Consider the following 72,089-nt stretch of genomic DNA (forward strand, 5'->3'; position numbering starts at 1 on the left):
TGTGGTTTGTTCCCAATCTTGTGTGGGGACTGGGTCGTAACACTTACCCTCTTGCTCAGCCCCTCGAGATGACAGGCTGGTCCTGCCTGTGTCCCACGTACACTTGTCTCAGGGAGCAACATTTGCCAGAGATCTAAAACTGGTGCATCTAAAGCCCTGTCCACCTGCAGTGCCCACATCACAGTTGTGGTGATTTTTTGTGCCCTGTATCTTCATTTATGTGTGGCCACTCAACATCACCTGGTTGGACAAATTTCTTGCTGTATTTTATTCTGTTTTTACACCTCTCCTCAATCTAGCCATTTATACATTAAGAAATAAAGAGATAAAAAGGCTTTGAAAAGACTCAGGAGTTATTATGTAGGTTCCCAGGAAAAGGCTTAATGCCCAGAAATTCATTGCATGTACTTTAAATTGACAATATGCTGACCTTATAATATAGTTTAAAATTCAAGGAATATAGTTTATAGCTATAAATAGTTCCAGTTTCCAGATACATCTGTAGATTTGAGGCAATGCAGAGATTTTAAATTTTACTAATCAGCCAATGTTGTGAATTATTTCCCTAAAATCCATACAAGAACAATCTTTCATTATGGAAAAATTATCTTTTCAGTCTTTCGACACCACTAATAATATGAAAAAGAACCTGCAAGCAAGCATAGTGACTTTAGTGTTCATCTGCAATGCAACATGCATCAGTACAGGACACCAAATAATAAAACCTCATTGTGTGTGAACCACATTAGGCATGTCTGCCAAAATGGTGTGGATTTTTCTTGGTGGGACATGAAAGCATTCTAAAATACGATTCTCATCTTTGTTCATAGCCGTGTGAATATACCACTTTCAACTTATACACATATATAAGTGAGTTTTATGGTATGGTAATTCTATCTCAACAAGACTTCTCTTTAAAAATTCAATTCTAGGTGTATACCCATGGAACCTATCAAAACATGAAAGCTATTTCTTTTAGTTTATACAGTGCTCAGGCTGTTTCTTCCTTTGTTAGGCCTAGCATGACCCAGGGGTTTCACTGGAACTTCAGTTATCCTCTTGGAGAGGAAGTCAGGTGCAAACAAAAGGGTCTTCTGTTGCCTGAAGCTTCTTTGAGCAGGGTGAGGTTCTGGCTCTTCTAAGGTAGGGAGACTGCTGGGGTAAATCTTTCATGAGCAACATCCAGTTGTTCCCTCACTTTGGACTTCTAGGTTTTCTCTGCCAGTGCCCTGATCTGAGCATAACACCCATATCTGGACTAAGAGCTTATACATTTCTGGAGCTGTGTTATTGCATTAGATGTTAAATGTAGGTAAGTACTATACCTTCACCACAGGAAATAAGCTTCTGTATTTTTCATACCAAATATTTCTTCAGGCCCTTACACTGGACCTTTAAGTACTTATTTGTAGCCTTCTGTTCACTATTCCTCTGAAGGGAGTCCTACAGTTTAGCAATAAGTAAACAACTCCCCTACAGGAATGGAGTAGCTATTCCCCTGAATCACTTCCCTGCAGGAGTATTTGTTTCGAAATGAATATTTTTTTCCAGTGAGGCTTGGTGGTAGGCTAAGGCAGGAGGATTGTTGTTTCAAGGCCAGACTGGGCAACTGGAAAGAAACTAAATTTAAAAACAAGACTAAAAACAAAGATCAAAAATATTTTTTTTTCCCCAGGACCATCGGTGAAATCTTTTAACAATCAGGAATCTTCTTCCAGAACTGGGGTTCCGTATATTCCCTGCGACTGATTCTTACTTGTCCACCAAGTTGCAAGTATAGAGATATGTCTAGAACATTATTTATGTTGATAAGGAGATATTTAAAACAAGAGTAAATTCTGTCAAAGTTTTATTTAACAGGAATTCAAAAATAGAGAAACAAATATTTAATGATAGAAATAAGAATAGTCATTCTTTCCAGTGATACTAGCTGCAAAGTGGATTAAGGAAACTTTTAACTTTGAGAAAAAAATATTTGGTAGTTGATAAATGTGATAATTTCAGGTACATTTATGAGGGAAAAATTTAATCTTTTCATTTAAGAGTTTGAACCTTAATATCTGCAAATTAATTCTCATAAAATAACAGGAAATATGAATGGCAAAACAAAAAAAGTACTGGTTTAAAATAGTTTAAAATGTTCAGGGTAGATCTTTTCAATATGTAGACCAAAAAAATTGGCACATGGTAGCTATAGTACTAATTATTAAAAAGCAGTGTCTTTATTTCATGATCATAACCTCTTTTGAAAAATCTCCCCTGAGGTACTTTCTAGCCAACTCTATATTATGATAGCCAGTGTTTCATTATATTCTCCAAGGTCAAAGCAGGCAAAGGGAATGGAATTCTTGTTTGCTGGGCTTAGGGAACATCTTGTTATTTATTTGTAGTTTTTCATTTTCATCCTTTGTCTTAACTTGTAATTTGTATGTAACTGTGTCACATGTGTTAAATTTAAACCATGAATGTATTTTAATTAATAGTGTTTTCTAATTTGCTATTTCTCTTTCTTTTTGTAAAATTTTCTCCATATTATTTTTAATGGTTTAAAATAATTCATTGTAGTTATGTTTCCTAATCTAGTTAACTAATAAACAATGGAGTAAAGCACACTCTTGCAATCAAATTATTACGCACATCCTTATTTCCCTCATTTGACCCCCCCCCCAGATGCTGGGCATTAAAACTAGGGCTTCACACTTGCCAGGTAAACACTCTACACCAAGTCACATCCCCTTGTTCTTAATTTCTTTTTTCTTTTTTTATTTAATTGATTTTAGTTTTTAAATACACGACATTGGAATGCATTACAATTCTTATTACACATATAGAGCACAATTTTTCATATCTTTGAATATAAAGTATGTTCACGCCAATTCATGTCTTTTTACATGTACTTTGTTTTGTTTTGTTTTTGCATTACAATTCTTATTACACATATATACCACAATTTTTCATAGCTCTCTTTGTATATAAAGTAGGTTGGCACCGAATTCATGTCTTCATACATGTACTTTGGATAATGGTGTCCATCACATCCTTGGTAATTCCCTGCCTCCTCCCTTTCCCTCCCACCCCTTTTCCCTACCTAGAATTCATCTATTCCTCCCATGCTCCCCCACCCTATCCCACTCTGAGTCAGCCTCCTTATATCAGAGAAAACATTTGGCATTTGTTTTTTGTGGGGGGATTGGCTAATTTCACTTAATAATTTGCTATTTCTTTGCAACAAAATTAATTTCATTGCACCAATAAATTAATTTTTTATGTAAACTTTGTCTTTACTGGCACAAAGGCTTGAATCAATTACCATTCATTTTGATTTAGACCAAATTCATTATGGTTTAAAACACATAATTACAATTTCATTGAGAATAAACAAAGATGAATGGGTAACAGAAGCAAGACCAGAGATTCAATTTATCTAAAGATGTACTGATGTTCCATTAAAAATAGAGGTTGCACCTCATGATCCAATGTGGAAAGGCGGTAGACATGGCTACTTCTTTCAGATTCAAATGTCTCCTACAATCATCTATCTGGTTCTTTCTTCAGTACTAAGGTGACTTTTAATTTTAGAACTTAAAGACTGGTTTTGAGTTATAATTCTTAGATCTTGAATAGTTTTCTTTAATGGGAAATGGGAAATGATAAAACAATACACTTTTTCATAGGATCAAACATCCACCTAAAATAAATAAATACAGAAAAAAATGAAGGAAGTATAGGTAATACATATCTAAATAATGTTATGGATCCTAAAAGAAACAAACGATCATTGTAAAACAATGAAGTATGGCTAACTTCAAAACCACATGAGAATTTAAGAACTAAAGAAGAAAGAAAGTTTCAGAAAGCATAGAGCTAACTTGAACTATGGAGGACATGCTATAGTGGGGCTCAGAGAAGGTAGGTGCGTGGGAGAGACAGGTAGAACAGAACCTCCTAGCTAAGCCTTTGATATGCATTGCTGCCTCAGCTTCAGCCAGCCAACACCAAATTCACACCTGAACCAACAGCATCTGCTCAGCTTTACCAATGTGAATTTAGGCTTTCTGGGTTTCTTTCCTATTTATATCTCGCCCTCTTCCAGCTTAGGTGGTGGAAACGGGGTTCCCCTTGGTGGAATGGGCTGGGTGAGAAATAAAAGCTAAGAGAAATAAAACAGCAAAAAATCACAGAACACAGAAAGTAATTTCAAGAGTGGGGGCAGGACGGGCACTTTGATCATACAGATCAAGCTTCTATACTGACAAAATGGAGCCCACGCCTGCTTTATTTATATTAGGAAATAGCAAAGGTCTTCCATAGAATGTTCTTCATCAAAAAAGGTTAAAGGTAGGTTGTCCAGTTCCCAACAGGTTACACCCATCTCCTGAGCTACTATGGGGGGACTTCCTAGCAGAGCAGAGATAGAAATTACATGCATTGGGCAATCTATTGGGAGGGCCATGGGTAGTTGGAGAGTTCACAATACCAAACCAAAATCTCCCTGTCCACCATTCCTGGAGAACACCCTCATGTAAATCACAGATAGCTTCCCACACTTACATCCCCTTCAAACTCCTGGGTATCAACTCTTTTCAACATTAGTAACTTATTATTACATAAAACAAGATTTTGAGTCACACATTCTGTTACACTGTCAAAAACTCTCTGACTTTTCAAAAATATTCAATTCAACTTGTCCCATTTATGCCTCATTTTCTCTCCTGAGTAAAAGACTCTGTTTGCTATATATCTTGAAAAGATGGAAATGGTTTATTTATTAAAATTAACTGCAGCTACTGCTTCTTAAATTACAAACTGAAATAACTCATTTTACTAAAATTAAAAATGTGAAATATATAAATTATAAAATATTCACCCCTAATAAAGAAATTCTTCATTAGACTTGTAAGCTCTACTGTTTTAATTGGGTAGGAATATAGTTGGTCAGCCATGTATTGCTCCAGAAGATGATTATCTATCATTAAGAAAATGGAAGTTCGGGGTGGGATTGTGGCTCAGTGTTAGAGCGCTCGCCGAGCACAGGTGGGACCCGGGTTCGATCCTCAGTACCACATAAAAATAAAGGCATTATGTTGCGTCCATCTACACCTAAAAAATAAATAAAATCTCTTAAAAAAAGAAAGAAAATGGAAGTGTCACTCAAGCAAAACTTTGACAAATTTTAGAGGAGAACACCAGACCCAAGGATTCCATATTTAGGGAAACTGTCAGTGATGGTCTGTGTATTTGTAGTCTCCTTAACTCAGGTTGAAATTAATTCTCAAAGCTATATAGTATTTTGCAGTGGGGCTTTTTGGAGGTTGGTAGACCAGATCATGAGGGTGGGGCCTCCATGACTGCATTATAATAATAGGGAGAGAGACCCAAGGTAGAAAGCTTGTTCTATACTACATGCAGACAGCCCACAGAGCAAGAAGGACCTCACTAGAGGCAGCTGCCTGATTTTGCACATCTCCACTTCAGAACTGTGAGCCAAATAAGACATCATTACTCAGGAGAAGATCGGAGAGAAGAAGGTTGGGAAAAAGAAAAAAAGCATGTAACTTTCAAAGCAACAAGGGATAGAGTCAAAGCATCAAGTGAACCCCTGTTACACTTTTACTATATTTGTAGGAATAGTTCATTTATTTTACACAAATTAAAACCTGATAAATTTCATAAAAAAATAAGATGTACATGCAGGTGTCCACACTAATGCTGACCTTCAACTTGTGGTGAGCCGCTTCTGCCGTTTCTGCAGATTATGGTCGCCATTACAAGATGACGCTGGCTCCGCTGTGGTCTGTGACAAACAACTCCTTATCTGGGAGAGTTGGCACATGATTTTTCACCACCCTGTTCACCACCCTGTGAGAAAGCTCCACGCGGCAGCTTTGCATTGGGGCTTGAGATGCTTTATTAAGGCTGGGAGGGGCATCAGAGAGAGAGAAGAAGAAATATCAAGGGCCTGAATAAACTGCTGAAAGAAGATTCCCGAGTTGCGTCTTCCTTGCGGGCAAGGGGTCGCGACAAGTGGTGCCGAGACCCGGGAACCAGAACTTTCAGCAGTCAGGGGTGGTGCACCTGTTAGTCCCAGGTAAGTGGGATCCGCGACCAAAGCGGGGTTAGTCCCAATAAGTGGGATCCGCGATCAAAGCGGGGCAGCTCCTCTATAAAGAAAGAGAGAGCATTACATTTTATTGCAGCTGCACTGTGTACTTTCGCTTTTGTTTTCTGTGTTTCTTTTGTTGTGTCATTTCGCTTTTGTTTTTTGTGCTTCTTTTGTTGTTGTGACGACAGGGACGCTCCCCTGTAAAAGGAAGAGAGCGGGGAATTCATAGAACGGAACGCTCCCCTGTAAAAAGAAGAGAGCGGGGACTTTTGTACTTTCACTTTCTTTATAGCTCTAAAAACATTATGGGTGTTTCTTCTTCAAGCCCAATTTTGTTGGCCCTAGATGGGTTGTTACATTCAAAAGGACTTAAGATAAAGCAGAGTACTTTGCAGATGTTTTTAAGAGAAGCTGATATAGCGGCTCCTTGGTTTGCTTTTTCAGGGAGTCTTACGGTTCCCAGCTGGGACAAATTAGGGAAAGGTCTAGATTTCGCTCATGAGCAAGGTACCTTGCAGGGTGGCATTATACCACTTTGGAAGTTAGTTAGAGGATGTATAACAGATGGTAAATGCCAGGAAGCTGTGAGTGAGGGTCAAGCTATTCTTGAGCAACTGCATGAGGAAAAATCTGAAGGATCATGTAGTGAAGTGGCAGAGAGTATTAAAAGTAACAGTAGTGAGAAGGCAAAAGAGCCTGAAGATAAAAATAGGAGAAGGCTCTACCCAGACTTGACCGAATTAAAAACGCCTGAGAACACAAGCGACTCAGAGAGTTCTGAGGACCTTGATATATTGTTACAACAACTACATAAGATAAAAATGAAAAAGAAGAAAAAGGAGACACAGGGCACGCAGGCCTACTGTAAGAAGGGGAAGGGAGTTAACATCGGTCAACAAAACTCTGAGGAGGAGGAGGTAGAATATCTAGAAGAAGATATGGTGCCGATTGCCCCACCTCCGTATGTGGGGGGGAGCCAAGGTTCCGGGAGATCTTTTCATGCGCAAGTTTGGAGGACAGTTAATACAGATATGGGACTTGCATACCCTGTATTTCAGGACAATAACAGGGGAAGATATCATGAGCCTTTAGACTTTAAGATAATTAAAACCTTGGCAGAATCTGTCCGCACTTATGGCATAGATGCCGCTTTCACTCTCACTCAGGTGGAGGGACTTACTAGATTTTGCATGACTCCCTCAGATTGAGCTAGTCTAGTCCGCGCTTGTGTTTCCCCAGGGAAATATTAGGAGTCCAAAGTTGGCTGTTTAATGTTTCTGGCAGTACCCAAGACTCAGAGCGAGGTAGGAGGCTTAAAATTTCTGCAAATAATTCACAATTATCTAATGCTACATTACCCTCCGCAGCAGTCCGTCTCCAATCTCCGTTCCTGTTTCTTTTGGCTAATGTTACATTACAGGGGATGCTTAATTGTTCTAATATTACCTGTTATTTGTCTGCGTGTTGGAATGGCTCCTGGACTACGGCAGTGATTATGAAAATTCCAACTTTTGTCCCGATCCCGGTTACTGCAGATCCAGAGTCTTTTCCTATTGTTGAACTGATTAGAGCCCGTAGAGATTTTGGAATTACAGCAGCTATAGTGTCAGCTGTGGCGGTGTCTGCTGCTGCAGCAGTTATAGCTGGAGTAGCCATGGCCAGCCAGGTACAAACTGCTGCCACTATTAATCAGGTTATTCAACAAACATCCACCATACTTGAATCTCAAAGTAGAATTAATCAACACATTTTTTCTGGGATTCTGGCTGCTAATAAAAGGATAGATCTGCTTCAAGCTCAAGTTGAGGAATTGTCTGACCTAGTACATTTGGGTTGTATTGATCAACGTGCACATTTATGTATAACCTCTGTCAGATTTAATAATTCCAGAAATGCCTCCCGCATCATCGGAGAGTATCTATCCGGAACCTGGTCCATGGAAGCAGAAAACTTGATCCAGTCTCAACTAACTCAGATTGCTGTTTTGAATAGCACCCGTGTCGAACCAGTGACTTTGGGTCAATTCACCAGTTGGCTATCCTCTGCCTTTTCCTTTTTTAAGGAATGGGTGGGAGTGGGCATTTTGGGGGCAATGTGTTGCTTCAGTGTTGTGCTTTGTTTGTGGCTTCTCTGTCGCCTTAAAACTCGCCATACACAAGAAAAGGCTATGATCATACAAGCTCTTGCAGCTTTAGAAAATGGCAACTCGCCTCAAGTCTGGCTTGCGCATCTTAAGCAGTAAACCTTTGTCATGGTCGTTACACCCCAAGTTATTATAACATTGCACTGGGATCGACATGACTTTCCTTGTTATTCTCTTAGTGTTGGAAAGCCCTTGCACTCTGCCGGTCTTACTGCCATTGCACGCAGATGGGTTTCCACACTAGTACTTTTCTATCACCTTGAAGTTCGTGCCTTTCTTTCAGGGTGCTGTCAACTTGTTTGTCATTATAAACAGCCACAGTTCAGCCTCAGCTATCCCCCTTCATCCACCATCATCACGATACAGGATGCGAGGCAAGGCACTGCACTTGAGTGATCCTTGACGTGGACCTCAAGGAGAGCATGTCCTATTGCATGCGGGTTAGACGCGTCCACGCCCCGCCCCACGAAAAAAGGCGTCGGCTGATATGGCCTCAGGTCTGGGGAAGGCGCCTCCTTAGGACTGAGTCATACTATGCAGCCACTTCTGCACAGTGGGATAGGACCTCTACTCTCGCCTGTATTGTTTTAAGAAAACAGAAAAGGGGGAACTGTGGTGAGCCACTTCTGCCGTTTCTGCAGATTATGGTCGCCATTACAAGATGACGCTGGCTCCGCTGTGGTCTGTGACAACTCCTTATCTGGGAGAGTTGGCACATGATTTTTCACCACCCTGTTCACCACCCTGTGAGAAAGCTCCACGCGGCAGCTTTGCATTGGGGCTTGAGATGCTTTATTAAGGCTGGGAGGGGCATCAGAGAGAGAGAAGAAGAAATATCAAGGGCCTGAATAAACTGCTGAAAGAAGATTCCCGAGTTGCGTCTTCCTTGCGGGCAAGGGGTCGCGACATCAACTTATAGTTCTGATCATTTATTCTTCACACACACACATACACATTTTGTTTAATGATGAACCCAGCCTAATTCCATCTTAAGATTGGGAACCATCTCATCACAAAGTCATGAAAAATTAATTTCTGTTTTACTATAAATTACTAAGATTTCTAAACTTGTTTTGGATTCCTGCCCATGCCTTGAACTCACCCATGCCTGGCTGTCCCTGATCAGATAACAACCCTCTCTGAACCTCAGTGGCCCCTCAGAAGATCCAAGAGAAGGTGGTGAAGCGGGATTTCAGGCTGGGAAGGACGTATTCCCCAAAGATGATAAAGGCAACAACCTCATCAGTAAAGAAACATTCTTGGATGCCTGGGAGGTCATGGAGGAGCTGGTGGATGAGGGGTTGGTGAAAGCTCTTGGTGTTTCCAACTTCAACCACTTCCAGATTGAAGAGATCTTGAATAAGCCTGGACTCAAATATGAACCAGTGACTAACCAGGTCGAGTGTCACCCATACCTCACCCAGGAGAAACTGATCCAATACTGCCTCTCTAAGGGCATCACGGTCACAGCCTACATCCCCCTGGACTTTCCAGAGAGACCTTGGGCCAAACCAGAAGACCCTTCACTACTGGAGGACCCTAAGATCAAGGAGATTGCTGCAAGGCACAAAAAATCCCCAGCCCAGGTTCTGATCCGGTTCCATATCCAGAGGAATGTGGTGGGGTGATCCACAAGTCTGTGACCCTAGAATGTATTCTCGAGAACTTTCAGGTCTTTGACTTCAAATTGAGTGATGAGACGGAGACCTTACTCAGCTTCAACAAAAACTGGAGGATATGTGTCCTGGCTGACCAGGCTAATTTGCCGGAATATCCCTTCAATGCTGATTACTGAAGTTCATCTCCTGATGAGACACCTGATGGATTCTTTCTCTTCACTGAAGTGGAATTTGCTCTCCCTGAAGCCCATTTTAGCTAAATTTATATGAAATTATATTGTGCTTGATCTTGTCAGAATCTAGGCAAAAATTTTAAAAAAGATATTAGTGTATTATAATTGTACATAATAGGATTTTTTGAATACTCTAATCTTCCATGCATACAACATTAGTTGCTCAATCTCCTTTCCAGAACTTTCTTTCATTATCCTCCTCCCTTCCCCTAAGCAAGGTTTTAATTAGATCCATATGTTGAACCAGGAAAAGACTTATCACAGGGAAGTATGACTCATATGAACAAATGACTATTTCTTCCACTTATTTGTCTGAACAAATGTTTGTTAAACAACAGTGTCTCTGCTACAATTAATGATGCAAAAATAGAAAGAATTAAAAAAATAATGAAATTTTTAAAAAAGAAATAAACCAAATTAAAAAGGTCAAGGTTAAATGTTTTCACTCAAAGTGGAAGTAAGAGCAAAGTCAGCAAAAAGCTCCCATCTAAAAGATTTTGAGTTTTCTCCACATAGAAAAGATGAGGTTTGAGGAGGTAAATTTTCACCTGATGTAATCATTACAGAACATATACATCTATCAAATGTTACTTGGTGTTCCATTCATACGTACAATGTTATATTTTTATGTAGTGGTTAATTGACAAGTGGGATTACATCAAATTTAAAAGCTTCTGAAGCACAACGAAGAGAATAATTAATAGACTGAAGAGACTATTAAAAATGGGGGTAAATCTTTGGCAAGAATTTATCTGACAGAGAATTAATTTCTGCAACATATGAAGAACACAAACATCAATAAAATAAGCATTTCAATTAAAAATATGCAAATGACATGTAGAACCAACCTAGATGCCCTTCAATAGATGAATGGATAAAAAAAATGTGGCATTTATACACAATGGAGTATTACTCTGCATTAAAAAATGACAAAATCATGGAATTTTCAGGGAAATGGATGGCATTAGAGCAGATTATGCTAAGTGAAGCTAGCCAATCCCTAAAAACCAAATGCCAAATATCTTCTTTGATATAAGGAGAGCAACTAAGAACAGAGTAGGGAGGAAGAGCATGAGAAGAAGATTAACATTAAACAGGGACGAGAGGAGGGAGGGAAAGGGAGAGAGAAGGGTAATTGCATGGAAATGGAAGGAGACCCTCATTGTTATAGGAAATTACATACAAGAGGAAGTGAGGGGAAAGGGAAAAAAAAACAAGGGGGAGAAATGAATTACAGTAGATGGGGTAGAGAGAGAAGATGGGAGGGGAGGGGAGGGGAGATAGTAGAGTATAGGAAAGGCAACAGAATACAACAGACACTAGTATGGCAATATGTAAAACAGTGGATGTGTAACCGATGTGATTCTGCAATCTATACGGGGTAAAAATGGGAGTTCATATCCCACTTGAATCAAATGTGTGAAATATGATATGTCAAGAACTATGTAATGTTTTGAACAACCAACAATAAAAAATTTAAAAAAAGAAAAAAAAGAACACAAACATCAATAAAATAAGAATTTCAATTAAAAATAGGCAAATGACATGCATAGACACTTCTCATAAGAAATAAAAACAGTCAGTAAATAATTATATGAAAACAATCCTTGTGCAGTGATGCACAACTGTAATACCTGAGGCTCAGGATCCTGAGGCAGGAGGATCAGGAGTTCAAATCCAGCCTGAGCAAAAGTGAGATGCTAAGCAACTCAGTGAGGCCCTGTTTCTAAATCAAATACAAAATAGGGCTGGCAATATGATTAAGTGATCAAGTGACCCTGAGTTCAATCCCTGGTGCAAATTATATAGAGTGCTCACCTAGCATGTGTGAGGCCTGGGTTCGATCCTCAGCACCACATTTTAAAAATATTTAAAATAAAGATACTGTGTCCAACTACAACTAAAAAATGAATTTAAAACAAAAGAAAAACCAGGCAGAATTTTGAATGATTAAATATTTTCTTGTATTTATTTTTTGAAATTGAGAAATGGAATGTAACAAAGCATGTGTGTGTGTGTGTGTGTGTGTGTGTGTGTGTGTGTGTATATATATATATATATATATATATATATTTAGCCATCAGTGAAATGGAAGTCAAAGCTAAAATGACATTCCATCTCATCCCAGGTAGAATGGCTACCATCAAAACAACAACAACAACATCAAGATAGAAAATAATAGATGCTTTGAAGAATGTGTGGGGGGGAAAGCAACACATTATTACTTGGAATGTGAGTTAATACAGCTGCAATGGAAGAGTATAGAGCTTTATCAAAAATCTAAAAATGGAACTTCCGTATGATCCATTTATTCAAATCCTAGGTATATATCCTTAAGAAATGTAGTAAGAGATACTGGCAGACCCACATTTATATCAATATTGTTCACAGACTATTTACAATAGATAAGACATGCAATCATTGTATGGGCCCATCAACAGCTGAATGGATAAAGGGAATGTGGTCTTTATGCCAGGGATTGTGATTCAGCCATAAAGCAGAAGGACATCCTATCATTTGTAGTAAAATGAATGGGAACAAGTGAGCAGCATGATAAAGAAAACAAGGCACACAGACAAGTAGAGCGTACTTTCTCTCACATGTAGAAACATGAGAAGAAAAAGTTGAAATCAGGAGAGAAATTATTACTGATTGATAAGGAGGCAAAGGGAAGAAAGCAGAAGAATTAGGGGAGAGGGTAGAAAAGCAAATGGACATGATCAATAGTCAATGTATATTCATGTATAGAAATACCACAATAAGTATCACTAATGTGTACCATTAGTATTAGTAATTCTAAAAAGTAATTTTTAAAAGCTTACACATGAATGCACACTAAAGTATATCTTTATAATGTTATAAAATTGCCTAACATGAAAAAGTTTCTCAGAGGTAGAGATCATTTGGAGTAGTAAAGCTCTAAGATACTACTTTTAACTAATTCTAATGTACTATGCTATACACTGAGAAATGGGAGCCAAAGAAAGTCTGTAATTATATAAAAAAGGAAATAAAAACTCCACAAAAATCCAAAATTAAGACTTGTCTTTCCAAGGATACTCCCCCCCGCTCCCCACCCCCTCTTTTCCAGCCACTTCCTCTCTATCTGTCCACGACTTTCTGAGTTCACCCATCTCTTTGGGCATTATCACTCTTTTAATTTTTATTTCTGTATTTTCATATGTATTTTTGTTTATTTGTCTCTTTTGTGCTTTCTTTCCAGATACTGATATATTTAACTTTTACTACTGAGGATCTACTCTACAGATATATTTTTCATGGAAGATTACTTATGTATATTCAAAGTTATTAGCAGCATTGACTTTAATAGGAAAGAAACCCCTACAAATATCATCTTCTTTCCTTTACCTCTTTTATTCACTTTTATTCACCTCCTATTGCCTTTTTGTCTGAACTTGACAAACATTTGAATGAAAGAATACTTGACTGAATATTGTATTTACTTTGTAAAATTAAAGTTCCTTATTTTAGTTTTAATGTGGTTCAGAATAATGTCATGGTTCTTTTTCATGTATAAGAAAAACTAGGAAGGGCTGGGATTGTGGCTGAGCGGTAGAGTGCTCACCTAGCACATGTGAGGCCCTGGGTTCCATCCTCAGCACCACATTTAAAAAAATTTAAAATAAAGATACTGTGTCCAACTACAACTAAAAAAATAAATTAAAAAAAAGAAAAACTAGGCATAATTTTGAATGATTAAATATTTTTTCTATTTAATTTTCTTAATTGAGAAATGGAATGTAACAAAGCACATTTTTTTTAAAAAAAGTATAACTATCAATACAAAATGTGCAATAGATTATGATTTTATTTGAGAGGACAAAGACCTAAAGGAACTGGTCTCCAAGACACCATGAAGGTCTTTAGTTAAGCATAATTCGTTATTTCTGACAATTCATTAGAAACCTAATGTATTCTCTTCATCTTACTCTTTTGCACCAAAAAATGCAGATACTATGATATTTATTATTGATTCAGGACCACTATTTAACTTCCTAGATAAGATCTATGACTTCTTATCCCAGATATGAGTTACATATCTAAAATAACCTGTCTAGGCTTACTGCTTTCATTATGCCTGATTGACCTCTGACATTCTATTATCACTGCCACTAACAAATTGTCAAATACTACACAGATACATGTAAACCTATTCTTGTAGCAGCACAATCAAAATAGCCAAGTTATGGAACAAGCCTAGATATCCCTCAACATATGAACAGATGAAGAAAATATGGTGTATATACACAATGAAGTTTTATTCAGTTATAAAGAAGGACAAAATTATGTCATTTAAAGGAAAAATGGATGGAACTAGAGAGTATAATGTTGAGTGAAATAATGCAGACTCAAGATTAAGGGCCAAATGTTATCTCTCATATGTGGATACTGGAGAGAAAAAACAAAGAGAAAAAGAGATTACAACAAAATAAGACAGACTAGTAGAGAAGAAGATGATCAAAGGGATGAGTACAGGGAAAGGACAGGTACTAGGAAGTGAAATTTACCACAGTATGTTATGTACGTATATAAATATACCATACTTCTAAGGACATCAAAGACATTTTGTTATATTTCAGATCTCTTAGACTGAGTATGTTTGCTAATGCATGTGGGACTATGTGTTTGTGTGTTCATCAAATATATGCTCCTGTATTTTAACCACTTATTCTATAATATTATAACATTCTTGTACAGCTACTGTGCATAAATTATCATGATATAACTCCAAAACATTTTCATCAGGATAAATATATCCTCATGTACATTATGTAAATTTCCACTGTACCTTTCAGCCTCTAACAGTTTCCTTGTCTGGATATTTTACACAACTGTTTTGTGTTGTCTTCTTTCATACAGAATAGTCTTTTTCAGGTTCCTTCTTATTGTATCATGTATCAACATTTTACTGCTCTTCTTTTCTTTTTTTTTTTTTTTTTGGCCAAATTGTATTTGTGTATTTCATAGCACTTTTAAAAAATATTACATGTAACTAAAAATCAAACCAGCATCTGTATATTTCACATTGCAGTAATTTGTTCTAATCAGTAGTCATTTCTCTTCCATATAATCCACTACAACTGTGAACTATGTAGTCTCAAAATATTAATTATGTATTTGTTAAATGTTTTTATATTAGAGTAACACAAACACATGATTTTAAAAAACATCTGTAGTAAAAGAGAGAAATTCCACTGACTTCAGCACTCCAAAAGATTACCTTGTTACCCTCCATCCCTGAATGAATAGTTTCTACGTTAGAGACTAGTATATAGACTAAATATTATTTCTCCATTTCTCCAACATGATTGTAACTCTTATTTAGATAAAACTTTAGACAGAAAAGGTGACTTCTTTTTTGGTACTGGAATTGAACTCAGGGGCACTCGACCACTGATTGACATCCCCAGCACTATTTTGTATATTAGTTAGAGACAGGGTCTCACTGAGTTGCTTAGTGCCTCACAATGCTGAGCTGGCTGTGAACTCACAATTGTCCTGTCTCAGTCTTCTGAGATATTGGGATTACAGGCATGCACCACCTCTCCTGGCTAAAATGGGAATTATTAAGTCAAACAAAGTCATGATTTGTCATTTAATGCCTTGATGAAATAGTGTCAGTTAATGAAACACCAATACTTTCCTAATCAGTTTTGACAGAGGTATACACACTCATTTAATCACTTGCTAATGAGACGAAAGAAGGAAATACATTGCAAATTAACTGCAACTAACTTTAATTTAATTACCTCTTAAATGAGTATATTATATGTTGTATATGGCCAATACCAATGCACTCTTCTTTAATTATATTACTTAGGATAGTCAAATTACTTTTTGTATTATTAAAAAATATCTGTGAGAAGAATATCATTTGGCTACCATTCTGACATACAGAGAAGCAGATTTTAGGTATATGGTAAGCAAAAAAAGGTCTACTAATTAGAATTTAAGAACAGGATATAGTGCCTAAACACGATCAGCACCTGGTCATGTATATAACCAGGGTAATACTTCTAAGTCAGGTCAAAGGCACAGATCTGGTTTTAAGTGCCTGATGACCAGTTTAGATTGAGAATTCATAAGGCTATCTATGCAGAGCATGACATCAGAATTATCATTGCAATTCAGAAAACAAACAGAAAGATAACAAGCAAGGACTTGGGCTTCTGTAGGACTTGAACAAAACACTTTGTTATGTGTCAATAAGGAGAAGGGACCCACACTTTGCCCATATTCTGACAATTAGAAACAGTGAATTACCATTAACGACAAAGATCAGTCATCAATAACCCCAAAATGGAGAATCTTTCTAAAGTTTATGTTGTGTGTCAGTGAGTAAATTCTTAAGACATTGTAAGCAAAATAGCTTTGAGTCCTACAGAAGCACAGTTATATAAAAAAACTCATGGTTAAATAGGAATGAAAGTGTAGTTAGAAGACCTGAGTCTTGGTGAGGAATGAGTAGAATGAAAGAAGGGTAAACTCAGGGTTCACGCGAATTATGGGGCATAAGTTGCTTTCAACTATGCTAATTTGGGATGTAGCAAATATATATATATATATATATATATATATATATATATATATATATATATTTACTAGGAGAGGATCTATTGAGCAGAAAAAGGTTGGTCATAGGTCATAACAGGTAACTGATGAGGACCACAACCAAGTCAAGATGGCGCCTGGCACGTTGCCAGGAGGAGTGGTTTATGAAGTAATGCCAGCAAGTCATTAAGATGTTGAGGATTCCTTAATGACTAACTGCTGTACCTAGATGATGTTAATTAAGTTAAGCTGTGTGTAATTAGTTAAGTATATACACCTCTGCTGTCCCATAATAAAGCGGCTCCCGCTGTTTCAAACTTCACAAGTTGCTTGTCACCCCCTGGTAATTTTGCCCACACAGACTGTAGCAGGTAACAATTTGCTTTTTGTGATTCTCCAGAGTAGGAAGGGATGGACACAGGAAACAGCACAGTGGTGACAGAATTATTCCTCCTTGGTTTGACCCAATCTCAAGATGCTCAAATCCTGCTCTTTGTGCTAGTCTCAATGTTCTACCTCATAATCCTCCCTGGCAATGTTCTTATCATTCTTACTATAGGATCAGATCCTGGACTTAATGCTCCCCTCTATTTCTTCTTGGGAAACTTGGCCTTCCTGGATGCCTCCTACTCCTTCATTGTGTCTCCCAGGATGCTGGTGGACTTCTTCTCTGAGAAGAAAGTAATTTCTTACAATTGCTGCATCACCCAGCTGTTTTTCTTGCACTTCCTTGGTGTAGGGGAGATGTTCCTCCTTGTTATCATGGCCTTTGACCACTACATCTCCATATGTCGGACTCTACACTATGCAACAGTCATGAGCCCCAGGGTCTGCTATGCATTGCTGTTGGCTCTGTGGCTTGGGGGTTTTGCCCACTCCATTGTGCAAGTGGCCCTTATCCTGCACTTGCCCTTCTGTGGCCCAAACCAGCTGGACAACTTCTTCTGTGATGTGCCACAGGTCATCAAGCTGGCCTGCACTGACACCTTTGTGTTGGAGCTCCTGATGGTCTCCAACAGTGGCCTGCTCACCCTGCTGTGCTTCCTGGGCCTTCTGGCCTCCTATGCTATTATCCTCTGCAGAATAAAGAGACACTCCTCAGAAGGGAAGAGCAATGCTATCTCGACTTGCACGACCCACATTATCCTTGTATTCCTCATGTTTGGACCTGCCATTTTTATCTACACCCACCCCTTCAGGGTTTTCCCAGTTGACAAAGTGGTTGCTCTCTTTCATACAGTCATCTTTCCTTTGCTGAACCCTGTAATATATACTCTTCGCAACCAAGAAGTGAAAGCCTCCATGATAAAGCTGTTATGTCAGCACAGGGTGTTCTAAATGAAGTAGAAACATGAGTAAATCAACAGCAGACTAAGTCCAATAAAAATGAAATAAATTATTTCTTTATGCACTGAACAAATGAGTCATTTAGTAAATATACTATTACCAATCACTTTCAATTTTCAGGCTGTGTGGCATATGAAGGAGATAAACAACATCCAGGTGTCCTAGGATTATATTCAAGTGAATAAATATAGGTAAAACTATTAAATCAGGAAAAAATGTCAACAGCAGTGCTACACTCTAGATTGACTGGGGAGGTGCTAAATACCTTGCTTTTGATTGTCAATAAAACCAGCTGAATCCTTGGGATTCAGCTGATTCAAGATGATCTGAAAGTAGTAACCATACAATTACCTGAGATATTATAGGAAGAAAGGATGACTAATACAAGGATCCACAATTTTATAAGTTTGGTACATTTGAAGACCACAAGAATAACAATGTAGCTTAGTGGAGTTGAAGCATTTGAAAGTGGCAAGAATTGAAAAGAAGAGAGGTTGGCAGGTAAAACTCTCCTGAAGGATTTTCAGCCAAGAAGTTCTCACCATTTAAACCTCAAATGAGTTCATAAAAGGCATTAAACTGGAGAGTATTAATGTTTTCTACTTGTCATAAGGAAAAAGGCTCAAGACTCTGGAGGAATATGGGAAATAAAATTTCATTAAGTAGAAAAAATTCACACTGTTAAGTTTTTTTTATGGTGCCTTAATTAGTTTCAAAATTTTCCTAAATTTGAAAAGTATTGTGATTTTCCTCACTGTTGTTGTTAATCTTGGAGAGGAATTTGAGTTCCCTTCAAATGATTTCATCCTGAATGTAATTATGTTGGCTATTTGGTATGCTAATCTTTATTTAGTTATAGATGACTAAACCACTTCAATTTCTTTCTTTGTTTCTTTGTTTGCTTGGATAGGGGTAATACCAAGTATCCTATATTTGAAATAGTTGAATGGGTTGTAAAAGCAGCCTATGAACTTGGAATCAAGTTACATATATAATATATATATATATATATATATGAACAGCAAACTGGTCAATTGAAGAAATCCTGTCCTCATAGCAATTATTAATATGCAGAACACAGCAATTATTTTTCCATTTCAGGCTATAAGGTCACAAAACTGAAACTGTGTGTAATACTCAGGAAAATTGCTCAGAGCTTTTCTAGCACTAGTCGATAGTAGATATCTCCATATATAATGGAAACCTTATATCCTGTAGTCCCTATGCCAATTCCCTGATTTCTGAATTTAAGACTTACTAAGTCAATCAGAAGTTATAAGAAGACTTTATCCATGATGCCTTTGGAGAAGACAAAGTTGGATTCTGTCTTAAGAAGACTGGAAATCAGCTTCAACCTACAGTCTTCTTTGGATGAACAAGGGCTTTCTAATGGTTTGTTGTGAGGTGCTTCCCTCGGCATTGTAGGTTGCTGGGTAGCATCTCTGACCTCAACCTACTAGAGGTAATGTTTGCCCACACTTGAGACTCTCTGAGTTAAGAAGATTAGCTTCCTCATTTTGCAATTAGTACATGATCTAGTACCTATGCAACTTATGATTTTTTTAAAAATTGTATTCATGGTATAATAAAAAAATCACTGGAAAATATTAGTATGCTATCTAAATATAATAAAAAAATCATTTGTATGTATTTCTATACTATCCAGAGTATGAAAGAAAATAATATTAAACTAACTATGATGACTGTATTCAAAACAGCAGAAAATAATGTATAAAAAAGATAAAAGGTCAGACACATGGCACATGCCTGTAATCCCAATGGCTTAGGAGGCAGAGGCAGGAGGATCATGAGTTCAAAGACAGCCCTAGCAGAGGCAAGGCACTAAGCAATTCAGTGAGACCCTGTCTAAATAAAATACAAAATAAGGTTGGGGTGTGGATAATTTTTCGGTGCCCCTGAGTTCAAACCCCGTCCCCCCCAAAAAAGGATAAAATAATTTCAACAGAAAATTATAATTCAAGAAATCATCAACTAAAATTCTATTAATTAAAAATTGTTAACATAAGAATTCATCACGACTTTAAAATTGATTAAACACAGGAAACTGCAAAAAAAGTTAGCTAGAAATAAAGTGAATAAAAAATTTCAAATGAAATGCAAATTGGATAAAAAGGAAAATAAGGAAAGGGTATTAGAAATATGTAAGATACAATGGAAATGACCTACCTATATATAGTTGACATCCAAGTAGTGTGGGAAAAAGAGAAAATGGAAAGATGCAATATTTGCAGAGAACTTCCATAAAGTGATAAACGGAATCAACATGGACCATGGACCACAAGTCTTTGGTCCATAAGCAGAATAAAGTTTTGAGAAAAAAGACCCAAACACATGAATGTAAAGCAGATAAAAGTCAATGATAAAGAGACTCTTAGAAGCCGCTGATAGAAAGAAGCACATATTGACTTGAAAGGATAAACAATAAGGATAGCTTTTCCCCATAAAACAAACATGGAAATCAGAGTACAATGATACCTTGAAACTGCTGAAAGATGACAAAACAAGTCAAATAATTGTTATTAGATAAAGAAAACCGTTTAAGTTAAGAGAAAGACATTTTTTAGACAGAAAATCTGTTGTCTGGGAATTTGTACTAAATCAGTATTAGGAGTAGTTCTTCAGTAAAGAGACCCTAATCCTAAAAGGAAACAATAAATTAAATGAAAGAATACGTTAATTGTCAAGTTGATACATGTAAATAAGTATAGACTGATTATTGACAGTACAAACAGTAGTGCATTTTAAAGGTTTTATCGTACATATGTACAGTAATACAGCATGTATGTAATATATACATATTATACATATTGTGTGTCTGTATGTGCACATGACAAGAGTCATGAACAATGAAAGAAACAATAAACAAGGAATTTAAGTGTTCTATGATTCTAATATATTAAAATATTTGGTCAAACTAATACTTTGAGTAGAATCTCTGGATATATGTTTAATCTTTATGAAATCCTGTAAAATACTAATAGGAAGTCTTCTAACTGTAAAATTCAGGACAAGTTTTGAAAAGGATTATTTTGCCTGAAAACAGCTAAACAGAAGAAAGAAAGAGTGTCTGAAATAAGAAAAAAAACATATAGAAAAGTAAATATACTACAAAAAATAAACATTAAAAGCTTCATTTAAATTCTGGAATTGCTAAACTTCAAGCATGAATGCTTTCACATACTTAATAAATAGGTAGAAAAAAGTTGAAATAAAAGGAAAGTTTGAAATAAAATAAATACAGTTGTTGTTTGTTGTTCATGGGTTCCATATTTGTTTATTTGCCTACTCAGGAAATTTATCTGAAACCCCAAGTCAACATCTGTTATGCTTTTGGAGTGATTTGAGGACATGCAGAGAACAGCAGAAACAAAAACAAAAATACTTGAAACACCCTGTGTGGGCACTCCCAGCTAAGGTGGCACAAAATGACACTGAGTTTTCTTTCAGCTCTTTTCCTGTAACAAGTGTCCTTTTCACAGTCTATTCACAACACTGTTTTCCATGTATTTACAGTTATTGTTGGTGATTTCTGCTGTTTAAAGAGCGCCCATCAGAGTGCTAAGAATGTTCCAAAACACAAGGAGTCTGTGATATGCCTCAGGGACCAATGCTTGTATTAGTTAAGCTTCATTCAAGCAGGAGTGATGCTGGTGGCAGTGAGGTCATTTTAAAACAGCAGTCTTTTAAAAAAATAAGCACAGATAAAACAAAATAATGTATTGATTGTTTGATGAAAATGTTGAGACCAGAGATTTGTAGAAAGATATGTTGCATTATTCTCTAAATTATTGTCATTTATTAATAAACATTAATGAATAATTATAATGTTATATTATATAATATAAATAAAAGTTTCTTTTAGGCTGCCATTTTTTTAAAGTTAGATAAATAATAAGACTGTAAGGATAAAATACTTTAGAAAATCACAGAATGTTACCACTATAAAATATTGGTGATCTCATTACAATCCTTAGAACTTCAGAGGAGCAACAGATGAGAAAATTTAATCTTCCTGAAAACAGTAAAAAAATGGGTAATTACTTAAACACTTATTAATCTAGAAATATTTAAATAGTGAGACACTGTCTTTCAGTCCCATGAGCTTCTGTAAGTCTACATTCTTTTTTGTACAATATGTTTTTCAGAGATACAGAAAATCCAGAGGCAATAGCTGAACCTTTCAAACTTCTAGAACACAAAAATAAAGAAAATGCTGTGATATCACTCTGGCCAATATTTTTTTGAATATGACCACAGGAAAACAAACAGAAAAAAACAGAAATAAAAAGGATTGAGCCAAATTAAAAGATTCTGCAAAGCAAAGAATTCAAGTAAGAAAATATTCTAGAGTGTGAGAAAATATTGGCAACACATACATATCTGATAAAATATATAAAAATCTCAAACAACTCAATGTTAAGAAAAAATAATTTAAAAATTGGCAGTAGGTCTGAGTAGAAATTTCTCAAAAGAAGGATAAAAATAATAGCCAATGTATATGAAAAATCTCCTTTATCATTAATCATCAGGATTCACTCAAATGAGATGTCACCTCACACCTGTTACAAAGGCTGCTATCAAAAAGATGAGAGTAACATGGAGAAAAGGGAACTCTTATACACTATTAATGGAAAATACTGAGGGCATGTAAATTAGTAAACCTAAATGGGAAAAAAGTATGGGGGTTTTCTCAAAATTCAAAATAGAGCTGCGTATAATCCAGTTACCTGTAAACTGACTATGTATCCAAAGAAAAATATCTGAAGATTTTTCTGCACTCCCATGATTATTTAGCACTATTCACAATAGCCAAGATACAAAATCAACATAAGTGTCTATCAACAAATGAATAAAGAAATGTGGTATATATGCACAGTGAAATAATATTTAGAATTTAAATAGGTGAAATCTTGTCATTTGTTACAACATGGATGAACCTGGAAGATATCATGTTAAATGTGGTAAGTCAGGCACAGCAAGACAAATATCATGTGATCTTACTTATATTCGAAACCCAAAAGTAAACCAAATAGAAATACAGAGTAGAAAGGTGGTTACCAGAGGCTGAGATGAAGATAGTTTAATTAAAGAGCACAAAATGTTGTAATGAAAGAGGAATAAATTTAAAAAGCTTATTATACACCCAGGAGACCATAGTTCAAAATTTATATTATCGTCTTAAAAATTTCTTACTGACTGTATTTTAAGTGTTCTCACCATAAAAATAATCACATTTTCTGAAATGGCAAAAGGATATTTTAAAAATCCCCAGTGTATTTTTACCACTAGTCTCTGAGGGATCTAATAACTATCAAATTTGTTTTCTCCTATATGTCCCTTACCAATGGATACTTTTAAATACTGTACTCTTTTCAATCCAGAGCAGACAAGTTCACTGTGAGATGAAGACTAAGCATTTCAGGATTTCATAAAGTTGTTACTTCCAAAGTCCAAGTGCAACCTGGTAGGTTTCCTGACCCTTACACATTACCCTACCTTTAAACTACATATGCCACACTATTTGAAGTTACAAATGGAATGTGTATCTAAATAATAAATACAAATGCCAAATTTCTAAAAGAATGAGGGGATTGAAAAGAGCTAACTAAATGGAAATAAATTTGACTTTGTTTCAAATTGAAAAAATATTAAAAATACATTTTATAATGGGTGCTAAGAAATTAATTGAATACTCCTAGCTGAATAAGTCATGTTTAGAAAAGAGATGTTGTGTTTAAATTGTTTGCCCACACTGATTAGATTGAATGGTTTTATATTGTCACATGATATAAGAATCTTTACCTACACTCTTTAAAGCATGCAATAATTTTTAATAGTGGATATATAACAAGACTGCAAGCATAAAATGCTTGATCCATAGCTTAGATAGTCACAACATATTACCACACATGATACCATTGTTATATTCATTAGAATTTAAGAGGAATGACATGAGATAAAATCTGACATCTCTAAGAAACAGTCTAAAAATGGGTAAATATTTAAACACTAATTCAACTGGAAAATAATCAATAGTTTGGAGGTTCATGTGCTCCTGCAAGTATACTATTTATATACTTCCTAGAAATATAGACTGTCCAGAGGAAATAACTGCACCTGATAGTCTTACTGCAAGAGTACAAGCACAATCAACAAGTCCTGGTGGCCAGTGAGAATAATTAGACATTTCCACTTTCAAATTCTGCTCATTTAATTTTTACATAACTCTGGAAGATGGAGTGAAATATAATGGTTGGTATATGGGACACTTCTAATAAGATATTTGCCTTAATGCTAGCTATGCAAGGGAAGAGTATGTAATTGCATGATTTGTGTGGTTAGCTAGAAACACAGTGTATTTTCACATTTAAATCATGTGACTTACAGGTTAAAATTTACAAAAAAAAATTCCCACGTATCTAATTTTCTTTTTTAATAATCATTATTTGGTCTGGTTATAAGATTCTGATAAACAAGAAAAGTTCTAGAAATAATTCACAGACCTCTAATAAGAATTGTATTGCAGCCCTAAATCAAGGGAAAGGGAAGGCTCTGCACTTTATGGCTTAAAGTAGATCAAGTTCTGACCTCATTAAATGTAAGCCCCCTTTTTTTTTAATTCACTTAGCCGAGTCCGCCTCAGTCATTGGCACAATGTCTTTGATTTAATTCATCCTGAATAATCTTAAGTTTAAATAAGCATTTGTGAAAATAATTGAGAAGAAACAAAGATCCAGAAGGGACAATAACTTTCATGATACTGTATGTACAGTGCATCTACATTTTTTTGTGGTATTGTCTTTTCTTTTTCTTTTAATAAACAAAATTAATGGTTCATCTCTCTTATTTTTTCTCAAATTCTTTGATAAAAATTGGATAACACAATAATAATAGTGAACTTGGTATATCCTAGTCTTAAGGAGGTGATTTTGAAATTTCTGTGTATGGTTGATGTATGAAGACATATGTACTAAATAGAAATATCATATTCAGATTTTTGAATACAGTTTTGTAAAACACTTGCAAGCAATTATTTTGTTGGATAAATAAGCTGAATAACATTAATGTTTATAGAGGCAATAGGAATCATTCCAGTCTAAAACCTCTGTCTTTCCTGACATATTGTCTTTAATTTCAATTAACAATGTAACTGTATTAACATTAAACATTACATTAATGATATGAGTATTCTCTATTATGATTACTTTCAGTAATATACAATGCACATTTTGTTTGAACACTGCTTTTTAATGTGACAATGATGAAACTTTATAGTGCATACTGAAGAAAGGATATGATATGAATGTTTCAGTCAATGAACTTCTGCAAAGCTCAAATATAAAAATGTACTTCATTATTGATTTTCAAAGTCCTTCTTTATGTTCATAATAAACTAAGAATTCAACCACGGTCTGATCTGGAGCCAAACATGAAGACAGAATTAAGGGTTGATGCTCTGGATAAATGATAAAGTAAAATGCAGAAGTAATGAATAGGAACACTGTCTTATTATTCTCTGTGACTTTCTGTGTTTTCTTCTCTTTTAGGCAACTTCTGACAGACTCACAAAAGTAGATATATGGATATCCTAAGTAAAAACACAAGTATTTCTGAGTTTATCCTGCTTGGACTTTCTCATTCCCATGAAATTCAAATATTCTTTTTTGTTATCTTCTTTCTTGTTTATGTAGCTGCAGTAGTGGGGAACCTTCTCATAGTGATTTCTGTGATACTTGATAAACACCTTCACTCACCAATGTACTTCCTTCTGGCAAATCTATCATTTTTTGACCTATGTCTTTCCTCTGTTGGAACTCCCAAAGTGATTGCAGACTTCCTTAGAAAACACAAAACCATCTCATTGTGGGGCTGCATGGTCCAGATGTACTTTATGCACTTCTTTGGGGGTGGTGAGATGTCTCTCTTGATAGCTATGGCCATCGACAGGTATGTGGCCATATGCAAGCCCTTGCACTACCAGACCATCATGAACCGCAGGATGCTCATTGGGTTTCTGGTGCTGTCATGGGTGGTTGGATTCATTCATACCACAAGCCAAATAGTTTTCCTGGTGGGTTTACCTTTCTGTGGTCCCAATGTTGTGGACAGCATCTTCTGTGACCTATCTTTGGTCATCAAGCTGGCCTGCACTGACACCTATATCCTGGAGCTCCTGGTGATTGTGGACAGTGGGCTCCTGTCCCTGGTCTGCTTCATCCTCTTGATCATATCCTACATCATCATGTTCGTCACCCTCTGGCAGCACTCCTCCAGGGCCTCCTCCAAGGCTGTGTCCACACTCTCTGCTCACATCACTGTAGTGATCCTCTTCTTTGGCCCCGCTATCTTCATCTATGCTTTTCCATTCAATAGTTATTCTGTAGATAAGTTTCTGTCTGTGTTTTACTCTATAATCACCCCCTTCCTTAATCCAATTATTTATACTTTGAGGAATCAGGAGATGAAGGCAGCCATTAAGAGACTGAGCAGTCAACAGATTGGTTCCTGTGTTTTCTCTTAGATATTGTTTGTGTTCTTGCTTATTTGTCTGCCTTCTACTATTTTAGTGAATCGAGTCTTAAGTATTTAATTAAGTGACTGAAATAAAAATACTAAATGATATCAGTTTTATTCCTACCATATTCTATATATTAAGGCACTGTAAATGTTTTGATTTAAAATTTTCATAACAGAGATACATTTCTGGAAAAGCAAACATTATTTTATAACATGAGTCTTAAGATATCAAAAATATGTAAACACAGTGTTTCCTTATAAAATCTTTGTAATATTTTGGTGAATGAAATTGCGAACTATTTACTTTTAGTAAGAATATCAAAGATGGTGATAATTTTTTTACTTCTACAATTGTGTTCTTTAACTTAATGTTCTTAAAGATATCTTCCATTATATGTCAATATTATGAAGGTTTCTCAGTGGTATTAAATTAGAATTTGTAAAAACTTTCTTCAGTTCTATGGCCTCAACAGTGTACTCATGGTATAAAAAATTAGGAAAATATTTTCAAACATTTTTTTGTGTTTTTAATTTGTTTCCTAAAATTTAAAATCAATGGCAGTAATAATTAAAACTTTTTCTGTGTCAATATATTTTTATACTAAATAATAAGCGTTATTCAATGTGTCTTTATATTAATTCAAGTGTTTATAAAGCAACCTTTTTTATAGTTACTAAGAACCAGACTCCTTTTCAAGCAATATAAAACATTGTTAGTGATATATGTCTAGTTCCTGTCCCAGAGAGGATTACAAGGTTGAAGTGGGGTGAGAGATCTATGTTACTCATTGTGATCTCAGAAAACCACTGTGAGAATGAGATGTTTAAACCAAGGATATAAGAATTAAGGAAACTGCATAACAGCACATTAGAGAGAGGAAGAGATATTCAGACAGAAGTTTCAGTCTATATAGCTATTGTGGAGTCAAAAGAACTGTGTCTACTGAAGATAGACCTTTATGAAGAAGTCTTATGAATTAAAGATGGCAAGTTTAATACTGAGATTGAATACAGGTGAAGACTTCAGAATATGTAAGTAGTAAATCCTCTTGTTTAATAAAAATTATAAATAAAGGAATTTAAGTGGGAGGGATTAGAAATAGTAACCTTTGATTTTAATACAGTTATGTCTTCTTAAGTGGATAACTGAAAAAGGTAAGTGAGCTGGCTTTTCTTCTTATCCTGATCTGTTAAATGATAGTAAATTTATTGAAACTGTACAATGAAGCCTTTTTAAAGGTAAATAAAAATCTACAGTTATGCAAAAAAAAAAAAAATCTAACAGACCATTTCCAGGTGATGTCCTATACCTGGAAATCAAGCTTACATATATTCCCTTTTCACCCCGTTATGTTCCCTACTTCAATTTGGCCCCAGACCATGTCTTTTAAATTGTTTATCTTTATTTAATAACTAATACTTGATCATAGATATAATAATAGTTATTGTGTCTAGTGATACTGATTGCAAAGTGTATAAAGAAACTTTTAACTTTGAGAAAAATATTTGATAGTTGATAAATGTGATAATTTTAGGTACATTTATGAGGCAAAAAATTTCCATCTTATCATTTAAAATTTTGAACTTTAGTATCTGCAAATCAATTCTCATATAATAGGAATTAAAAGTTAATTGGTAAGAAAAAATATAGCAAAGCCAAAAGAATGTACTGGTTGAAAATAGTGTTCAGGGTAGATCTTTTCAACATATGGGCAACAACAACAACAACAAAAATTGGCACATAGTAGATATCCTATTAGTTATTAAAAAGCAGTATCTTTTTTCATTATCATACACCTCTTTTTTAAAATCTCCCCTTAGGTAGTTTCTAGCCAACTCTGCATTCTGATAGCCAGTGGCTAATTACATTCCCCAAAGACAAAGCAGGTAAAGGGGAAAGAAATTATTGTTTGCTGGGCTTTAGGGACATCTTGTTATTTATTTGTATTTTTTTCATTCTCCTCTTTGCCTTAATTTGTAATTGGTCTGTAAGTTTGCCTTATGCATTAAATTTAAATAACTAATGTGTTGTAATGGATTGTGTTTTCTAAATTGCTATTTCTTTGCAACAAAATAAATTTCAATACACCAATAAATTATTTTTTCTGTAAACTTTTTCTTTAATGGAACTAAGGTTTTAATAAATGACCATTCATTATGATTTAAACCACATCTTAAAACATATGACTTTTCTGTGTATGTATATTAAATTTTCTCCCAAAGTAAGAAACTGAGTCATCAAAGGAAGAAGTTCTATCCTGTAACTTGATTAAGCCATAGTCTTCCTGCTAGAAAGAAGTTGATGTGTTCAGCAGCTCACGGAAGTAGAATTCTACAATTTCCTTGTGAATGAACAAAGATGAATGAATGAATAACAGAAGATGGATCAGAGATTCAATTTATCTAAAGATATGTTAATGTTCCACTAAGAATAGTTTTCACTTATGATCCAATGTGGACTGGGGAAACACATGACTGTTTCTTTTAGATTGAATTTTGTCCTACAATCATCTTCTTCCTTCTTCAGTACTGTTAGGGTAGCTGGCACAAATATCCATCAGAGTCACATCTCTGAGTTCATGCAAACGTTCACTGACTGAGAATATCTTCCAGGATCCCTTCTGCAATGTGAAGCAGCCTGCTGAACTAGGTATTCCAGTACAATGGAGTAGTTAAAAAATAACCTGTTTGATTTTGTGATTGTTACTTGATTTCTTGGCTCTGGTTTTGGTAGTTAGGGACTCTTTCAGGTTGGCTCTAATATGATGGTCCTCCCTGGGTGGACAGGTGCTGATTATCAAAATAGAGTTACTTTGGCCTATGGACCTAACAAGTACTAGGGTGACTTTTATTTTAAAAATTTAAAGACTGGTTTTAAGTATAATTCTTAGATCTTGAATAGAGTTCTTTTTACCTAGAAATGATAAAACAATAGATTTTTTTCATATGATCAAACATTTACCTAAAAAGAAATGAAAATAGGAAAAAAAATGGACGAAGTATAGATATAGATATTATACATGTGAATAATATTATGGATCCTATTTTCTACCTTATGTCTTATTACCATAATATCACATCCCTAAGACCTAGAATACCTAAAGGTTTACTTATTTAGCCACACAATACTTCATAAACCTTAGTTAGAGAAAATTCTCTGGAAAAAGACTGTGTCCTGATATAAAAGAAATAGTTTTGCAGAATACAGAACTCTCTGGTTTATCTAAAATATTAGGGTCTATATGCCACTTATTTATGTCTTGTTAGCTATTGTGCACAAAACACATTGTTATACTTTTTATAAAAATGGAAATAATTTTTGTCTCAAAATTGGAGATAGTTTCTTAAATTACACACTAAAATAGTTCATTTTCCTAAAATAAAAAATATGATACATATAAATTACAAAAAAAAAAAATCCCAGAGAAAGGATTTTTATTAACAGCATTCAGAGAGGTGTAGTCTCTACAGTTCTCATTGGGAGGCAAGATAGTTGGTCCCTCATGTATTGTTCTAGAAAAAACTTAACTATATTTTGAAAAGGGAAGTGACACTGAAACAAAACCTTTGTTCAGGTTTGGATGTGTGGTATCACCCAGAAGCTTACACATGAGACAATGCAAGAAGGTTCAGAGGAGAAATGGTAGGGTTGTGAGACTCTTAACCCAATTAATGAATTAACCACCCCCCCATAGGGATTAACTGGTAACTGAAGTGGTTGGATGTGGCTGGAGGATGTAGAAATTGGGGGCATGCCTTTGGAGTATATATTTGTATCTGGTAAGTAGAGACCTGTCTCTCTGCTTTCTGATCATGAAGTGAGCTGTTTCCTTCTTCCATACTCTTCTGCCATGATGTTCTACCTCACCTTGAGCCCTGTGGAATGGAGTCTGCTGTCAATGGATTGTGACCTCTAAAACTGTAACCCTCCAAATAAGCTTTTCCTCCTCTACAATTATTCTTGTCAGATCGTTTAGTAAGCAAAATGTTCTGTTGTGCTATTGAACCATAGTATGACTCTAGATAACAAAAATGTACTCTACATTTCCAAAAGCAGGAAGAAATTATTTTGAAAGTTTTACTATGAAGAAATGACAAATAAGAATATAGGAATAAATAAACAAATCCCAAATGTTTTGTCTGATTTAAGATGACTGAACCATAATGGGGTAGGGAGGGAGTGCATGGGAGGAATAGATGAACTCTAGATAGGGTATAGGGGTGGAAGGGGAAGGGAGGGGACAAGGGTTTAGCAATGATGGTGGAATGTGATAGACATCATTATGTATGAAGACATGAATTAGTGTGAACATGCTTTATACACAGAGATATAAAAAAAATTGTGCTGTATATGTGTAACAAGAATTGCAATGCATTCGGCTGTCATGTATTTAAAAAATAAAATCAATTAAATATTAAAAAAAATATACATATACCCTTACTGTGAGTTAAAAATTACACAACCTTTACGCATATCAAACCATCCCATGGTACGTTCTTAATGTGTACTATCTGTAAGTTTTTATGTATCAGAGAAAAATAAATGATAGATTCAACACATGAATGAGGACATGCTTTAATTAATTCAAACTGCATTTTCTTCTTTTTGTTTTCCTTATTATATTATTCAGCAAACCACATACTGACTTATCAACTTTATCATTGAAACTTTTACTTCATGGTTGCGAAGTGTATAAATTACAGGGTTCAGCAAAGGAAAGATGACTATATGGAAGAGAGAAACCACTTTTTCAGCTGGGAAAACCCAGAAGGGGCAGGTGTAGATAAAAATGGCAGGTCCAAACATGAGGAACACAATGATAATGTGGGTGGTGCAAGTGGAGATAGCCTTGCTCTTCCCTTCTGAGGAGTGTCCCTTTACTCTGCAGAGGATGACAGCATAGGAGGCCAGAAGGCCCAGGAAGCACAGCAGGGTGAGCAGGCCACTGTTGGAGACCATCAGGAGCTCCACCACAAAGGTGTCAGTGCAGGCCAGCTTGATGACCTGTGGCACATCACAGAAGAAGTTGTCCAGCTGGTTTGGGCCACAGAAGGGCAAGTGCAGGATAAGGGCCACTTGCACAATGGAGTGGGCAAAGGCCCCAAGCCACCGAGAAAAGTAAGACTAGCACAAAGACCAGGAGCTCAGCATTTTGAGATTGGGTCAAACCAAGGAGGATAAATTCTGTCACCACTGTGCTGTTCCCTCTCTCCATCACTTCTCATTCTTCAGAATAAAAGCAAAACAGAGGTCATCTGTTAGAAAAACTTTTTCTTTTGTTTCACAGGTCCACCCTAGATAAAAGCAATATTTGCCATAGCCAACACATCCTAGTTAAATACAATTTATACCCCATAAGTCTTCTGTGCCCTGGATCAACCCCTCTATCCTTCTTCTAATTTCTCACTAAGGCTCTCTTTTTCTAGTCACATGCACATTTACCTTTTAACATGTGCTTCTATATAACTGTCTTCTGTAGGACCCTGAGATGTTTTGCTTGGGGTATGTTAAAAATTTCCCATTTAAAGGAAAATTTAACCATTATCAAGGTTGTCCTTTTTGTGGTGTTTTAGGACTATTATTATTATTAATGGTTCTTCATCATTTCTAATTGTTGGATTATTGGCCAAGTTTGGGTTCCTTCTCTTTATCCTCAAAAAACAAAGTGCTTTTGCACTTGCTTTTCTATTCAGGTCCTATGCAAGCCTGAGTTCCTGCTTGCTATCTTTCTGTTTGTTTTCTGAATTTATGTATTGCTGGTTTGCAACTCTCTGCTCTGCTTTGTTGTCCTTTGTGCATTCTCCCTCTAAACTGGTCATCAGGATCTCAAGCAAAATATGTACATGTGATTTGCCTTAGGGGATTCCTTTAATTAACGATGGTCTGGGCCAATCCTATATCTGCACTACATCCTGCTCTTAAATTCTAATTAATATTCACCCAGCCTTATTTGCTTAATCAATCTCAGAATGTTAGTCAAATGATGTCCTTCTCTCACACAGGTATTGTTTTATAATACAAAAATTCATCAGAATACATAAAAATTTTTGTCTATCCCTACTAATAATATTAAAGCATAGTAGAGTGGGAATTCTCTAGATGGAAATATACTGCAAAATATTCATTTGATAGATAAGAAAAAAATAAAAGTTTTTAATTTATGATTAATGTACTCTTTTTTTAACTTATTAGCAAGTGATAGGCAAAATTATGGGTGTGTACTTTTACATTTCAACTAATTAGATAATTATTAATTAATGGTTCATCTATTTTTGCAATTTATTTATGCACTTTATAATGTCATGGTATTGCTTTTCAAAATATTTCCTCTTTTCTGGCTATAATGCTTTTCTAAATATTTATGCTGGAGAAATTGGGAATTAAGGTGTAGTCCATATGATAGTTTGCAAAGTAGATTATTCATTCTAGGGAGGGGGCACAACATATTTAATTGGGATGATTAAAAATAGTGCACCTTCTTTCTATGTCACTCTAAGCTATATTTTTGAAAAATCTTATATTTCCCAATGTGTTATAATTTTTGTGTTGGTATAATTGTGCAAATATTTAATAACAAATAAATTCTCACACATTGTTAGACTGTATGTTTAAGTACTGGAGTGGATGACTTAAAAGATGAATCATTACTAATTAAACTGATTGCTGCCATGCGACATACAAGTAGTACCATTGAGTTTTTTTGTTTTTTTTTTTTTAAAGAGAGAGAGAGGGAGAGATTTTTAATATTTATTTTTTTTTAGTTTTCAGCGGACACAACATCTTTGTTTGAATGTGGTGCTGAGGATCGAATCCGGGCTGCACGCATGCCAGGTGAGTGCGCTACTGCTTGAGCCACATCCCCAGCCCCAATACCATTGAGTTTTGATTACATGTAATGCTTACTTTTCAGTAGTTCCAGGAACCCAGTGTAATGCAATTTGGCAATGGAAAGTAATGAAATACATGCTACAAGATGAATAAAAAGAAAAAGCTTTACACTATGTTAATGGGGATAGTCACACACACAAAAACAATATTTAAAAGGTCCAGAAATGGAAAATTTAGAAAAAATGTAGCATAATGATTGCCTAGGTTTAGGGGGTGGAATGAAGATTGACACAACATATATGAGAACATTTTAGCCTGATGAAACTGTTCTAGAATTATATCATGATGATTCTTGCATGATAAACTATGATTAAATAGTGCATTTTAAATGTTGTGTTTTATGATGTGCTGATAATATCAATATTGAAAAATATTGATGTAAGTAAATGTGGAGTGATACTAATGTAAATGTAATATAAATCACTAATGACATCACTATATAGATGAGATGGGAAGGGGAAAAATTAGGGAAAGAATAAAAAATAATCAGATCCAAAAGACCTTAAAGAACTCATGGGACACTTAGGCAATGTGTTATATTTTTTAACACACCTGTGAGGAAATATCTAAACATTTATTTTATGTGATTAGTAACATTTGTAACTAATAACTGGAGCCCGCCATAGCAGAGAGCTGACATCACCAGAGTTTGGCAGATGGGATCCCTTCCCAGCAAAATCGCTTCAACAGGTATGTGACTCCCATCCCCACCAGATGCATACAGCTGGGAAACCTCAAAAATCTTGCCCCAGAGCTCTGTGGGCGTGACTGTAGGGTCTGAGGGAAGCAGAGGGGAGTCCCGAACCCCAACTCCCCCTACCACCAGCAGCAACACCCAAGGCCTTAGCCACCAGTCCCCGGGGGTGTGGCCACCGAAGGGGTCCAGACAAATTAAACTGATGGTTCCCAGATCACCTGCTCCACAACCTTGGGGTCTGGATGAATGACAAACAGAGAGAGTGCTCATTCATTCAGGAAATATGGCACTCAGGGGGGCTGCAACTGTAACTAGATCTGTGGAGATGCCTCTGGGGAGCGGGGCCTGGCTGGCTGGCAGGAGGAAGGGGGGAGGGGCCGGAGGAGAGAAACGGCTTTGGACTAACAGGATTGGAGAGATGCCCAGTAGGGGAAGAGTACCCACCTTACAGGAATTGCTGCCAGCACACAGAGGGCAGAAGCTCGGCTCGGAGGGCACAGCTCCGCCTACTGGCAGAAAAGAAAATAGAACTCTAAGACTTCATTTATCATTTTTTTTTTCTTTTCCCTTTTCAGTTTTTATTGTTCTTTCCATTCTCCTTTATTCTACCTACTTTTCTCTCCCTCTTTCTCTTTAAGGACTCCTTCCTTCCCCTTCCCTCTAACTTTCATCCCAAGCATTACGACTTTCATTATGTGTAATTATCTAAATGCAAATAAGTGAATGTTCTGAGGCTGTCTATAGGGCTCCTAAGTACCTAGCTATTACCAAATACCCTGATCCATTCACCTGTTAATATCCCCCTTCAGTAGAGCAATCTTCCAAAGTAACCAAGACATACTAACCTTCATACCATCATAGCACCCAACCTAAACATAAAGACCTAAGACCAAATAACAGATCACTATATGCCTACAGAATCCGTAAGCCTTTTATGAATTGAATGAAGCAGCTTTAAATTACAAAAAAGCCCAATATCTCTAGACATAGTTTCCCACCACAAAGGAGAGACCACAGAGATATACAAAACCAAAACAAATTTATAGGAGAAAACAGAAACACACCAGTTAAACAGAGTTGGAAAGTAATGTGAACATCATGAAAAAACAAGGGAAAAAAGGATTACAAACAATGCAGGACAACTTAAATTTACAGGAGAACCTAGAGGCATCAGAAAAATGGACAGAGAAAGAACTCAAGGCATACCTGACTCAGATGGAATGGAATCTTAAAGAAGTCATCAGACAGCAAGTCCAAACAATGAAAGAATGCTTTGAAAATGAATTACATAAGCATATTCAAGAAGCAAAAAATGAACTCTACCAGGAGATAGAGATTTTTAAAAAATCAAATAGTAATACTAGAAAATGCAGGAAACCATAAACCAAATCAAAAACTCAAATGAGAATATTACAAATATACTAGAACAAATAGAAGTCAGAACATCAGATAATGAAGACAAAGTTTATCAACTCGAAAAGAGTACAGTCAATGCAGAAAGGGTGGTAAGAAACCACGAGCAAAACATACAAGAGATATGGCATGTCATAAAAAACCAAACTTAATAGTCATTGGGATAGAGGAAGGTATAGAGGTCCAATCCAAAGGAATGAGCAATCTCTTGAATGAAATAATTTTAGTAAAATTTCCAGACATGAAACATGGAATGGATTGCCAAATCCTGGAAGCCTACAGGACCCCAAACATACAAAACCATAATAGACCAACTCCAAGACACATTATTATGAAGATATCCAACATACAGAACAAGGATAGATTATTCAAAGCTACAAGAGAAAGGAGGAAGATTACATTCAGGGGTAAACCAATTAGGTTAATGGCTGATTTTTCATCACAGACGTTGAAAGCGAGAAGATCCTGAAACAACGTATTTCAAACGCTGAAAAATAATGGATTCCAACAAGAATATTGTATCCAGCAAAATTAAGCTTCATATTTGACAATGAAATTAAAATATTTCATGATAAACAAAAGTTAAAGAATTCACAGCCAGAAAACCAGCACTACAAAGCATTTTGAGCAAAACACTACAAGAAGAGGAAATGGAAAACAGCACCCAAAACCAACAGTGGGAGGTAACTCAGTAAAGGGGGGGGGATAACCAAAGAGGAAAAACAAGCCAAATTAAAATAAATAAATAAATAAATAAACAAACAAACATGACTGGAAGTACAAACCATATATCAATAGTAACCCTAAACATTAATGCCTTAAACTCACCAATCAAGTGACATAGGCTAGTAACTTGGATTAAAAAAAACAGATCCAAGAATATGCTGCCTTCAGGAGACTCATATGATAGGAAAAGACATACACAGGCTGAAGGTGAAAAGGTTGGGGAAAATCATACCACACACAGGGTCCATAGGGTAACCCTTACTAAATATAAAGGTATGGAGATAATACCATGCATCTTATCTGATCATAATGGAATGAAACTGGAAAACAATGATAAAAGAAGGAAGGGAAAATCCTGCATCACCTGGAAAATGAGCAATATGTTACTGAATGAACAATGGGTTACAGAAGACATAAAAAAGGAAATCAAAAAATTCTTAGAGATAAATAAAAATACAGACATAACATATCAGAATCTATGGGACACAATGAAAGCAGTTTTAAGAGGGAAATTCATTGACTGGAGTTCATTCCTCAAAAAAAGAAAAGACCAACAAATAAATGAGCTCACACTTCATCTCAAAACCCTAGAAAAGGAAGAACAAAACAACAGCAAATGTAGCCGAAGGCAAGAAATAATTAAAATCAGAGCAGAAATCAATGAAATTGAAACATACTGCTTTCCAAATTGGCTGCACCAACTCACAGTCTCACCAGCAATGTACAAGTGTACCCTTTTTCCCACCTTCTCTCTTAACATTAAACAGGGATGAGAGGTGGAAGGGAACGGGAGAGAGAAGGGAAATTGCATGGAAATGGAAGGAGACCCTCATTGTTATACAAAATTACATATAAGAGGAAGTGAGGGGAAAGGGGAAAAAAAAACAAGGGAGAGAAATGAATTACAGTACATGGGGTAGAGAGAGAAGATGGGAGGGGAGGGGATATTAGAGGATAGGAAGATGGGAGGGGGATATTAGAGGATAGGAAAGACAGCAGAATACAACAGACAATAGTATGGCAGTATGTAAAAACGTGGATGTGTAATCGATATGATTCTGCAATCTGTATATGGGGAGAAAATGGGAGTTCATAACCCATTTGAATCAAATATATGAAATATGATATGTCAAGAGCTATGTAATATTTTGAACAACTAAAAAAAAATTTAAAAAAGTTTTGACATGAGTTAGGGAGGGTACAAATACCCACATGAAAGCTAGCCATTTTTCCAAAATGAAATCTTAAGTTTTGTTTATCTGCCCTAAAAATTTTGGAGATTTTACATTAGGGTCACAGCCATTTTTTAATGATGGTTTACTATTTTTTGGAGCAATATGTGAGTGCCTAACTAACTTGTCACCCAATTAGAACTTAGAGATTACATGTCTCTAAATACTCATAATAAAAACTGCTTTCTCTAGAATGGCTTTTGTTTTGTAATTCATGTTTAATGTTTTTGATATTAGTAAAATGAGCTATTTCAGTTAGTAATTTTAAAAACAGCACCTTTAGTTAATTTTGATAAATTAATTATTTCAATTTTTATAAAAGGTATTTCTACTGTTTCAGGATAGCAAACAAGACATGAATAGGTGGCAAATAGATGCTAAAATTTTAGATGATTCAGAGAATTCTGGATACAATGATATCTATTATTTGGGCCACAGTCCTATTAGAAAACATTGCATGATTAAATAGGTAAAATTCCAGGTATTCTAGAGTTGGAGATGTGATATTATGATAATAAGACATAAAAGTACAAAATATGGTTGATAACTTATTTACATAAATAATACATATATGTTTTCTTCTTTCATTTTTCTCTTTTTATTTCATTTTTAGATAGATGTTTGATCATTAAAACAAAATTTGTTTCTTCATTTCCTGGTAAAGAAACTCTATCTAAGAATTATAACTCAAAACCAATCTTTAAGTTCTAAAAATAAAAGTCACTAATTTCAGCTCTGATTTTAATTATTTCTTGCCTTCTACTTCTTTTGCTGTTGTTTTGCATTTATACACAATGGAGTATTACTCTGCATTAAAAAATGACAAAATCATAGAATTTGCAGGGAAATGGATGGCATTAGAGCAGATTATGCTAAGTGAAGCTAGCCAATCCCTAAAAAACAAATGCCAAATGTCTTCTTTGATATAAGGAGAGTAACTAAGAACAGAGTAGGGACAAAGAGCATGAGAAGAAGATTAACATTAAACAGGGATGAGAGGTGGGAGGGAAAGGGAGAGAGAAGGGAAATTGCATGGAAATGGAAGGAGACCCTCAGGGTTATACAAAATTACATACAAGAGGAAGTGAGGGGAAAGGGAAAAATAAAAATAATACAAGGGGGAGAAATGAATGACAGTAGAGGGGGTAGAGAGAGAAGAGGGGAGGGGAGGGGAGGGGGGATAGTAGAGGATAGGAAAGGCAGCAGAATACAACAGACACTAGTATGGCAATATGTAAATCAATGGATGTGTAACTGATGTGATTCTGCAATCTGTATACAGGGTAAAAATGGGAGTTCATAACCCACGTGAATCAAAGTGTGAAATATATCAAGAACTATGTAATGTTTTGAACAACCAACAATAAAAAATTTAAAAAAATAATAAAAATTTTAAAAAAAGAAAATGCAAAAAAATAAATAAATAAAAAATAATAAAAAAATAAAAATAAAAGTCACCTTAGTACCGAAGAAGGAAGCAGATGATTTGTAGGAGAAAACTAAATCTAAAAAACCAAAGCCATGTCTCCCCCTATTCGACATTGGATCATGAGGTACAAACTCTATTATTATTGCATCATCAATATATCTTTAGATATATTGAACCTCTGGTCTTGTTTCTGTTACATGTTCATCTTTGTTCATTCACAATGAAATTGTAGAAACCCACTTCCTGAGCTGCTGAATACCCCAACTGATCAATATGAAGACTGCAGTTTTATCTTGTCACAGGAAAAGAGTTCTCTCTTTGATGACTCTACTTCTCAGTTTGGATGGAAATTTGATATACATATACAGACAGACGAAAGTAATATATTTTCAGCAGTGGTCTAAATCATAAAGCATAATACTTTATTGAAATCATAGTATTAGGACAAAATGAAAGGATTAAAAATGAAAAATTTATTGGTGTATTGAAATTTATTTGGCTGCAAGGAGAATAGCAAATTAGAAATTATAATGCAGTATTAATTTAAATATAATACATGGAGCAAAATTCAGGCAAAGTACAAATTAAGGCAAAAGTGGAGATTAAAATACACTAAGAAATAACAATGTGTTTATTAAGCCCAGCCAACTTCCCCCTTTGCCTATTTTGACCTTGGAAAATATAATTAGCCACTGGCTATCAGAATACTGAGCTGGCTACATACTATGTTAGGGGAGATTTTACAAAAGATGTCTGTGGTAAAGGAATAAAAAAGACAATGCCTTTTAATAATTAATACTATATCTACCATGTGCCATTTTTTAATTGACTGTACTGTTGAAAGATACAGCCCTGAACATTATTTTAAACCATTTAATTTTTTGGTGTTACTTTTTTTTTCCAGTCTACGTTTAATGCCTCTTACTATATGAGAAATAATTTACAGATGCAAGTGAATGAAAGTTTTTTCTCCTATACATATATCTGAAATCACCACATTTATCAAACTATAAAATATTTCTCTCAACCTTAAACATTTCCTTGAGCTCTTTATGGTCAATACTACCTGAGACAATAGCTATTTCATTCCTGTTATTACATATCAGTGTCATCTATTCTTGAATTTGTATAAAATACAATTTCATAGTTCTTTTCATTTTGTTTTAAGTTTCTTCTTTTGAACAAAAATAATTCTTTAGAGATATCTCTGTGGTTAGTGTATCTGTTCTATTTTTCTTACTGGGTAATATTTCACTGTGTGAATGTGCTTTAATCCTATCATGACATCTATCTCTCACATGAGCCAAAGTAACAAGTCTAGTAATGAGAAGAACCTTGGAAGGCAGGTGGTAAATGTAGAAGACAGGACTGCAACCCTGGAAAAACATAGAGGCATGATTGTTAAAGGTTGTTAAATAAGTAAATGGGAAACATTTCTTCTTTTTAATGTTTTTTTTTTTTTAGGATCTTGCTAAGTTGTCTAAGCTGGCTTTAAGTCACAATCCTCCTGCCTTATCCTCCCTGGTGGGTATTACAGGTGTGCATCCCCAAGCTCTGCTGGCAAAACATTCTTTTGTAAATAACACTAATGCAGGGAAGCAATTGAAGGTTTAAAAATGAGATGCTATGCCACAGTGGAGCTCTTTGCTAAGCTGTATTGGCTCACTGTAGAGGAATAGTGCATAAAAGGCCCCAAATGAGTAGTTAAAGTTCCAGTGTAAAGTCCCAAGGAAATATTTGGTAGTTCCAAAAAGGTACTTATTTCCCATGGTAAAGGGATATTTACTAGAACTACTGAATATCTAATACAATTACATAGCTACAGAAATACATGTATACTTGGTCAGGTATGTGTGTTCTACTCAGGTCAGAGCACTGGCAGAGAAAACTTGGACATCTGAAGTATGTGGTTGGTAAAACTGAATGGAAGATCCTGAAGGCTTTGCCCCAGCCTACTCCCTCCTTGAGTAGAATTAGAACTTCACCCTACTCCAAGAAGCTTCAGGTGACAGAGGACCCTTTTGTTCTGGCCTGGCTTCTTCACCATGATGATAACTATAGTTCCAGCAAAACCACTGGGACCCACTAGACTTGACAAGAGAGGAAGAGACAGCAATTGCAAGAAATATCTTTCTTGTACTGATAGGACCCATGGGAGTGCTCTTAGAATTAGTCATTTTTTTAAAAAAAATCTCTGGACAATCATTAATCTATTTTCTGCCCCTAAGTTTTGCTAATTCTGGACATTGGATACAAATGGTTTATGTCTTTTGGTCTGTCACGGAGCCTGATATTTTCATGATTCATACATGTTTTAGTATATATCAGTATTTGATTATTTTTATGCCAAATAACATTTCTTTGTATATACATCACAATTTATTAATCCATTAACCAGGTAATAAGTATTTTGTGCTGTTTTTACTTCTGAGCATTTATGTTTAAAGCTGCTATTATTCACGGGCAAGTTTGAGTATGGGCATTGGATTTCACTTGTGGGAGAAATATGTAATTGGAAATTCTAGGTAATAAATATTGTAGTTTGTATTTGAAACATTCCTCAAAGAAGTCTTCTGTTGAAAGCTTGGTCACCAACGCCAAGCTGTTAAGAGGAGGGTTTTTAGGGAAGGTGATCAGATCTTGATGGCACTTTTGATTGGGTGGTAATGTACTTTAAAAAATGATAAGGTTGATTAAAGGGAAAAAAAAGAATTAACTTTCCAAGACATGGTCACTCTCCTCAAGGTTATATTTTAGGATTCTAGGCCAATGGTAAATAATAATTGAAATAATATATATTTGGTCTTCAAGATTGAAAAACTGAAAAAGTAGCAGAATATTTTTATTTATTCATTTTAAATTTATTATTTAATTTTATTTCACTTGAGTGAATAAAACGCAAAACATAGTAAAGTCTAATGTTATGTTATAATTGTTATTCAATTTTGTTTCATTTTTGACATTTTTCTGTTCTGTTCTCCCTGTTAGAATATTGCTACAAAAATAATAATGAAGTTGCATTTTCACAAAGAGTAAAATGAAAGAAAGGGAAAATTTTAAAATACTGAATAAAATATTTTAAATGGAATTAAGACAATACTCAAGACAAATTCATTAAAATTATTCATTAGGACAAACACATGAGTATGTCAAAAATATTTTAGGTTCTTCTCCCATCATTAAGGGAATAAGAAGAATGACAAGCTAATTTTCCCATAATGAAGAATCATTATTGTTTGGAATTTAAGGAAATAATTCACAACATTAAGCTGTGTGGTGTGCAAATGTAAAAAAAATGAAAAATCTGTGAATTGTCTTAACTGTATACTTGTGTCTAGAGACTGGAACAATTTGTAGCTCTTCACTAAATTATCTCATTTTCAAACTATACTATAAGGTCAGTGTATTTTCAATTTGAAGTACATGCAATGAATTTCTGGCAAAAGTCTTTTCCTTAGAACACATGTAATAGCTCCTGAATCTCTCAGAGCCTTTTTCATCTCTTTATTTCTCACTGTATAAATGGCTGGATTGAGAAGAGGTGTAAAAACAGAATAAAACACAGCAAGAAATTTATCCAACCAGGTGATGTTGAGGGGCCACACATAGATGAATACACAAGGGACAAAAAAGATCACCACCACTGTGACACGTGGGGACTGCAGGTGGACAGGGTCTCAGATGCACCAGTTTTAGATCTCTGGCAAACACTGAAAAGAATATACATTTAGGACACCAGCAAGAGGAAAAAACAGTTACAGCCTCAGTCACACATTTAACATTCATTGATATTCCCAAGTCAGGAGAATCCATGCAGGCCAACTAGATCACCAGTGGCATATCACAGAAGAAGCTACCTATTTCCCTGGGGCCACAGAAAGGCTACACAATCACAGCCAGGTACTCACGGCATGCACAAAGTCAGTAGTCTAGGAAAAAAACACTATTCCAGTGCACCTTTGCAGGTTCATAATGGTGGAGCAGTGGAGTGGTTTACAGATGGCCACATAGCAGTCATAGGCCATGGACACCAGGAGCACCATCTCAAAGGCTTCAGTGAAATGGGCAAAGAAGATTTGACACCTGCAACCTGCAAAGGAAATGTTCTTCTTCTCCCTGAGAAAGTTGGTGGTTATCTTAGGAGTGGTGATTGAGGACAGCTACATATCAACAAAGAACAGTTTGGCCAAAATGAAATACATGGGGGGATGGAGATGAGGGTCAGTGATGATTAAGATCACAGTTACAATATTTCCAGACACAGTGATCACGTAAAGCAACAAAAATATCATGAAGAGTAGGACCTGCTTACTCCATGAGTGGCCAAGTCCCACAAGTATAAATTCTGACAGTGTGGACTATTTTCCTTCATCCATTTTATTCAGTGTGTTCCCTGCAGTTAGTGGGAGGAGAAGGAGACTTAATTTTGAGAATTTGATATTCACATTGAAATTCTGTTCTATTCTAACACATTCTAATAGAAATTCTATTCTAATATTAAAAGGCAGATTACAAGGAGAAATCTTGGTTAATTATGAATGGCATTAGTTCCCAAAAGAAGCTAACTGACTTCTCTGGACATTAGATAGAATTGTTATGCAAATGATTTGCTGAGCAAGTGCTCTGATAAGAAAGGAGTGAGGAAAGCAGAGGAGCAAGGTGAAAGGTTAAACAATGATTATGGTTTCACCTGAAATATAGGTTATATGCACTAGTAAATGAAAAAAAATCTGAATGTGAAACTCCTGATCATTCCATTTTATAACAAAAATTAAATAACATTTCATATGATGGTGACTGATACAGCAGTGACAGGATCCTATCATTTCTTGGTCCTATATGTAATGATTCTTTCAAGTCTTGTTGGGACATCTTGTTAAGATATCATAAGATTAAAGTTTTAATTTATCCCTGTAAAATAAAAATTGAGCCAACCTTCTAATACATTTGCTATGATGCATGCAAAACCAGGAACATAATTTACCATCAATTTCAACATATAAGATAATGTATTTAATAGAGTAAACAGATTAGTAAGTAATAATAATCAATGTACAGTCACGTAGACATGGATTAACCAAAGTGTATACTAGTTCAAACTTAGATTAAAATACAATGAGCTGTGAAAGTTTCATATAACTAAGTTATATGAAAACAGTTGCCTTAAAATTTTTCAGTAGATGCTGTAGAATACATAGACTTTGCAATATTTATCTTTTGACTATGAAAGATAAAATCTGTCTCTTTATACACACATACATATTATTTGTAAGATTAGAGTAAGATTAGAATACATCAATATGTAAGTAAAATGTATCTTCAAATAGTTAGTGCTGAGTGAATGTGAAGCTAAACCTTAAGTAGTGAACATCTGTTACTCACCTTTAATTATAAATGTTGCTAAGAGCATCTCTGAGGCACTGCAAATTAAAGTTGTGTGCATTGTTGTTAAGACCATAGAAATTTTACTAAGAACAGAAAAAGAGGAGAAAAATCTGTGGATTCTCAAATTGTCAGAAGCTAATGAAGCCATTCTCATCTCTAGGCATAGGGGCCTTAAAATAAAGGCATGAAAACACTTTCAGAATTTTCCTAAAGAAAATCAAATAAATGAGATGATTACTAAACACACATTTTTCTCTTAAAGCAGATTCTGTCTTCTGAAGTGTGCTTGTGACAGTGTCTGTGGATGTGCTCTCCCTGAGCATGACCTGTATTCACCACCTGAAGCCATCCCCAAATTTTTCTATTTTATGCTTAGAATACTCACATGGAAACAGTTACCTGGAAAACTCTTGGGATCTTCTTTCTAAGAGTGATACCAAGTGTTGCATATACTCTTGAAGTCGGACAAATAAAAATTCATGCAAATCAATCCAATGTTAAAAATTAGTGAAGTTTTAAATGTTATCCATTGGATCAATAAGTACTTAGGAGATATCAATGTGATCTTGATCTGTAACTCTATAGACATAATCACATTTAAACAAAAATTTTATTTCCAATTGCCAGAGAAGTCATATGTGATACATGACCACAAACAAAATGATACAGTGCTCTAACACATGTCAAGATTGTCTGAATCAAGAGGGAATCTTGGTCAAATGACTAGATCTGAGTCAGTTTATTCTATGAATACATGAGACACTGACTGGTATATATTTTATGCCAAATTGTTAAAACATCTTTAGAGTATTTTTTAAAGGACATTGATGCAATTTTAAGTACACTTATTTTGACCTGCTGGGTTTGAAAATAATTTTATTGCAGTATATTAACATACAATAAATTGCTCATATTAAAAATGTACAATTTTATGAGTGTGGATACATGTATACAGCCATGAAATAGTCACCACAATCTAGATAGTTACATGTGCCTCTGCCCCCAAAGCTCCTTTATCCTTCAGAATCTCTTTGCAGTCCTTGTCCACATTCTCTCTCCACAGACAACCACCAATTTCCACTCATATGCTAACTTTGCATATGCCAGAGCTTCATGCAAATAAAGTGAAGTAGCATGTACTCACTTAAAAATCTGACTTATTTTAGTCATCATAATGTTTTTCGATATTCAACATGTTGTTTATATCAACAGAGCATTCCTCTTCATTGCTGGGTAATATTCTATTGTACTTAAACACCACTACTTTGTTACCCATTCATATCCTGAGGGACCTTTGTATTGTTTTCACTTTATTTGCTATTTCAAATAACCTTTGAACATTTGTGCACAAATGTGAGTGACAAATAGTTGAAAAGTTATTGAGACTTTTTTAATGGCCCAGAAATTGTCTAATTTAAAAAAAATTTAAACACTTTGAAATGGCGTATTATCATATTTTGTTCAACGTGTTCTAAAAATATCAATTATATCTAATTTATCCCTGATGAATTTTTGTCTGCTTCTCTAAATTATTTAGAATGAGATTTGAACATTTTTAAATCATGGTATTTTTTGTGTGCCTCTTTCTCCTTGTTGTGTTCTTAGTTTTTTCACATATTATAATGATCTATAATTAGCGACAAACTTAATTGAAATTATTGTTTCATTCTAATTAATTGACCATTTTCTTTATGTGAGATGATTGTCATTTTCTGTTAATAAATTTGTCGTACAGTGCAATATTCATGTTATTAAAATAGCCACTAATATTTTCTTTTGATATGTATAGACATTGCATATATTTTTATCTTCTAAATTTTATTTTGTTTTTATTGTAGATACTGTATTTACCCCATTGTATGTTGTTGGCAACTTTCTTATTTTTTGGGGGGGTGGGGTCATTGTATTATTTTATTTTCATATATGCTTGACATTTTCCATAAAAAGAAAGTTCCAAAAATTAAAGATTAAATTGTGTTTTATCCCAAAGCTATGCAATCTGAAAGACAAGACCACTAGAAATAACTGTGGTACAAGGTGTTTGGTATGTAATATATTTTTACTGATACTGAACATTGAGAGAACTTACATAAACTTTTTAGCAACTTTCTTAAAAACAAATTGATCAAAAAGGCACAGAATTCTTTCTGTACTCACTATTGTGTCCCATTGAGGTGAATATATTTTTATGCCAAAACCCATGTTTTTTACTACTACACATTCATAGTAGATTTTGTAGTCAGGTAATCCGAAACTTCCAGCTTTGTTCTGTTTGTGTGAAATTGCTTAGGTTGCTCTGTGTTTTTTGTGGTTCCATATGAATGTTAAGATGTTTTTATTTCAGAGATGCCAACCACACCTGCAAGGTAGGCAGACCTGCGGCCCACCGGCAGAACAGGCACAGCGGCCTGCTGAGAGGCAGAGCTGCGCCCTCCCCCCCCCGTGCCTGCAAGGTAGGCGGAACTGTGACCACCTACAGAAAGGGCCCAGTGGCCTGCGGAGGGGCAGAGTTGCCAACCACGCCTGCAAGGTAGGCGGGCCTGCGACCCACTGGCAGAACAGGTGTAGTGGCCTGCTGAGAGGCAGAGCCACCCCCTCCCACCGCACCTGCAAGGTAGGCGGAACTGTGACCACCAGCACAACAGGCGCAGCAGCCTGCTGAAGGGCAGAGCTGCCCCCATCCCCGTGCCTGCAAGGTAGGCGGAACTGGAACCACCAGCAGAACAGGTGAAGAATGAGACAGAATCCCAAATCCTAGAAGCCTACAGGACGCCGAATGTGCAAAATCATAAGAGATCCACACCTAGACACATTATAATGAAGATGCCCAACATACAGAATAAGGAGAGAATTTTAAAAGCTCCAAGAGAAAGGAAGCAGATTACATTTAGGGATAAGCCAATCAGGATAACAGCTGATCTTTCAACACAGACTCTGAAAGCTAGAAGATCCTGGAATAACATATTTCAAACACTGAAAGAAAATGGGTTCCAACCAAGAATTGTGTATCCAGCGAAATTAAGCTTCAGGATGGAAGATGAAATTAAAACCTTCCATGATAAACAAAAGTTTAAAGAATTCACAGCTAGAAAACCATCTCTTCAAAACATCCTCGCCAAAGTATTACAGGAAGAGGAAATGGAAAATAACAATGAAAACCAACAGTGGGAGGTAGGACACTAAAGGGGAGAAAAATAATCAAAGAGGAAAACAAACCATGTTTAGTAACAGAAATAAACAAATATGGCTGGAAGAACAACCCATATCTCAATAATAACCCTAAATGTTAATGGCTTAAACTCACCAATTAAGAGACACAGGCTAGTAGAATGGATCACAAAACAAGACCCAACAATATGCTGCCTACAGGAGACGCATTTGATAGGAAAAGACATACATAGGCTGAAGGTGAAAGGTTGGGAAAAATCATATCACTCATATGGACTTCGGAAACAAGCAGGAGTGACCATACTCATATCAAATAAAATAGATTTCAAGCCAAAGTTAATCAAAAGGGATAAAGAGGGACACTACATACTGCTTAAGGGAACCATACACCAACAAGACATAACAATCATAAATATTTATGCCCCAAACAATGGTGCAGCTATGTTCATCAAACAAACTCTCCTCAAGTTCAAGAGTCTAATAGACCACCATACAATAATCATGGGAGACTTCAACACACCTCTCTCGCCACTGGACAGATCTTCCAAACAAAAGTTGAATAAGGAAACTATAGAACTCAATAATACAATTAATAACCTAGACTTAATTGACATATATGGAATATACTACCCAACATCAAGCAGTTACACTTTTTTTCTCAGCAGCACATGGATCCTTCTCAAAGGAAGGAAAAAGCATACATCACTTGGAGAATGAACAATAGGTTACTGAATGATCAATGGGTTATAGAAGACATCAAGGAGGAAATTAAAAAATTCTTAGAGATAAATGAAAACACAGACACAACATATCAGAATCTATGGGACACATTGAAAGCAGTTCTAAGAGGAAAATTCATTGCGTAGAGTTTATTCCTTAAAAAAAGAAAAAAACCAACAAATAAATGATCTCATACTTCATCTCAAAATCCTAGAAAAAGAAGAGCAAAACAACAGCAAAAGAAGTAGAAGGCAAGAAATAATTAAAATCAGAGCTGAAATTAATGAAATCGAAACAAAAGAAACAATTGAAAAAATTGACAAAACTAAAAGTTGGTTCTTTGAAAAAATAAACAAAATCCACAGACCCTTAGCCATGCTAGCAAAGAGAAGAAGAGTGAGAACTCAAATTACTAGCATACGGGATGAAAAAGGCAACATCACAACAGACACTTCAGAAATACAGAAGATAATCAAAAATTATTTTGAATCCTTATACTCCAATAAATTAGAAGACAGTGAAGGCATCGATAAATTTCTTAAGTCATATGATCTGCCCAGATTGAGTCAGGAAGATATAGACAACCTAAACAGACCAATAACAATTGAGGAAATAGAAGAAACCATCAAAAGACTACCAACCAAGAAAAGCCCAGGACTGGATGGGTATACAGCAGAGTTTTACAAAATCTTCAAAGAGGAACTAATACCAATACTTTTCAAGCTACTTCAGGAAATAGAAAAAGACGGAGAAATTCCAAATTCATTCAATGAGGCCAACATCACCCTGATACCTAAACCAGACAAAGACACTTCAAAGAAAGAAAACTACAGACCAATATCTCTAATGAACCTAGATGCAAAAATCCTCAATAAAATTCTGGCCACTCGGATACAAAAACATATCAAAAAAATTGTGCACCATGATCAAGTAGGATTCATCCCTGGGATGCAAGGCTGGTTCAATATACAGAAATCAATAAATGTTATTCACCACATCAATAGACTTAAAAATAAGAACCATATGATCATCTCGATAGATGCGGAACAAGCATTCGACAAAGTACAGCATCCCTTTATGTTCAAAACTCTAGAAAAACTAGGGATAACAGGAACATACCCCAATATTGTAAAAGCAATCTATGCTAAGCCTCAGGCTAGCATCATTCTGAATGGAGAAAAATTGAAGGCATTCCCTCTAAAATCTGGAACAAGACAGGGATGCCCTCTCTCTCTACTTCTGTTCAACATAGTTCTGGAAACATTGGCCAGAGCAATTAGACAGACGAAAGAAATTAAGGCATAAAAATAGGAAAAGAAGAACTTAAGTTATCACTATTTGCAGCTGACATGATTCTATACCTAGCAGACCCAAAAGGGTCTACAAAGAAACTATTAGATCTAATAAATGAATTCAGCAAAGTGGCAGGATATAAAATGAACACGCATAAATCAAAGGCATTCCTGTATATCAGCGACAAATCCTCTGAAATGGAAATGAGGACAACCACTCCATTCACAATATCTTCAAAAAAAATAAAATACTTGGGAATCAACCTAACAAAAGAGGTGAAAGACTTATACAATGAAAACTATAGAACCCTAAAGAGAGAAATAGAAGAAGATCTTAGAAGACGGAAAAATATACCCTGTTCATGGATAGGCAGAACTAACATCATCAAAATGGCGATATTACCAAAAGTTCTCTATAGGTTTAATGCAATGCCAATCAAAATCCCAACGGCATTTCTTGTAGAAATAGAGAAAGCAATCATGAAATTCATATGGAAAAATAAAAGACCCAGAATAGCAAAAACAATGCTAAGCAGGAAGTGTGAATCAGGCGGTATAGCGATACCAGACTTCAAACTATACTACAGAGCAATAGTAACAAAAACAGCATGATACTGGTACCAAAACAGGCGGGTAGACCAATGGTACAGAATAGAGGACACAGAAACCAATCCACAAACTACAACTATCTTATATTTTATAAAGGGGCTAAAAGCGTGCAATGGAGGAAGGATAGCATCTTCAACAAATGGTGCTGGGAAAACTGGAAATCCATATGCAACAAAATGAAACTGAATCCCTTTCTCTCGCCATGCACAAAAGTTAACTCAAAATGGATCAAGGAGCTTGATATCAAATCAGAGACACGCCGTCTGATAGAAGAAAAAGTTGGCTACGATCTACATATTGTGCGGTCTGGCCCCAATTTCCTCAATAGGACACCCATAGCACAAAAGTTAATAACTAGAATCAACAAATGGGACTTACTCAAACTAAAAAGTTTTTTCTCAGCAAAAGAAACAATAAGAGAGGTAAATAGGGAGCCTACATCCTGGGAACAAATCTTTACTCCTCACACTTCAGATAGAGCCCTAATATCCAGAGTATACAAAGAAATCAAAAAATTAGACAATAAGAGAACAAACAACCCAATCAACAAATGGGCCAAGGACCTGAACAGACACTTCTCAGAGGAGGACATACAATCAATCAACAAGTACATGAAAAAATGCTCACCATCTCTAGCAGTCAGAGAAATGCAAATCAAAACCACCCTAAGATACCATCTCACTCCAGTAAGATTGGCAGCCATTAGGAAGTCAAACAACAACAAGTGCTGGCGAGGATGTGGGGAAAAGGGTACACTTGTACATTGCTGGTGGGACGGCAAATTGGTGCAGCCAATTTGGAAAGCAGTATGGAGATTTCTTGGAAAGCTGGGAATGGAGCCACCATTTGGCCCAGCTATTCCCCTTCTCGGTCTATTCCCTAAAGACCTAAAAAGAGCATGCTACAGGGACACTGCTACATTGATGTTCATAGCAGCACAATTCACAATAGCAAGACTGTGGAACCAACCTAGATGCACTTCAATAGACGAATGGATAAAAAAAAATGTGGCATTTATACACAATGGAGTATTACTCTGTATTAAAAAATGACAAAATCATAGAATTTGCAGGGAAATGGATGGCATTAGAGTAGATTATGCTAAGTGAAGCTAGCCAATCACTAAAAAACAAATGCCAAATGTCTTCTTTGATATAAGGAGAGTAACTAAGAACAGAGTAGGGTCGAAGAGCATGAGAAGAAGATTAACATTAAATAGGGATGAGAGGTGGGAGGGAAAGGGAGAGAGAAGGGAAATTGCATGGAAATGGAAGGAGACCCTCAGGGTTATACAAAAGTACATACAAGAGGTAGTGAGGGCAAAGGGAAAAATAATACAAGGGGGAGAAATGAATGACAGTAGAGGGGGTAGAGAGAGAAGAGGGGAGGTGAGGGAAGGGGAGGGGGATAGTAGAGGATAGGAAAGGCAGCAGAACACAACAGACACTAGTATGGCAATATGTAAATCAATGGATGTGTAACTGATGTGATTCTGCAATCTGTATATGGGGTAAAAATGGGAGTTCATAACCCACGTGAATCAAAGTGTGAAATATGATATATCAAGAACTATGTAATGTTTTGAACAACCAATAAAAATTTTTTTAAAAAAAGATGTTTTTATTTCATTTCTGAGAAAAAATTGTCATTGGAATTTTAATACGAATTTTATTGAATTAATAGGTTTCTTTATAGAACACGGACATTTTAGCAAGTTTGATTCCTAAAATCCATAAATGTTTTGTATCTTTCTTTCTGTTATGTACAATTATTTTCAAAAAAGATCTTAAATCTTTATTTATAGTATTTCATTTTCTGCATCTATTAATAATGAGGTGGTTTGAGGATTACCTTATATATTCTAAAGGTAGTAAGTAGAAATACAACTAGATTTGGTATATTGATTATTTATCCCACAACTTTAATAGATTTGGTTACTACAATTATTTTCTGCTAAAGTCTATAGGAGATACATGTGCAGGTGCTCTCTCTCTCTCTCTCTCTCTCTCTCTCTCTCTCTATGATATTTTTTGCTATAAACTTCTGTCTTAGACCTATATTTGCTGCTTCCCTTTCGTTTTGGTGTGATATGTGTCCATTTCATTTGTTCACATGCTTTAAAATTTTCATTTGGATTTCTTCTTTGTCCCATTGTTTGTTTAGGATTGTGGTATTTACTTTTCATACTTTTGTAAATTATCTAAAGATTCTTAGCTATTGATTTCTGATTTCATACCAATGTGGTCAGCATAGACATCTGAAATGATTTAAAGCTAAAATTTCACAGGACTTGATTTGTGGTCTATATCTGGTCTATCCTGAAGAATGAGCTACCTACCCTTGAGAGAATGTGTGTTCTGTTGCTGTTGGATGGAATTTTCTGTGTGCTTTTTAGGTCCATTTGCTGTCATTGTAGATTAAGGCAGATATTTCTTTATAGATTTTTGTGTCTTCATGATATGTCCATTGTTGAAAGTGTAGTACTGAAGTCCTTAACCATCACTGTATCACATTCTATCTCTCTTTGCAAAATCTTCCCTCAATGTTAGTACACATATATTAAAAATTGTTAAGGTTTCATGACTTAACCATTTTGCAATTATATAATGACCTCCTGTGTTTCTTTGTACACTTTGTGTATGTAATTGTATTTAACTTATATAAGCTTAACCACCCTTGCTCTCTGGTTTCATTTGCACACATCTCATAATACTTTTTTAAGTTGATAAATATTTAACTTTTTTTCATATAAGAAATTGTACTTTTACTGTACACCTTCCCATATTTCTTCTAGGAAATACAAAAGATATAAAATATTTTACTTTTGTATTTTATATTTTCTTTTATGTTGTTAGTCCTTCAAAAAGTTTTTATATGTTTTATATGATTTCAACAATTCTTTGGTATTTCTATTTTGTTTATTGATTTTCTGAAATTTTTATCATTGTTTAATCATTTCTTTCTATAAGTAAGTTTGCTCAGCTTCCTTAAAACTGTAATTGTGAATTCTTTGCCTGGTTGTCCATAGGTCTGGAGTCTGCTACTGAGGAAAATTGTGTGTTCCTCAGGTAGAGGGAAGTCTTCATGGTTTTCATGTTTCTTGTTGTCTTAAGTAGATTTCTGTGCATTTATTGGACCACTCAGCACTTTTAGACTTTATAGGGTTATTTCTGTGGGAAAAGATCTTCCTCTGTGTGTGTTTGGAAAAGAAATGACTGAAAAGGGTGATACTGTCCTGGCTAGCATCGGATCATTGAAGAGTGGAGCAGGGATTTTTTATGGCTAGCAATTTAGGTGTTTGCCTTGGTGGAAACAGTTGATGTTCTGAGATTCTTTGTTTCTTACCTGAGATCTTGAGAGTCAGAGAAGCCCTCTTGGCATTGAGTCTTTCCCCATGGAGTATTGTGACAGTAGTGGCATGAGTATCTGATAAGTGATGTTCTTGGAAAGGTGTGGAACTGAGGAAAGAAGCATGGGCAGGTGCTGCCTTACTATAGATCTGTTTTCTCAGGTAGCCATGACAGAAAACCAAACTTAGGCCCACAGTGAGTGCCACTTACTCAAACTGTACAGAAAAACATTCAAAGGGTTACCTTTATTTCCCATCCATCTAAAGCCATCAGAATACTAGGAAAAATATATATCTACCAATCTGCTCTGAAGAACAAGTAAGTCTTTGACAATCATAATTCAGTCAACATCATTTTAAAAAGTAATAGCCATTTATCAATGTTATATAGATGAAAGTATGTTAGAATATCTGACTTTCATTATTTTTCTTCATTTGCTTACTTCTATATGACTCTAGTGACTTTCTTGTAAAGAAACTTTTAAAGATCTGAAAAATACTATTTCTCTTCAATTATATTTTTAATCTGAGTATCTTCTCTGGAGTTCACAAAAGCTCTCCAGAGTTTTCTCATGGCTGTCTTCATTTCTTAGTTTCCTAGAGTGTAGATAAGTGGATTCAAGATAAGGGTGATAATGGTATAAAATACAGCAAGGAACTTATCCATGGAGTGGTTGCTAAAGGGCCAGACACAGATAAAGATGCATGGACCAAAGAAGAGAATTACCACAGTGATATGAGATGTCATAGTGGAACAGGCTTTGGACGGCCCAGTAGAAGAGCATCTCCTGATGGTTATGAGGGTCACAATAGGAAATAAGCAAAATAAGGAAACAACCCATGGAGAGCATGCCACTGTTGGCAACAATGACTATCTGTACAAAATATCTGTCTGTGCATGCTAGTTTGCTCACTAGAGGGAGATCACAGAAAATGCTGTGCACCACATTGGGACCACAGAAAGGCAAGTTTACTGCAAAGACTAACTGAAGTCCTACATGAATGAGACCTGAGCACCATGACATCACTACAAGCAAAGTACACAGTTTCTTGTTCATGATGGTCATATAGTGTAGGGGCTTACAAATGACCACATATCTATCATAGGCCATGGAAACAAATAGTACCATTCAATATCACCCAGCACATGAAGAAGAAATGTTTGAGTGAGACAACAGCAAAAGAAAATAATCTTTTTTTTTTTTTTTTTTTTTTACCAAGTTCATGATCATTTTAGGGGTGTCAAAGGAAGCAAAGGTCATATTCATAAAAGAGAGATTTCCTAGGAAGAAGTACATGGGGGTGTTCAAGTTTGGGGTAAAAAACACTGTAACCATCATGAGAAGGTTACCTAGTACAGTTACAACATAGATAGCTAAGAAGAATGCAAAGGGAATAATCTCTGCATCCTTGAAACTGGTCAGTCCCACCAAAATAAATTCTGACACTTGAGACTGATTTAATAGTTCCAAGGACTCTGCCATGTTGCCTGCTCTTGCGTGACCTGTGGAGAGAAAGAAGAGATGACTCATACCATGAATGTGGCCAAGCTTTTTCATTCCTTTGGGTTTTTCAACATAATTCAAAAACACAGAGAACTAAAGAAAACTAGACAGATGTGATTTCTTTAGACTAAAGAGCTTCTGTACATCAAAGGAAACAATTGACAGAGTGAAGAGATAACCTACTGAACAGGAAAAAGTATTTGCAAACTATAAATCTGATAAGGGTTTAATATCCAGAATATATAAGGAACTCCAAACACTCAATAATATAAAAAAACTAACAGATTAAAAGACAGACAATAGACTTATCTTACAATAACATATACAAATGGCCAAATACTTAGAAAAAATGTTCAACATCACTAGCCATCATGCAAATACAAATTAAACCACAATGAGATATCAACTCCCTGTAATAATAATGGCTACTTAAAAATAAAAAAAAAAAATTGAAGATAAAAATGCTGGTGAGAATATAGAGAAAAAGGAACTGTTGCACACATTTTCAAAATGTGAATTAGTCCAATCATTATGGAAAATCATATGGGGTTTCATTAAAAAAATTAGTTGAACTATTACATCCATCAATCTCACTACTGGGTATATATGCAAAGAAAATGATGACAGAGTGGACCAAGTCGAAGAACAGTAATCATAATGATCCTCTTAGGATGATGAATTAAACACATTAACATACTTTTAGAAAACAACCAAAAGATCATAAGACATTAAAAATGCAGAAAAGAGATTTTCAACAAACTGTGATAGAAAAAATGGATATGGAAACAAAAAATAAATCTAAAAAATTAAAAATTGGCAATTACGGCAGGAGCAAGGTTTCAGAGAGTGCCGGGTACTCTAAGGTCAGGACAACCCCTGGCCCTGTGCTGCCCTGCAGCCTGGGCACCTTGCTTGTTTTCAGAGGCTTGGTCTCACTGCTTGGTACAGACTTCTACCTCATCTGCTTTGGCCCGCTGAGGAGGTTGGAGAATTACCTGAAGGAACATCCACAAATCGAGCTGTTATTAAAGATGATATGCAGCCTCAAGGGTTCAATGTCTGGTCTGATTCATTTGGCAGATAGATAAATGTAATTCCAATTGTCTAAATTTTGCTTTCATTTAATGGCCTTTTAAAGTCAAATTCAAAGTAATTTTGCCCAATCCATGTAAGTTTTCTTCTATTAGATACATATTTTAAAATAACAAAGGATAAAAAATCACATGATTATTCCAATAAGTGCAAAAAAAGCATTTTTCCCCTTTTTAAACATATACTTGAAAAACAATTTACATAATATATTTTACCTAATATTTTTAGTTACAATATTTCTTGAATGTTTCCCTTAACATTCAGTTTTACAGATCCTTATATGCCAGATTACTATTCAATTTACAGTTGTATAAGATAAAAAATTGTGTCTTTATTAGGAATATATAGGCTATGTACTTTTTTTATCTATCCCACTCTATTTTACAATAATTAAACCTAAAATTCTATATGTATGTGAAGAATATATTTCTAGAAATATAATTTGAGGGTCAATGTTAGTGTTTGTATAGGTGTGTGCCTGGAATATTTCTGACTTTTACCATTATAATTTATGTACAGTTATAAAAATAAACATTAAATAAACAGCAAAAACTACTTTTAACATGAATAAACATATGAACACAATGAAGATTATGTTTCATAATATTTCCTTCACTTCATATTATGAACTAGTTTAAAAATGGCTGAGTCTTTTCTTTAAGTGCATGTGCATGTTTTCATATGACATATTAAATTTGGAGAGAGTGTTGCCTAACACTTTATTATGATGTAAGAGGTCCAAAGCTTTCCATCTTCCGATATTACTGTCCTTACTGCTGTTGAAGAATCACTAGTCACTTACTCATGGCTGTTTTTAGTTACCTTCTTTGCTACTGTGACCAAAAGACCTGACAAGAAAAATTTGAGAGGGGGAAAAGTTTTTTGGGGAATTCCAGTTTTAGAGGTCTTAGTCCATAGATGGATGACTCCATTCTTTGGGACATGAGATGAGGCAAAAGAGTGTGGCAGAAGAAAATGGCTCAGGACATGGCCATCGTGAAGGTCAGAAAGAGAGAAAGAGAGAGAGACCCATTCTTCGGTGATAAAATAAATATCTCAAAGGCAAACCAACAATGACCCACCTCCTCCATTAACAAACTGCTTTCAGTAAATCATTAGTAGTAGATGAATGCATTAATTAGGTAACAGATTTCATAACCCAATCATTTCACCTATAAGTTTTCTTGCATTGTCTCACACATGAAGTTTGGGGAGACATCTAAGATATAAACCATAACACTAACCTTCCAGCCTTTGTTGCTTGACCACAAATACAATGCCATATGTTTTCATTTTTGTTTTAGTAGCATCCCAATACTGGTACCTATTTCCATTTCAATTTTTATAGCTCTATACATATTAAAATATGACAGCAGCACAAAATAATAATTTTTAAATGGCAGTGCCACTTTGGAAAGATAAATTCAGAGAAAGAAAGAAAAGATTTGTGGTAAAAAAAAAAAAAAATTTCTGTTGAATTGCACTGGCTAAGTTCAGAACAATCCACATGCAAGTGTTGGTGAAAAGAAATCTATCCCTTGGTGAGAATAGAGGAGTGAACACTTTTTTTTTTCCAACTCATTCCTCCTAGATAGAGTTTGTTCTCGATTTCTTCTAAAAAATTTCCTACAAAAAATGGTCGTTGAGTTATTCTATTTTTTAAAAATTGTCTATGATTTTTGAGTGGCAGTTTCTGATGTTAGAACTGAATATCATAGACCTGAATAATCTATGAAGAAACAAGGACCAATTCAGCTTTTGTTTCTGAAGGCTGAGGTATTCAAGATTGGGTGGCAGCACCTAGGGTGGACCTTCTTCCTGCTGTGGACTCTGCACAGAGTCCCAAGGTGATGCTGGTCACTGCACTATCTCTCTATTGTCATAAAGTCACCCCTACAGTCATAGGAGCCCCACCCTAATGAGCTCATTTAATTATCTCCCCAAAGTCCCACTGCAATACACCATAAACATCCAACTTTGGGGATTACATTTTGACATGAGAGTATAACACCAACAGCATAGCTGAGTTTTCCCTGATATAAAACTATTGGATTTTGTTTATTTTTTCTCTATAATCTTGAAGGTTGATTCAGTCAGCTTTTCTATCTCACTGTAATTTACTACCCCTTATCAACCTTTTCCCATTCCTCTTAACCCTACTCTCTCCAGCCTCTGGAACCATCATTCTATCCTTTTCTCTTTCCTGATATTAGAAAAAATGTTTTCAGTGTTTCTTTCAATCAGCATGATGTTGGTTATTATGGGTTTGTAATATAGCCTTTATTGTGTTGAGACATATTCTTTGTAGATATAATATTTTTGAGGGTTTATTTTTATGATATTGAATTTTACCAAATTCTTTTCTGCATCTATGAGATACTCATATATTTTTTTCCTTAAGTTTATTGATACATTTACAGAATTTTGTGTGTTCTACCATGAATAATCATGAACTATACAATGTATCATGGATTCAGATGTGCTGTTGGATTCTGTTTACTAGAATTTTCTTGAAAATTTTTATATCTATGTTCATTAGGGATATTGTTCTAACTGTCCTTTTTGTTATATATTTTTTCTTAGTATTGAATCAAGGGAGGCTAGTTTAATAGAATTAGCTCAGAAGATTTCCTTCTTTTTCTACTTTTTTCTTATAGTTTGAGATAGTTGATATCAGCTCTCTTTTGAAGATTTTGTATAGTTCAGCAGTGAAACCATCCAGTCCTAGGATTTTGCTTGTTGGAAGTCTACTATTAATTCAATCTTGGCATTGGTCATTTTCTGTTTTTTTTTTTGTTTGTTTGTTTGTTTGTTTTTAATTTTCATTTTCTGTGTCTTTAAAGTTCAATATCACTAAGTTATATGTATGTAAAAATTCATACATTTCTTCTGGATTTTTAAATTTATTGACAAATACCTGTTCATAGTAGTCCATAATTCTCCTTTGTGCTCATTTGCATTTGTTTTAGTATCTTTGTTTGTAGGTGATCTCTTTTTCATCTTGATTCATCTAGCTAAAAATTGTGCTTTTTAAAATGCATTTTAAAAGGAGCTCTCCACTTTGATAACTTTTGTATTCTTTTTGGTCTCTCATATGTCTCTCCTCTGATCTTTGTTAATTTATTTTCTTTTTATGAATTTTAGGCTTTTTTTTCTTTTCAACATTAGATTGTTTAATTGAACACTTTACCTTTTTGATGTATATGCTTATTGCTTTGAAAGTTTTTCTTAGTATTGCATTTGCATTATCTTGTGTTTTGATATGCTGTTCTTCCTTTTATTTTGATTTTTTAGGAAATACTAAATTTTAAAAAATATTTTCATGTGTCATTGTTCATTCAAGAGCAAGTCACTTAATTTTCATGTATTTGTACTATTTTTAAATTATGTGTTGTTGATATCTAGCTATTTGGAGAGATTCCATTGTGGTCAGAGAAGATGTATGATATGATTTCAAGATTTTTTAATTTATTAAGATTAGTTTTGTGACCTAACATATTGGCCATGCTGGAGAAAGTCCCATTTGCTGATCTGAAAATATATTCTGCAGCTATTGGTGAAATATTCTGCAAATATACATTAGTCCACTTGATATACCATGTAGTTTATCTACAATGTTCCTTTGTTGATTTTTTTTCTGAACAATCTTTTCCTTGATGAATGTATGGTCATTAACTGTGTTGAAACATATCTCTTCTTAGATCTAATTATCTTTTCTTCATAAAATTGGGTTCTCCATAATTGGAGATATATATATATATATATATATATATATATATATATATATATATATATATATATATATATATATAATTTTCTTTCTTGTATTGATTCCTTATCATTATATAGACATTCTATTTTGACATTTTTTACTTCAAATCTGTATTGTTTGATGTAAGTGTAGTTATTCCTGCTAACGTTTTATTTCCATTTGCATGGAAATAAAACCCCTTACATCGCTTTGTTTCAGTTTATGTGTGTCTTTACTGGTGAATTATTTCTTAGAGACAGCAATAGGATGTCCTGAAGTTTGGTGTAAGGATAGTCTGGTGGTAAATCCTCTGCAGTTCTGCATGTGTGAGAAAGAATTTATTTCTTCTTGATGTCAGAAGGTTAGCTTTGTTGGGTATAATATTTTTGGTTTCAGTTACTTCTTTCAGAATTTTTAAAATACCACGCCATTTTCTCCTGACCTATAAAGTTTACCCAGAGAAATTTCATCTTAGTCTAATGAAGATTCCATTAAAGATCACTTGAAACTTTCTCTATTTTTAGATTTCTGCCTTTGCTTTTTATTTTTGACAGTTTGATTATACTAAGCCTTGGAGATGACCACTTTGGTCAAATCTAAGCTGGATCCGTTAAGTTCTTTTGATATGGATATTTCTATCTTTTCCAAAATTAAGGAATTTTTTAGATATTATTTTATTAAATAAGTTTTTACTTCATTTATTCTCTTCCTTTTTAGAATCTCCATAATGAAATTGTTTGTATATCATGTTTCATATCTAAAAAATCTTCCAAGTTGTTTTAATTCCCTTTTCTTTATTATCATTAATTTTTTTTTCTCATAGGTTTTTTTTTAATCTAAATAGATTATTTAAAAAAAAAACAAAAACTTCTCTCTTTAAGCTTTGAAATTCTTTATTTTGTATGACTTAGTCTTTTGTTAAGGTTCCCAACCCTTTTTTTTATTTTATTTTATCTTATTTATTCTTTAGCTCCAAGAGTTTGGGTTCTTTTTTATGATCACTAGCTTTTTTAAATCATTAATTATTTTCCTAATTTCTTTGAATTATCTCTCCATATTCTCTTGTACTTCATTGATTTTTCTTAAAATGAATATTTTCCAGTATTAGGCAATTCACTGATTTCTTTTGCTTTTGGATCTATAACTAGACTATTATCAGGTATCATGTTATCTTTGTTTTTCATGTTTCTTGTTTATCTATATTGATATTTGCTTTTACTAATATTATAGAGTGACTTTTGTAGTAAAATACTTTAGGCTGGTGATGCATTCTATAATGTCAATTGGGAAGCAATATAAACTTTGGTTCAAAGTGTGAACAGAACTGTGATTTTCATGTAGCTTCTCCTTTTGTAATCAGCGTTGGTGATAACAGTAAGCATCTGGTCTAGGGTGAAATGTGGATTTCTCATACAAAATGGATTCCTCTCTGTGTGTTGTATGATATGGTTGTGGGTAGGGGCACTCAACAATTTTCAGGCTCATGTGGTATGATGTCCACTTCCTTAGGCCCCAGCAGATAAGGAACAACTGGTATAATAATAGAGGCAATGCAGTTCTCAGATTTCAAGGTTTGCATGGGGGTGGGTATGATAAGATCGTCCAAGTACACATTGAGTTCAGTGGTCCCAACAGTGGGGATGGGGTACTTGTCAGTATCTGATGGCCATGCAACAACTGAACTGCATGAGTGTACCCAGGTGGAGTATTCATCTGTGTCTGAGGACTGTGCAGAGACTTCATGAAACTCAGCAGCTCAATCCATTCATGGTAGGCTGTCCAGCTGCTTCCTGAAGATGTGAGTTGGTGGGTAAGATCTTCAGTTGTTTAATAGGAGGCAGAGAAAGGTGGGTGGGTTTACTTAGCAACTTCTTCAGGTTAGTGTGGTCTCAGGATGGCACCATGTAGCAGAATACTGGATTGGGTGGCACCATGTGAACTGGGATCTTTCATGGGTTAATGCAGTAGATTCCAAAACTGGGCTCAGTGTTGTAAGGGTCACAACGTTGTCCACAGTAAATTCTTTATTTGTCCATGGAAATAGTGGGAATTGCTGGGGGACTCTTGCTTATTCTTTCCTTGCCGTGTGATGGCCTTCTCGTTTATGGTTGTATTGCGGGGCAGCCAGCACCCAGCCAGGGTAGTTTCTTGCTCAGAAGGTGTAAGACACCTGCTAAAAAGAGTTTGAAATAATTAATAAAGATTAAGACTCAGCCATAAATTAGATCAAAGAGGAAGCAGAGTGCCTGATAGATCCTCCAGTCCTCATAGGAGCTGGAACTGAACAACCAGAAAGTGGCTCAGTTTCTTTATTTAAGGGTGGGTACATCAAAGGTAGGGATGAGGTTTCAGCAGGAGAAGTCTTGTTTCTCCATGTGGCAAGGGTCTTGCAGCAAACAGGCTGATTGTCATCTTGGAAAGCCATACCATCTCTGAGAGGCTATGTGGCTGTGTGGCTCCAGCAGGTCACCCCATCTCAGGTACTGTGTTGAACCTGATAGAGCTGGGTAGGCAGTCCCATGTAGTGGGCAGTCTCAAACCAGCAAGATTGCTGCTTAAACTTCACAGATACCAGACTTTCCTATCCATTGGCTTCTATGCAGATTTGGTTCATGCACAGTTCAGAGATGGCTCCCAGTATGGTTAATCTTAACTGAGAAGAATGGGATGGTAGATACCATGTGCTTCTTTATCTTCTTCATAAGTCCATACTAGTTCTCCATGCATGCCACTCTGTGGAATCTTGCTCATATCCCTACTGCACTTCTGGACTCTAACTTTCAAGTAGAGTTGTAAAGGTTGGGCAGGTGTCGGAGGAAGAGACCACCAAGAGACTGTCTCATGCAACAGCAAGGGGTTTATTGGGGGTCCAGCATGCTGGGGCTCAGAGCTCACTTGAATAGAGCAAAGAGCCCTGAGAACAGTTTAAGCAGAGCTTATATACTTTCCTTGGAGAGGGCAGGGAGGGAAGTTCATTGACGGGTCAGGGCGAGTGGGCGGTTTGCGTGCAAAAGGGTAAGGGAATACATTCTGCAGTTTGGCAGTTGGGGACAGCCCATTCTGGGAACAAAATTAGCAAACAGTTCTCAAGATTATTAACCTTTCATTTTTCATTTCTTCTTCTGGCTACTTTTAATCATAAAAGTGATCATTGGGGGGTGTCACATTTTATGTCTGCTAGTGGGGTATATTGTTGTCTGATTACCATAAGTTTAATTTGTCCAATTTGAGCTTGGAGAAAAGAAATTACACGTTGAGCAAATAGGGTCCTACAGTTAGCAATAATATGAGGATTATTAATGGACCGGCCAGGGCTGATAAAAGCGTAGTTAACCAGGGGGACTGTGTGAACCAAGACTCAAACCATTCTTTTTGGGTTTCTCTCTCTCGTTGACGCTCTTCAAGGCATCTTTTTAATTTACTCATAGATTTTTTTACAACTCCAGTATGGTCGGCATAAAAACAACATTCTTCCCTCAATGCAGTACAAAGGTCCTCTTCTCTCATGAAGAGGAGGTCTAACCTCGCCTGTTCTGTAAAACAACTTCAGAGAGAGAGGTTAAAGATTCCTGCAAAGCTGTGATGGAGGTTTCTAATATCTTTTAAGTTTTGGTCTATTGCTGCTTTTAATTGGGTCATTTGTTGTGTCCTATGGACCAGGGCAGTGGTTCCTGTGCCTACCTCTGTAGCAATTCCTATTCCTAATAGGATGGCTAAAGTGAGGGATACAGGTTCCCGGCGAAACCGGGTTGTATGCCCCCCTATTTGATCTTCAAATGAACCTGCGTCATGATGCACTCTGGGAAACATCTGCACCATTACATAATTAATTACATCTGTTGATCATTTTATGAAAACATAAACAATGTTTAAGTATATAGAATTGTACTGTTGTAGGGACGGACAAGGCAAGGCACCTAAGATAGTACCGAAGACAGGGAAACAGTCCTATTTGGTTGCAACCGGATTCAGAGGGCATTGCTGCTGTTGTAATCAATTAATCCCATGAACCCCAAGTTTAGGTAGTTTCAGAATTTTGTACCCAACATGTAAGGGAAGGGGCTCAGAAGTTCACAGTCTGCAGAAGTTTATAAAAAGCAGTTTTTTTTTCTGCTTTTTCTTCTGTTCTGGGCAAGTTAACTTTTCAAGGACACCTGGGAGGGGGAGAGTTTTTTCTTCCCTTTTTTTTGTCCCCCTGCCAGCTGTTCTTATGGAGTCCAGTTGGTAACTTCTTTATCTTAGAAATGTAGCCATCTCTGTGAAGCCCCAGCTCAAGGCCAGAGGCCTTGTTCACATATTTTGTGAAAAACTAGTAAGGGGGTATCTAGCTTAGGAGTGCTGATTTTTCTAGCCAGTGGCCAAGTAGAACAGGGCAACATGAAAAGAGGAAGTTTATCTATACTGAACTCTTTTATAGGGACTCTTTTGCTGAAAGTCCTAAAGTCAGCCATGGTGAAGACTTCTGGAGAAGGTCAGTTAAGATTTTTCTGTGGGCTTGGTACAGAGGGGGAAGACGGGGAAGGCAGGGCTGAGAGCAGCTCTGTGGATAATGGGAAAGGGGTTTGGGATTTTCCTAGCAACAAAAACTTGAGTAGTAGAACAGGTAGAGTAGAGGGGAAGACAGGAGTGAGTATCCCAAGAAGCCTGTGAGGGACTTTAAATTTTTAGTAACTTGTTTTCAGTGATGACAAAGCAATTTTAAAGGCCATTTTCATTACATCTTGGATAGGGGTCTGAGGGCTCTCCTCAGCTGGTTTGAGCTTTGGGTTAGCTGGTAAGAGGACCTGGTGGGACCTGGTGTGGGCATTGACAGAAGAAGAGAGGAGTGAGTGGGTGGAGGGGTACCTCAGTACCTGTTACCTCAGCAAGGAGGCAATGGTCTGAGAACAGGCAGAGGTTTGGGTTTTTGATCTAGTAACTGGAGGGGAGAAATCAGGTTGCTGAGGTGGGAGTGACAGCAGAGAGTCTGGAGCAGAAGGCTAAGGGTGAGGATCTATTGGAGAAGCATAGTTTAGGATGTGAGCGAAGGAGGGAAAAGGCCTCCACATAGGGGAATCTCCTTCCATCCTTTTGAGCACTTGCAGAAGTTAAAAACGTCACGCAGAATTTGAGGATCTAGAGACCCCTCTGGGGGTCATCAGTTTTGGTTATCTAATTGGTAATATGGCCAATGCTGTGTACTGAATTTGATGAGGAGTTTGGGTTCCACCAGGCAGCCCCTGTATGCTCACATCCCTATGACTTACAGAAGAAGTCGGCTTTTCCCCCACACAGCTGTGACTGATTGTGGCTTTGATAGTCCGCCGGGCAAACATAGTAATTTAGGTTAGCCAACCTGCATCTGGCTCCTGTGTTCCTACATCCATAATGTTTGTTTTCATTATCTATGGTACGGAAGGGATTTAATGGAATTTTAGTGGGATCCTCTTCATTAGGGATATCCCAATAGGAAAGACCTATAGCCAGCTGACAAATGTCTGGGTGGAGAGATGGCCACCAGGTTCCTAAGGGGGCGGTATGCAAGATAGACCATATTTCTTGTCTAGTAGGATTTGTGATCAGCCATCGTTGCTGAACAGACTGATGGTGGTCAAGGGGAGAGTCTATAGCCCTATCCACATGGTGAATATGTAATTTGAAAGGGTTACCAGTCTTTTTCAGTTTCCAGCCAGATTCTGGACAGGGCGCAGGCTTGAGATGAGAGGCATGGATCCAGGAAGTGATTCCGTCTACCTTTACCACTGTAGGTGTTATAAGTAGCACCTGGTATGGTCCTTTCCAGCGGGGTTCCAGGGATGACATCTGATGTCGTCTTACATAGACAAAGTTTCCCATTTGATATCGGTGTGGAGTCCTTTCATCCCCAGGTTGGTAGGCAGTGGCCAGCTGTTTCCATAGGTATTGCTGGGTTCTTTCAAGAGCTTTAAGTCTGTCAAGCAAGGGGGTGTGAAAGGAATCGTTAGGTCTTAGAGTTGGGGTTAGGTCCCTTACTGGAGGAGGGGCACCATAGAGAATTTCATAGGGGGTGAGGTTACACAAAGAAACAGAGGGAGTATTTTTTGCACGAAACAGTGCATAAGGCAGGAGCATAGTCCAATCTTTTATGCCGGTCTCTAAGCTTAATTTCGTTAAGGTCTCTTTAATGGTTCTATTCATTTTTTCTACCTGTCCTGAACTCTGGGGTCTATAAGCACAATGTAACTTCCAATTAATCCCCAGGGTCCTGGTTAACCCCTGACTTACCTGGGCCACGAATGTCGGTCCATTATAAGACCCTATTACCTTAGGCAGGCCGTATCTTGGAAAAATATCTTCCAGGATCTTCTTGACCACCATTTGCGTCGTTTCTTTTTTTTGTGGAGAAGGCTTCAATCTATCCTGAAAATGTATCTACAAAGACTAGGAGATATTTAAGTCCATACCTTGCTGGCTTAATTTCAGTAAAGTCCATTTCTTAGAATTGTCCTGGTCTGGTTCCTCGTAGGTGCTTTCCTGCAGGAAGCTTGGAAGGGTAAGCATTAATCAATTGACAGACCCGACAGGCTTTTGTTACCCGTTCAGCTATTTCCTTTTGCTGTGAGTCAGTTAGTGGAAAACTCTGTTCTTGATCTTTCAGGAATGCCTGCAGTTTCTTTGAACCAAGGTGAGTGAGTTGATGTACATTTTTAACGTAGTGTAGGGCTTTTTGAAATTGCAGGCTGGGCTCAGTGAAGTCGAGGAGTTCAGTGTTAGTGTCCTTAGATGTTAAGTTGTCGGGGTGCTCCCACTTAGTTAAATCTCCTGACTTATGTTCCCCCGGTGTGGAAAGTGTTAACATGGTTAATCCATTTAGGGCTGCCAATTTAGCCTCTTCATCTGCCCTCCTGTTAGATGGGGGTGGTATCTGCACAACGGTTTGTTTTCTGGGCTCAGTGAGCCATCGTTTACTGCCCCTAAGGGAATAGCCCAGGAAGATTACTTCTTGCTGGCAAATTTGGGCCTTTTTGGCAGAAGCTCTATATCCAAGTTGAGCAAGCTCGGATAATAGTGCTTGGGTCCCAGACTCACAGTTTTCCTTGGTGTCAGCTGCCAGTAGCAGGTCATCCACATATTGAAGCAGGGTGACTTCGGGGTGCATAGTTCTGAAGTTGTTGAGATCTCTGTGGAGGGCTTCATCAAAGAGAGTGGGGGAGTTTTTGAACCCCTGTGGGAGTCTGGTCCAAGTTAGCTGAGCAGACGTTCCGGTTTCTGGGTTTACCCACTCAAAAGCAAACAGCAACTGACTATCTTTATGCAGAGGCAAGCAAAAGAAAGCATCTTTTAAGTCCAGAACAGTATACCATTTTCGCTCAGGGTTCAGAGTGCTAAGCAGATTGTATGGATTAAGTACCGTGGGGTGAATGTCCTGCACTCTGTTGTTGATGTCTCTTAGGTCTTGAATGGGGCGATAGTCCCCAGCTCCTGGCTTTTTTACTGGTAGCAGGGGAGTGTTCCAGGCTGATTGACAGGGCCTTAGGATCCTTAAGGCTAGATATTTCTGAATATGGGGCCTTATCCCATCTTTGGCTTCTTTGCTCGGAGGATATTGTTTGACATTAATTGGGGAGGCTGAGGTTTTTGGCTTCTTTGCTCGGAGGATATTGTTTGACATTAATTGGGGAGGCTGAGGTTTTTAACTCCACTGTTATTGGAGGTTGTTTTAAAAACTGCTTAACCCAGCAGTTTTTGCCCAGGCATCTGGGTAATCTGTTATCCATTTCTGAGGTAGCTTGCCTGTTTGATCAGTCATGGGGGTGTGAAGAGTTAATGTTCATCTTCTATTGACATAGTTAAAGCTATGACTATAGGAGTTTTTACTGAAGGATTTAGAAATTCCATTTGGGGGCCTTCAGGGTTAAAAGTTATTCTGGACCAGAGCTTGGTGAGCAGATCTCTGCCCATCAATGGGGATTTTTCTTTTCCCCAGGTCCATGGTCCTCTTAGTTGTCCAAGCCCGATATTTACTGCTGTTAGCCCCTTGAACTAGAGACCTTTTATTTGATAGAGGGCCCAATGGGGCTTTAAGGGCTGAGTATATTGCCCCTGGATCCACTTCAAAGTTTACTGGGGTCCCCTCCACTTCAAAAGTTACCCTGAGCTTGGGGAGGGGATCTGAGCCCCGACTTTCCTAGTCATGTTCTAGAGTCAGAATGGCTGGCTGGCGTGGCTGTCTCTTTCTAGGGCACTCTTTGGATCAGTGTCCTTTTTCTTTACAGTAGGCACATTGATCTGAGGCCAGGGGTGGCCTCTGGCATGGGCCCAGGTATCCCTTCCTGTCTCCCTGTTTCTTAATTTTTGGCCTATTTGTTTTTGTGACCAGGACCTTAGTCAATGCCTTAGTCTGTCTTTTGCTTCTCTCATCCTCCCTTTGTTCCCTTTCTTTCTCCCTCCTTTGTTCCTTCTCTTCCTCAGTTTCTCTCTTATAGTATACCTTCTTGGCTTCTCTGACTAAATCTCTCAAAGTCATATCTTGTAATCCATCTAAGTGTTGTAACTTTCTTTTAATATCCAGGGCAGCTTGCCCAATAAAGGCCATCGTGACAGATGTTTTTTGATCCTCTGCCTGAGGATCAAAAGGAGTATATCTCCTATATGCCTCCATAATTATCTCTAGAAACATAGAGGGAGATTCATCAGGTCCTTGAATAATTTCTCTTACCTTGGCCAAATTAGTTGGTCGCCTAGCGGCCGCTCGGAAACCCACATTAGAGCCCGGCAATAAGTGGACAGATGCTCTCTACCTTTAAAGGTGTTGGGGTCCCAGTTGGGTTGGTTCAAGGGGAAGTTATGTCAGTCATCCATCTGGTCCAAGGATATTTTTTTCTAGCTTCCAGGAGGATTCTCTCTCGTTCCTCTGTCATGAAGAGAGTCCCTAGGAGTTGTTGGCAGTCATCCCAAGTAGGCTGGTGTGATAATGCCGGCGAGTTCTATTAGCTGGGCCAGTTTCCTCTAGGGGAGGAGGGGCTGAGTCAGCAGCAGGGGAATCACTTAGAGGGTGTTGGGGTTGGGGGACAAGGGCAGGGGAAAAGGAGGGGGAGGAGAGTCCAGTAGAGTCAAATCTTGAGACTCAGGGAGAACAGAGGGTGGAGGAGGAGGAGGAGCAGAGGGTTTGAGAGATAGAATCGTGGGGGAAGGAGTAGGAGCAGGGGCAGGGACAAGGAAAGGCTTCACCCATGGAGGAGGAAATTCGCAGAGGTCCTGCTGAGTTAAGATATACGGCTGTTGATCTGGATGGCTATGTGGCCCCCGCTGAAAGACAATATCTCTGACTTTTTGAATTAGTGGGAAGTAGAAAGATCCTTCTGGGGGCCATCTGACTCCAAAGGTGGGCCATTCTGAGGCACAGAGAGTCTGCCAGGTCCAGTGTTTTACTGAAAAAGAAAGATTCTGAGCCTTTAAGCGGACTTTGATCCAGTGATCAAGGGTCAGGGACAGAGGCGTTGAAGTGCTCTGTCCCATAATGAAAGATACACAAACAGTGAAAGCAACGACATAGGACACAGACAAGACAAGACAATAAAGACAGGCAATGGATGTCCAACATTGAGACCAGGACTGAGTAGCCAGCAAAACCCGATGGGCTGGCAATACCGAATCCGAAACAAAATATCACCGAGTTGAGGAGACTATTGTTCCTCGATTTCCTGAGTCCTCTGGAGCGTCCCCCAGGGACGTGGCCTGTGGCTCTGTGACACGTCTGTCAGCCACCATCAGAGAGAGCTCACACTCTTCACCAATAGCCATTTTGCCAAGCCCTAACCTGAAACCTGAAACCTGAAACCAGAAACCAGAAAGAGGTGCCTTACTTACCCCAAGAGGAGCCCATTGGGGGTCTTTCATCCACCGCTGCCAAATCTCAGTGGAATTTCCATATGTAAGGGTCGGGCGAGCATCGGAGGAAGAGACCACCAAGAGACTGTCTCATGCAACAGCAAGGGGTTTATTGGGGGTCCAGCATGCTGGGGCTCAGAGCTCACTTGAATAGAGCAAAGAGCCCTGAGAACAGTTTAAGCAGAGCTTATATACTTTCCTTGGAGAGGGCAGGGAGGGAAGTTCATTGACGGGTCAGGGCGAGTGGGCAGTTTGCGTGCAACCGGGTAAGGGAATACATTCTGCAGGTTGGCAGTTGGGGACAGCACATTCTGGGAACAAGATTAGCAAACAGTTCTCAAGATTATTAACCTTTCAGAGTAACACTGTTTTTCCTCTGTTGAGGATGTGTGTGTGTGTGTGTGCACGCGCGCACGCAAGCGTGTATGTAAATCTATTCACATATATAATAGAAAACATTAATTGTAAGCAATAATTTGAATTTTATACACCATTTACTATGTCTTCTAGTGAAAGCATGAGAACTAGAATTTATATGCCATAGGAGAGAGGCACAAATAGCTCAATCATCAATGGATTATAGAGAGTGATAATAACTGGGTTTTTTCCAAAGCCCAAAGAATCTTCTTATTGAGAATACAGTAATATATAACTATCACTGACTGAGTCTACACCCAATCCTTAATGATGTCATTCCAATATAGGATATTGTGTAAAACATGATATTTTACCTCTGTCTATAAATGACTATTCTAATGTGCTGTTAACTCAGTATATTCTGTTATATAGAAGTGAAAGGACAAGTACATTCATGATAACTGACCAATTGTTGCATTTCCTTTCCTGCAAATAGGCTGCTTTGGTTTGGTGGTACTAGAAGGACTCTCTTTTATCATATGCCCTTAGATATTGTTTATAACAAAGAAGACTATGGACATGAAAGAGAAACATAGCAAGTCATACCCTGATTTCTGTGAAGATAAATCATTGTCTCAACTAAAATGCAATGGGCCAATGTAACCTGCTTATTTTTGGGTGGCTTGTCAGTCTCTTCAAGGAACGCTGCCATACAGGTGGTGTGGGTTGGTGTTTGCTGGTAATCAGTTGAATGCTTGTTGGGCCAAAAGCAAGATCACTCATGGTGAGTAGGGATTATGCATATCTTCTCTTTCTGCCACTATGGCTGTTATAATCATAGCAGATGATGTCAACTGACCCAATCACCCTGTCTCCTTGGCTATTTAACAGCCTGTTTGTGATGCTCTCTAATGGATACTACTGCCACAGAACCCAGATCATGCTGGAAAACTCTGATCCTATGATAAACTATAGTCAAATGGTAGGGATACTAGAGCATAATAGATACCTAGGAGATGATTGTCAAATCATCTATAGTTCTCTGCTGTACATAGTGTGGTCTGGCTGCATAATCCCAGGGATCTACACTGGAATTCTCCTAGTAGGATTTGTCAAAATTTATGTGGTGCATTTCTCAGTAAAGATAACTTTAGTATCATAGGTTTTCCATAGACATATGGCTATACTGGAAAGGCTAATTTTACTGTGTAATAAGAATTCTCAGGTTACTTTCCTGAATTAAGTTCCAGTAAAACCTGGACCTCCAGTCCAATAAGAGGGTTAAAAGCAATATTCCCAGACTGGATTATACTGCCTTCAGGTCATAAAGACTGCCACCAGACATCATAACTTCTTCTTAACAGTGGAACAATTGAAGTGCAAAATATGATACTTTGCCCTTAATGTTTAGGGTGAGGTCCCAGCACATTTTCTGTGAATAGACTGCAAAAAACTTCATAAATGTAGAAAGATCCTGCATTTTTGTTTTTGTTTATTTTAAATGAAGTTTTTTTTGTCCTCAATCTTGATGGTTTACAATGACCTAATGCTGGAAGGGAAAATACTGCTTTTCTCCCATCTCATATAAGACAGTATTGGAAACTCAAATTACCTACATTTTAGATGACTCTGTCTCACACATCCATAACCAGAATCATATTCATGCCTGTTATTCTGCTATTAATAAACTAAGATTTTGGTTATAAATAAATTAGAATTATTTCTTAGTGTGAAACAAATCCATATAATTCCAGTGTTTGTATTATAGACACAGAAAATCATCAAAGACTGGTAACTCCTTTTTTTCTCATAGCATGTATCTTCTATTCTCAATGTCACAAAATGCCGGTAGAAATTTCACATCTTTAATTTATATTCTAGATATAATGAAAAATAAAAGAACTGTTTAATGTCTGAAATCATTTGTCTTCCAGCCCAATATTTTCATTGTTTCATTTTATCAGCTTTGCTCTGTTACAGGATGATTTAATCCGTGAAGACTAAATTTCCAGTGCCTAGTTGGACCCTGGCTTTCTGATAGTCACAATTGGGAGTCATGGGAAGATTAAT

At 36.4% G+C, this 72,089-nt stretch overlaps 2 protein-coding genes and 4 pseudogenes across 2 annotated transcripts; 4 read left to right on the forward strand and 2 right to left on the reverse strand.

Annotated features, from left to right (window-relative positions):
- Positions 1-340, forward strand: part of LOC124104038 (olfactory receptor 4K3-like) — a 1,597-nt pseudogene extending 1,257 nt beyond the window's left edge.
- Positions 341-9,439: 9,099 nt separating this feature from the next.
- On the forward strand, positions 9,440-10,041 carry LOC124104721 (aldo-keto reductase family 1 member B10-like; annotated as a pseudogene).
- Positions 10,042-17,082: 7,041 nt separating this feature from the next.
- Positions 17,083-18,009, forward strand: LOC124104767 (olfactory receptor 4N5-like). The gene has a single exon (XM_046461863.1). The coding sequence runs from the start codon at positions 17,083-17,085 to the stop codon at positions 18,007-18,009; it is 927 nt and encodes a 308-aa protein (XP_046317819.1).
- A 7,609-nt stretch (positions 18,010-25,618) lies between these two features.
- On the forward strand, positions 25,619-26,560 carry LOC124104039 (olfactory receptor 4K13-like). Its single transcript, XM_046460709.1, has one exon. The coding sequence runs from the start codon at positions 25,619-25,621 to the stop codon at positions 26,558-26,560; it is 942 nt and encodes a 313-aa protein (XP_046316665.1).
- Positions 26,561-31,183: 4,623 nt separating this feature from the next.
- Positions 31,184-53,736, reverse strand: LOC124104040 (olfactory receptor 4N5-like; annotated as a pseudogene).
- Positions 53,737-53,964: 228 nt separating this feature from the next.
- Positions 53,965-57,345, reverse strand: LOC124104042 (olfactory receptor 4K17-like; annotated as a pseudogene).
- Between the last annotated feature and the right edge of the window lie 14,744 nt (positions 57,346-72,089).

Source organism: Marmota monax, unplaced genomic scaffold (assembly GCF_021218885.2).
Source record: "Marmota monax isolate L192 unplaced genomic scaffold, Marmota_monax_Labrador192_F-V1.1 WCK01_AAM20220418_F8-fsc00001, whole genome shotgun sequence".
Taxonomy (NCBI): Eukaryota; Metazoa; Chordata; class Mammalia; order Rodentia; family Sciuridae; genus Marmota; species Marmota monax.

What these genes read in the sequence shown, in the direction of transcription:
- LOC124104767 (XM_046461863.1), top strand. Translation starts at nt 17,083, where the DNA reads ATGGACACAGGAAACAGCACAGTGGTGACAGAATTATTCCTCCTTGGT.
- LOC124104039 (XM_046460709.1), top strand. Translation starts at nt 25,619, where the DNA reads ATGGATATCCTAAGTAAAAACACAAGTATTTCTGAGTTTATCCTGCTT.